At 38.8% G+C, this 72089-nt stretch overlaps 1 protein-coding gene and 1 pseudogene across 3 annotated transcripts; one reads left to right on the top strand and one right to left on the bottom strand.

Moving 5' to 3' along the window:
- Positions 1 to 887: 887 nt before the first annotated feature.
- LOC111150357 lies at positions 888 to 4586 on the top strand (annotated as a pseudogene).
- A 19108-nt stretch (positions 4587 to 23694) lies between these two features.
- LOC111150508 (membrane bound transcription factor peptidase, site 2) lies at positions 23695 to 63797 on the bottom strand. 3 transcript variants are annotated; one of them, XM_022507995.1, is made up of 11 exons: positions 63608 to 63797; positions 60382 to 60530; positions 56751 to 56985; positions 50242 to 50345; positions 47555 to 47682; positions 39290 to 39408; positions 38215 to 38395; positions 30114 to 30208; positions 29565 to 29760; positions 28117 to 28192; positions 23695 to 26610 (listed from the first exon to the last, which is right to left on the bottom strand). In XM_022507995.1, exons 1-11 carry the CDS (start codon positions 63680 to 63682, stop codon positions 26388 to 26390), a joined length of 1581 nt encoding a protein of 526 aa, XP_022363703.1. In that variant the 5' UTR covers positions 63683 to 63797; the 3' UTR covers positions 23695 to 26387. The 3 variants fall into 3 exon arrangements, with proteins under 3 accessions (XP_022363703.1, XP_022363701.1, XP_022363704.1); XM_022507993.1 differs by lacking the exons at positions 47555 to 47682; positions 50242 to 50345; positions 56751 to 56985; positions 60382 to 60530; positions 63608 to 63797 and adding an exon at positions 43897 to 45179; XM_022507996.1 differs by lacking the exons at positions 23695 to 26610; positions 28117 to 28192; positions 29565 to 29760; ... (6 more) ...; positions 60382 to 60530; positions 63608 to 63797 and adding exons at positions 43751 to 44926; positions 44996 to 45179.
- Positions 63798 to 72089: the final 8292 nt, after the last annotated feature.

Raw genomic sequence — 72089 nt, 5'->3', positions numbered from 1 at the left:
ATGTCTTAGAAAACCCAGATAGCGGCGCCTGGGTGACTCAGTGGTTAAGCGGCTGCCTTTGGATCGGGTCATGAGCCCAGGGTTCTGGGATGGAGCCCTGCATTGGGCTCCCTGTTCAGTGGGAAGCCTGTTCTCCCTCTTCCACTCCCCCTGTTTGTGTGTCCCTCTCTCACAGTGTCTCTCTCTGTCAAATAATTAATTAAAATCTTAAAAAAAGAAAACCCAGATATCTGACCTGGTATTTTATCTAATGAAACAGAAAAGGCCATTTGCTAAAAAAATTGTTATTCACAGATAACATTATGAATTACATTATAGATAATTATATTATGAATTACATTGTTTTTAACCAGCATTTTGCTAGAAAACTCTCTTCATTAAAATTTTAGATTTGGGGTGCCGGGGTGGCTCAGTTGGTTAAGCATTTGCCTTTGTCTCTGGTCATTATCCCAGGGTCCTGGGATCAAGCCCCACATTGGGCTCCCTGCTCAACCCTTCCCTCTGCCCCTTTTCCCTGCTGTGCTCATTCTTTCTCAAAAAAATAATTAAAACCCTTAAAAATATTTAGATTTACTGTAATTTATATGGAACACACATATTCTACTTATAGATTTGGAACACTTAGCAATTGATTCCCATTTTCCATTTGCTGTGACAAGGCATATAATTTTTCTAAAATGTATTAGATCAAGTTGAAAAAGTGAAATTAATATGAAAATATCTATTAAAGGATGTTAGTATCCAAGCTGTCCACCTTTTCCATCTGTCATTCATCTAGATGTAACCAGAGTTTATTAAATATACCATATGTACCACACCAGTGGTACATAAAATATACCATATGTACCACAACCAGGATAATTGTGTTCCCCAGGGAACATCTGGCAATGTCTGGAGACACTTTTGATGGTCACTACTGGGGAGGGGGAAGGGTGCTGCTGGCATCCGGGGGGCAGAGGCCAGGGATGCTGGTAAGCATCCCACAACGTACAGGTCAGCTCCCCAAAAGAAAGAATGATCCTGACCCAAAATGTTAATAGGGCTGAGAAACTCTGGCCTACACCAAGCATTCTGATGTTTAAAATACAGTACAGGGCTGCCTGGCTGGCTCAGTCAATAGAGCGTGTGATTCTTGACCTTGGGGTCATGAGTCAAGCCCCATGTAGGGAGTAGAGTTTACTTAAAAAACTAAGTAAGGGGTGCCTGGGTGGCTTAGTCAGATAAGCGTCTGACTCTTGATTTTAGCTCAGGTCATAATCTCAGGGTTGTGGAATCCAGCCCTGCGTTGAGCTCTGGACTCAATGGGGAGTCTAAGATTCTCTCTCTCCCTCTCCCTCTGCCCCTCCCCTGCTCTCTTTCTAAAATAAATAAAGATAAAAATCTTTAATGAATAAAATTAGAAATTAAACAAAATATAACACAAAATGGTTCTTGATAAGGAAAGAATAGATTATTATAATTTTAAAGTCATCTTAAGAGAATGTCAGGGGATGGGACGCCTGGGTGGCTCAGTTGGTTAAGCAGCTGCCTTCGGCTCAGGTCATGATCCCAGCGTCCTGGGATCGAGTCCCACATCGGGCTCCTTGCTCGTCAGGGAGCTTGCTTCTCCCTCTGCCTCTGCCTGCCATTCTGTCTGCCTGTGCTCGCTCTCTCTCTCTCTCTCTGGCAAATAAATAAATAAAATCTTAAAAAAAAAAAAGAGACTGTCAGGGGAAACCTTGATTCTTACACACTGCAAAATATTAGGTTGAAGTCTAGCTTGTATGTATGTATTATTATTATTTTGGTTTTTGTGTGAGTGTTTTTTTAAGTAATCTGTACACTAAATGTGGGGCTCAAACTCATGACCCCAAGATCAAGACTCAGATGCTCTACTGACTGAGTCAGCGAGGGCCCCTGTATTACTTGTTTTGTATGAGAAATTCCTTCTTTTGATGTGAAAATATTTTCTTTCATGTAAAGATGGAATTTAGATGGAGCCTTCCTTCCTGGAATTCCATCTTTGAAAAAAAATCTGTTGTTTTTCTAGTCCGTCTGGAGGTGAACCTGAATGTTACTAACATTGCAAAGATTTCTCACCAAGGCATGAAACTATAGATGTGAATTTAGCATAAATTATACAGCTATAGGAAAGTCAATTTAAAAACTTTTTTAAAAAAGATTTTTATTTATTTATTTGCAGAGGGATAGAGAGCACAAGTAGGCAGAGTGGCAGGCAGAGGGAGAGGGAGAAGCAGGCTCTCCACTAAGCAGGGAGCCTGATGCAGGGCTAGATTCAGGACCCTGGGATCATAACCCAAGCTGAAGGCAGCTGCTTAATCGACTGAGCCACCCGGGCACCCCTAAAAACTTTCTTTGTGTCTCAGTATTTCCTTGTCCATAGATACCCACCTTGCTTATACAGATAATGTGGTAACATTTTATTTGGAAAGAAAGTCACAATCCAAATCTAAGATCTGATATAAGAGAGAAGGTCAAGAACACCAAGTCCATGTTAACCTTCCTGGTGTTTGTAATTTAAATGTCTTTTTAAAAAAGATTTACATATTTGGGGCGCCTGGGTGGCTCAGTGGGTTAGGGCCTCTGCCTTCGGCTCAGGTCGTGATCTCAGGGCCCTGGGGTCGAGCCCCGCATCGGGCTCTCTGCTCGCAGGAGCCTGCTCCCCCCTCTCTCTCTCCCTGCCTGCCTCTCTGCCCACTTCTGGTCTCTGTCTGTCAAATAAATAAATAAAATCTAAAAAAAAAAAAAAAGATTTATATATTTATTTGAGAGAGAGAGAGAGAGAGAGTGTGAGCATACACACATGTGAGTTGAGGGGAGGAGCAGAGGGAAAGAGAGAGAAAGAATCCTCAAGCAGACTCTCTGCTGAGCGGGGAGCCTGAGGTGGGGCTCGATGCCAGGACCCCGAGATCATAACTTGAGCTGAAAACCAGGAGTCAGACATTTAATTGACTGAGCCACCCAGCAGCCCCTAAACATCTTTTTTTTTTAATTGAGAGATGGCATACATTTCTTATGTCTGTGAAAGTTTAAACTGCAACACAGAGAAGGAAATTTGCTTTCTTTTTTTTTAAGGTTTATTTATTTATTTCAGAGAGATTCAGAGAGAGAGACAGAGAAAGAGAAAGCAGGGGAAGGGGCAGAGGGAGAGGAAGAGGGAGAAGCGGACTCCCTGCTGAGTGTGCAGCCTGATGTGGGGTTCAATCCCACCACCCTGAGATCATGACATAAGCAAAAACCAATAGTCAGACACCGAACTGACTGAGCCACCCAGGCACCCCAGGAAAGTTCTTTTCTTTTCTTCTTCTTCTTTTTTTAAAGATTTTATTTATTTGAGAGAGAGTGAAAGCAGGAGAGATCACAGTGGGAGAAGGAGAAGTAGAATTGCTGCTGAGTGGAGAGCCTGATGTGGGACTTGATCCCAGGACTCTGGAATCATTATCTCAGCTGAAGGCAGTTGCTTAACCAACTGAGCCACCCAGGCACCCCAAATTTATTTTCTTTTTAAAGATCTCTAAGGAAAGTCGTTCTGTAGCCCATCAGGTTGTTCTAATATCTAACCTATGTAAGATATGACACATTACAATGTAGACTGATATAACTAGTTTGGAAAGCAGTTTGGCAATATTTATCAACTAACGTCAGAAACTTCCAGGGTGCCTGAGTGGCTCAGTAGGTTAGGCACTAACTGTCGATCTCAGCTCAGGTCTTGATCTCAGGGCCCTGAGCTCAGGCCCTGCATTAGTCTCCACACTGGGCATGGAGCTTACTTAGAGAGAGAGAGAGAGAGAGAGAGAGAAGAAAAGAAATATCCATGGCCTTTGAGGCAGTAATTCCTTTTTTGAGAATTTATCCTGAAGTGTCATCCTAAATATACACTAGCCTTTCTACAAAGAGATATTCCTAAAAGTGTGTTTTACCCCAGTGAAAAAGTAGAAAGTATCTAACTGTACCACAACTGAAATAGTAGATTAAATTGACTAACTTGATTCAGCTTTATGTCTACATAACAATATTAAAAATTGGGGACCTATTCTTGGTCAGGAGCACCTCTCAGCTGTTGAGCCGATCACTGTCTGCAGTGGTGCTAAAACCACCCGAGACACTGACAGATGAGGCACCTCATAAGGGCCTCAGCATCTTGGCAGCCCCACGTCCCTTGACCTCACTTATTCCTAGCCAAAGCTTCCAAACCAGCGCCATTTCAAGGGACATCGATACAGCAGCCAAGTTCATTGGGGCTGGGGCTGCCACGGTAGGGGTGGCTGGCTCTGGGGCTGGAATTGGGACTGTGTTTGGGAGCCTCATCATTGGTTTTCCAGGAATCCCTCTCTGAAGCAACAACTCTTCACCTATGCCATTCTGGGCTTTGCCCTCTGGGAGGCCATGGGGCTCTTTTGCCTGATGGTGGCCTTTCTCATCCTCTTCGCCATGTGAAGGAGCCATCTCCACCTCCCATAGGTCTTTCTCCCATGTCTCGTCTGCCCTGTATAATCCTTTTCCTATACCTCCCCAGGCAGCCTGGGGAAAGTGGTTGGCTCAGGGTTTGACAGAGGGAAGACAAATAAATACTGTATTAATAAGAAAAAAAAATTGGGGACCTGTCTGGCTCAGTTGGAAGAACATACGACTCTTAATCTCTGGGTCGTGGGTTGAAGCTCCATGTTAGGTACTGAGATTACTAAAAAAATAAGCTTAAAAATTGTTTTACAGAACACATATGATAACATGGGGAAATATTTTCATTAAAAATAAAACAGGATATGAAACATCATTTGCTGCATGACTATAACAGCATAAGAAAATAAATCATTGAACCCACCCAGGGACTCCAAAAAAAAAAAAAAAAAAAGAAGAGAAAAGAAAGAAAGAAAGAAAGAAATCAAGCAAAATCCTATAAACTCATATAATCAAAACTGTTTACCCAGAAATTCCCCTTCTAAGAGATGATCTTAGGGACGTGATTGGTATAAGAAAATTAATCACTAAGCAAAAAAGTTTAAATGACTTTAATGGTTTTTTAGTAAAAAAGTAGAAATAACTCAATGTTATATCTGTGTGGATACACTGTACGTTTACTATTAAATTTGACTTTCTTCTATGATCTGTCTCATGTCACTTTGACATGAGCTAGAGGGTCTTTTTTAAAAAGATTTATTTATTCACTTGAGAGAGAGACCATGAGCAGGCAGGGTAGAGGGGAGGGGTAGAGGGGAGAGACTCTCAAGTGGACTCCATGCTGTGTGTGGAGCCAGGTGCCGGGCTGGGTCTCACAACCATGAGATCACAACCCGAGCCAAAATCAAGAGTAGGACGCTTCATCAGCTGTATCACCCAGGCACCTCCCAGCTAGAGGGTCTTGAAAGGCAGAGGAAATTCCTCCTCCCCAACAGCTGATGCCATCTGTAGGAAACTTGCATTCACTGGGCACCTGTCACCCTGACACTGCTGCAGCTGAGAGACCCTTGGGACATCTGACATTCAGCCAGTAGCAGGTAAGATTTCTTACCACGTACGTCTCCTGGAATTGCTATCTGGGGAGGCAAATGGAACCAGAGTGGTGAGAGGCCTTTTTCTCTCTAAGTTTAGATTAGCAGGAGAGAATACTTATGGAACCAGTTCCTTGCGCTGGGTTACTCTTTGACTACATTTGGTAGAGTACTATTTGGTCCCTGATCCATTTCCTCCCAGAGATGGTTTTTGTTTCCCTTTGTCTGTCTTCCGTGTCCTTTAATGCCCACTTGAGGTAAAGGCTGTTGCTAAGGGACATGTTGGAAGCCGAAGCTGCAAAATTTTAAGTGTTTTAAGTCAAACACTTAACTGTTAGAGTGTTTACCACCTCAAGAAGATTCCAGTAAGTTGTCACAGAACGGGTTAGATCAACACTACGTCACCCCTGAACCTCAAGAAAACATCCATGCAATGAGATATACTGTAAAACAACACATAATTCCTAATCTCACTGCACTTCCCTCCTAAGTATTAGTGTGGCTGTGGCTCCAAGAGACCCAAGGCCTAGCCAAGGCTGTTAATGTGCATGTAAGAGATTTGTCCTTTCCCTCTTGTCCTCTGTGTGTGTGTGTGTTTAAAGATTTATTTGTTTATTTGAGAGGGAGAGGGAGCATGAGTGGGAGACGGAGAGAGGGAAAGAATGCCAAGCAGACTCCCGGCTGAGTGTAGAGCCCAACATGGGGCTGAACATAGGCTTGGATCCCATGACCCTGAGATCATGACCTGAGCTGAAATCAAGAGTCAGATGCTTAACCAACTGAGTCACCCAGGTGCCCAGTCACGTGTACTATGTCTAAGCGTATAGCCGGGGCACAGGAGTGCAAAAGCACCTGGCTCTGGGGCTCCCAAACAGAACAAACAGGTTTGGCCACTTGCCACTGACAAAATCCCAAGGCAGAGAAGGGAGTGGTGTTGAAACAAGAAAAGAATTTATTTCAGTGAGGCCGACACCCAGAGGACAGTGGACTAGCGTCTCAGAGACTATCACCAAAGTGCTAAAAATACTTCCAGGTTTACATCAGGAAAAGGTGGGGCAAAGGTGGGTCGGTACCTGCAGGCGGGCAGTGAAGGTCAAGGCGATCATTGTCCTGTAAGTCAAGCACGGGCAGGGTCTTGCTGGCTCAGGATAGTCCTTATTGCTTGAAGGAGTAGTTTTGGTTCCCATCAGGAATGCTTTGCCCACAAGGTCTTTTGCCTGAGTTAAGAGATAAACAGGAAAGAAGAACTTAATCAATTAGAAAGTTTGAGGTCAAAATGGAGGTAGTTAAAGTCCTCTTTTAAGAGCCTTGCTTTGTGAGCAGTGAGAATATTCTCTTGGTCTCCACCATCCACAGGGTGCACTTTCTTGAGTGCAGTGGATGGCCAGTCAAATACACTGAGATCCAAGGCTCGCTCTCTTTGTCTGGCGGTGGGAAGTTTGTCATGAGAGGTTCCCGCCCAGAGGAAACCCTGTCATCTCAAACTTCGTTGCTTGTCAGTGCTGGAAAGTCCCATTCCAGTAGCACCTGCCCCATGTCACAGATGACCAGGTCTGTAACCGAAGGCATCTCACGATTTTGTGAGGACCAGAGACAGTTTCCCCTACACCATCCTTCCCTCATATGCAAGAAAGGACTTTGCTTTCTCAGATGAATTCTAGAAGTTAACTTTTGAATCATGGATGCTGTGTCATCTAACCCCTCTTTGGATGCCTTGCATCTCCAGTTGAACTGTTAAGGCTTATTGGTTTATTAATACATCCTACTCATCAATGGCTGAAGGATGGAGCCTTTAGATTAGTTATATTAAAAACATTTTTTAGGGGTGCCTAGGTGGCTCAGTTGTCAAGCGTCTGCCTTTAGCTTAGGTCATGATTCCAGTGTCCTGGGATGGAGCCCCCTGCTCAGCAGGAAGCCTGCCTCTCCATCTCCCACTCCCCCGGCTTGTGTTACCTCTCTCGCTGTCTCTCTCTGTCAAATAAATAAGATCTTTAAAAAAAAGAACATTTTTTTTAATAGCTCTCAACTCTCTTATTATTATAGTGGCTAGCCTTAGGGACCTCCTTGACAAGATGAAACAACAGAAATTAGACTTATGACTTAAGAATAAATGTCCAGGGCTGCCTGGGTGGCTCAGTGGGTTAAGCCTCTGCCTTCGGCTCAGGTCATGATCTCAGGGTCCTGGGATCGAGTCCCACATCGGGCTCTCGGCTAGGCAGTGAGCCTGCTTCCTCCTCTCTCTCTCTCTCCTTGTGATCTCTCTCTGTCAAATAAATAAAAGCTTTGAAAAAAAAATGTCCAGGGGCACCTGGGTGGCTCAGTCCGTTAAGTAGCTGCCTTCGGCTCAGGTTGTGATCCCAGGGCCCTGGGCTCAAGCCCTGCATCGGGCTCCCTGCTGAGCAGGGAGCCTGCCTCTCCCTCTCCCTCTGCCTGCTGCTCTGCCTACCTGTGCTCTCTCTCTCTAGCTCTCTCAAATAAATAAATAAAATCTTTTTAAAAAAATAGAAAAAAATAAATGTCCATATCCAAAGTAAATTCCCCTTCTTTTTTTTTTAAGATTTTATTTATTTATTTGACAGAGATCACAAGTAGGCAGAGAGGCAGGCAGAGAGAAAGAGAGAGAGAGAGAGAGAGAGTGAGGAAGCAGGCCCCCCACAGAGCAGAAAGCCCAACGAGGGGCTCAATCCCAGGACCCTGGAATCATGACTCAAGATGCAGGCAGAGGCTTTAATCCACTGAGCCACCCAGGTGCCCTGTAAAGTCCCCTTCTTAAAACCCAGCTTCACCTGCCTGTTGTAACTTCCCTTTCCCTGCAAGATTTACAGGGAGCACTCCAGCCTAATCTATAGGCTCAAAGTACACAGGTTGGGTGCCTGGGTGGCTCAGTTGTTAAGCATCTACCTTCGGCCCCGAGTCATGATACCAGCGTCCTGGGATCCAGCCCCGCATTGGCCTCCCCATTCTGCTGGAAGCCTGCTTCTCCCTCTCCCACTTCCCCTGCTTGTGTTCCCTCTCTCTCTGTGTTTCTCTCTGTCAAATAAATAAATAGTCTTTAAAAAAAAGTATATAGGTTGTTCATGTAAATGTTACATGATTTTTGTCCCCTTAGTGCCTGCGGTTCTCGATCACACTGCTTCGAAGAATGAAGAGGTAGACCAGATTGCAGAGTGGTGGGCAGCAAAGCAACGTTTGTTGAGCAAGAGTATAAAGCTCCCGGAGAAGAAGGGGGCCCCAAAAGGGTTGCCCTCAGAGTTTCTAAGGTTAAGGGTTTTTATGAACTCTTTTGCAGAACTTTCTTAAGCAATCAGGGCTTTGGCCACATATCTGTCTACCTATTAGGTTAATGTCTCTGAGCTGATGGTCCTTTTTGCTCACATCTGGAGGCTTATGTCTTAATTGCCTCTTGCCTGTAATAGAGACAAATGCTTTGTGGTTAATTGCCTTATTTTAGGATGTTTTGCAGAAGTCATTTCTGCAAAGGCTGCAAAGCAGAATGCTAGTGTGGTCCTGCCTAAGCTGTAAAATGAGATGTTAGTGTTTTATCTTAGCTGTCCTGACTCCATATTTTCTTGCTGGGGACTCTGGCCCTGACTACCTACCTGTCCAGCTAACTCCCAACAGTATTGCTAAAATTAACTTGTAAAAGGGATATAGGTAGCCAGTTTGAAGGCAAGAGTTTGTAAGATTAGGCATATAAAACTCAGAATGACAAAAACTAACCTAAATGTTTTTCACGTTCACATAATCTGGGAGAGTATTCAATATGAAAGCTAATTGAAGGTTGTTGATTAAATTAAAATACACAGTTTTAGAGTTAACAGCATTAAATATAAAACTTAGAGTCTGCCTGTGTTCACTGAAAGTCAAATAAGTCTGTCATCTCTGCTTGAAAATTTGTCCAAAAAACCCCAGAGTAATGGTTGACTTTGTCCAATGGCTCATAAAGTTTTGTGGGTAATCTAAATGTAATTGTTAAGAACAAGTAGATTAAATCGATGTACAAAGGCTTATAAGTAAACTTGTAAGTAGTTTCAAAATCTTTAGTAACCTGAAACTTAAAAACTTTTGCTAAGTTAAATGATGAGTTAAGTTAAATTTATTGAATACCTAAATCATTTCCAAATAAGACAAAATAATAAAGCATCAAGTACTAAACAGAAGTTTATCTGTTTTTCTCTTATACAGAGAAACTAAAGATAAATATGTGTCTATTAGTAAACTTGGCTTTGTTTTATTGAAATATTATACTATGAAAAAAAAGAAACATTATACTATGAAAAAGCACATTTCTGGAAATATGAAATGTATGCACAAATTTGCTAATGTAAAGAATAATTGTGTAGCAAATGGCTCAGAACTGCTTACCAGTTTTCACTAGAAACTAAATTTTCAAAAAGTTATGATTTCTAATAAATGTAAATGAGACTACTGGAAATAATAAGGGGAACAACTCTGTATGCAAGGAAAATATGACATGTGTTTTTGATAACAAGTAGTATAGGGAATAGAAATGCATTTTTGTTGAGTTGAGGGAAAGAAAATGATTTTGTCCTAAAATGAGACTGGTCATTTAAAGTGGGAAAACTGGGGCGCCTGGGTGGCTCAGTGGGTTAAAGCATCTGCCTTCGGCTCAGGTCAACCCTAACCCAGGGTCCTGGGATCAAGCCCCGCATCGGGCTCTCTGTTCCGCAGGAAGCCTGCTTCCCCCCCCTCCCCTTTCTCTGCCTGCCTCTCAGCCTACTTGTGATTTTCGTCTGTCAAATAAATAAATAAATACATCTTAAAAAAAATAAAGTGGGAAAACTGAGGACAAATGGGAATGTAAAAAAAATTGCAGAAGGTTTATACAAAAGGAATCTTTTGAAAGGAATTTGTGTGGTCAATACTGGCTAAGATTAAGATAAATTTAAGAAAGTAAATGAATTTTAATATAAAAAATGAGAATTGTGCTTTCTCTTTACTAAAAGGATGCAGTTTTCTTGAACTATTGGTCTGTTCTTAATATGACATTATAAACAAAAGTTTTTCTTTACCTTTAACGTTTTCTGCCTAGGGGTGCCCTGGTGACTCTGTTAAGCATCTGCCTTAGGTTCAGGTCATGATGCTGCTCAGTGGGGAGCCTGATTCTCCCTCTTCCTCTGTTCTCCCCCTGCTTGTGCTTTCTTTCACTCTCTCTCCCGCTGTCAAATAAAAATAAGTAAGTAAGTAAATAAATAAATTAATTAATTAAAGATACTTGCCTAAAAGACAAGGATTCTATGTTTTGCCAAAATAATTTCCTGTTCGTCAAGTCTTTGATTATTTGAAAAAAAAAAAGTCAAAACAAAAATTAAAAAAAAAAACCTGAGTCTTAATATTAAAAAAGCTAAATTTTGTTCACTATTATATAACCTTCTGTATTTGCCTTTAATATATTTTATTGTCACTTTGGTTAAATGGATAAATATCATTTTGTAATAATATGTGATTTTATTTAATCCCATGTTCAAACCTTTTAATATTTTTTAACATACTTCGCAAAATCAAATTCTTTTTTTTCTTTAAAGATTTATTTGTGAGAGAGAACACATGAGAGGCAGGGAGAGGCAGAGGGAGAGGGAAAAGCAGATACCCCGCTAAGCAGGGAACCAGACTTGGGGCTCAATCCCAGGACCCTGGGATCATGACCTAGGCCGAAGGCGGACACCTAACTGAGCCACCCAGGCGCCCTACAAAATCAAATTCTAAAATAAAGTCTTTTGACCACAATCTGGTGTTAAAATGGGCCCATGGAACATTTTAAAGTTTTTATGATATATTAAACTAATTAGGCTTATTTGGTATGTTAAATTACATGAGAAGCAAATTCAAAAATGTGGTACTAAACCCTCTTAGACTTTGAGTAGATGTGTTATTGAGTGTTCTAAAAATGGTATGAAATGCCAAAAATCTGATGTCCTGGTATGTAATTAACTTGAAATGTTCATTTACAGGTACTTTACTCTGATGCTGTTACAAATGTGTTTCATATTCAAAGATACTCATAGAAAACCTCTGGGTATAGGTTTCTGATAACCTTAAGATCCTAAAACTGAACTGAGTAAGAATTTCTAAAACAGGGAAAACTGGATTTAAGTAGAACAAAAAGTACTAACATGGAACTACATGAACTGAGGAGGGTAATTACAATTTTTATGACTTTGTTTAATACATTGCTGAGCTTTTAAAAAATGCTTTGTTTTTCCAGATTTTAAAAAAAGTACTCTTAAGCTTATTGATATATAACAACTTGATAAAATGTACTTTTGTGAACAGATTGAAACATTTATCTTTTGTCCCTACATGATCCCAGAATTCAGAAACTGTCAGTGTTTTTTTTTTTTAGACTTTAAACTTTTTTTTAAAAGATTTTATTTTTAAAGTAATCTCTGTACCCAACATGGGGCTTAAACTCACAACCCTGAGATCAAGGTTCACATGCTCCACTGACTGAGCCAGTCAGGCTCCTTGAGTGTTCTTATATTTTTATGGCAATATATATTTGTATAAATTCAATAAGAATTTGTTTTCCTTGTAGCAGGACACAATTGGAAACATGGATTACACGACACAATAGAAAATGAAAGACTTTGGCTGCCTCCATTTTGACCTCAAACTTTCTAGCTGTGTTCTTCTTTCTGGCTTATCTCTTGGCTCAGGCAGATCTTTTTTTTTTTTTTTTTTTAAGATTATTTATTTATTTATTTGAGAGAGAGAGCAGAGTGTGTGAGAACACAAGTAGGGGTGTTGGGGCAGAGGGAGAGGGAGAAGCAGACTCCCCACTGAGCAGGGAGACCGATGTGGGGCTCAAAACCAGGACCTGAGCCAAAGGCAGAAGCTTAACCGACTGAGCCACCCAGGTGCCCCTGTACTTCCCATTTTGATTTGAAAATTTAAAAAAAAAGGAAGGAAGCTCCTTTGAGATGGTGTGCGTTGTCTGATCTCCATAGAGCCTGCATGTTCGAAACTGATCCTGGCTCAGAAACACATGGGTGAATGCCTCAGGCTGTGTCTCTTCTGGGTACCCTTTCTTGAAGAAGAGTTAGGCTGGTTGGGGCATAGCCTTTCTTCCTGAGGAGCAGGTGGCCTCTGCTTTTTGGATATCCTCCTTGAGAGGTCTGCTTCAGGAGTAGGACTGGTGGCATGTGGTCCAGCAGCATCTTCTTTTAGACAAGGGGATGAAGGCCTTCGAGTTTCTTGGGGCTGCTCCTGACAAGACTACAGTCTCTCTGGTCTCTGAGGCCAGGTTGGCCCTTGAAGTTCTGTAGCTCGACAGGGGTGAAGGCATGGGTGTACTAGTGAGAAGGGACTGCAAAATCTTCCCCTCCTTGAAGTCACGAGTAGGTGGCAGAGCTAAAACTTGGACTCAAAATATTTCTTATTCCATTTCTCCTCTTTTTATCCTTTAATGTGTATAGGAACTATGTAATAATCAAATAGCATGGCAAGGCAAATCTATCCCCAGCACACTCCAATGACATCAAGGATTGATGACCAATCATCCAAAGAGTTCATTCTTACCAGAATGTGGCAAGCCACTTTTATTTTTCTCAGGGGAGGAAACAAACATTACCAAACTTTCACTCATATGACTACAAGATTTTTCCCTCTTTTTAAAGACTACTGCATATATGATTTTTACAGTAAGCATGGAGCTAAATATCCATGAGTAAAATTCCTGTGTCATCCTTCCAAACCTGGGGAAATTTTTTATGTTATGTCTGGCCTTCCACTGTAATAGCAGAGAGAACAGTTATGCTCATCCATCTTCATGTCTCCAGTAACTGAGGGTAGGTGTGAAATTGGAAAGTACCATGTAAGAAGGAGGCTCATTTTCTACCTTATAGAGTGGCCTTAGCCATCTGCTCAAGAGAGCTCATTGACTACCATTATGAACTAGGCCCTATGAGGGTGGCCATACCAAGGGGAAACAAAGAGTCACAGCCCTCAAGGACTTTATAAACCAGGAAACGAAATAGGACACATGAGGTCATAGGTAAATGCCATGAGCACAAATATTTATAAAACACATGCTACAAATGGATAAGCCTTGAGGACACTAGGCTAAGTAAAATAAGACAGTCACAAAAGGCCAAATACTTTATGATTCCACTCATACGAGGTAGCCACAGTGGTCAAATTCACAGAGACACAAAGTAAAATGGTGGTTTCTCAAGGGCTGTGGAGAGGGGGGAATGGGAATTATTGCTTAATGGGTATGGAGTTTCAGTTTTTCAAGATGAAGAGTTCTGGAGATGGACAGTAGTGATGGTTGCATAACAAAATGAATGTATTTAATGCTGTACAACTAAAACGGCAAATTTTATGTTATGTATGTTTTACCACAGTTAAAAACAACACTTGAGGAGAAATATCAAATTATGGTGTAACAAAAAACACAAGAGTTGGAACTAAAAGAACCTGAGTTCTCATCCTTACATTTCTACTGACTGTGTGAGCCTAGCCAAGTCATTTAACTTCATTAAGTGTCCTAATCTATAAGGCAAAGAAAATGACTGTGAGGTTATTGGAAGAATTCAAAGATGTAATGTATGAAAGAGCCACTTAGCTAAATGTAGGGGTGATACAAAATAACTTTTTTTTTTTTAATTTGACAGACAGAGAGCGCTAATAGGCAGAGAGGCAGGCGGGGGAGGGGGGAGCAGGCTCCCCACCAAAGCAGAGAGCCCGATGCGGGACTCGATCCCAGGACCCCAGGATCACGACCTGAGCCGAAGGCAGCAAATTAACCCACTGAGCCACCCAGGCGCCCCCAAATAACTTTTATCTTGGAGGTGATGAGGGAAGGTTCCATAGGGCACTGTGATTTGAACTGGTCCTGGAAAGGTAGGGGAAAACATTTATTGAGCGCTGATTTTGTGACTATTTCAGTTAACACAACAAAGTTTTGAAGGTATCATTCTCAAAAAGAAGAAATTAAAACACAAGGATATAATTTGCCCAAATCCAAAAAGCAGCTCTGTCTTTAAAATCCCTCATGCTTGCCATTTATAGGAAGCTGTGAAATAAAAAGTGTTGAAATTGGGAATCAAATAAAACAGAAAGTTAAAAAGTGGAGATTCAATAAATGCAGAAGCTGGTTCTTTAAAAAAAAATCATTTTATTTTGAAGTAACTTCAAACAAAAATTTCAAGAATACAAAGGAAAAAAAATACAAATGACTCCCTCATGCCCTTCATCGAGCTTCAAAAATTGTTAACATTTTCCATTTTTGGGAAAGATTTATTTATTTGACAGAGAGATAGAGAGAAAGCACGCACAAGCAGGGGGAGCAGCAGGCAGAACGAGAGAGAAGCAGGCTCCCCGCTGAGCAGGGAGCCCAACTCAGGACTTGATCGCAGGACGCAGGGACCATGACTTGAGCCCAAGGCAGACGCTTAAGCAACAGAGCCACACAGGCACCCCAACATTTTGCCATCTTGGCTTTATTATCTCTCCCTCTGAACCATGTGAGAGTAAGTTTCACATATCATGCCCCTTTAGTCTATCAGAGAAAAAAAAAAACACTTTTCCTCTACTCTGTTAGGTTAATAATTTGATGTCTGCAAATTAAACTAGACAGATAAACAAGAGAAAAAACAAACTTATTTACACACACAGCACAGGAGTTCACAAAGAAATGTGACTCAAGGCACTTTGAATTTGGAGCTTATCTGGCATCTACCAGGGGATAGATAGGAGCAGAGGGTCACTGATGGGAGAATAAATGACTTCTCAGAAGGAGGGGAGAAAGGGCACTTATGAAAAAACAAATGGCTTTTTGGAAAGATAAATGGGCTCCTAAAAGAACTGGTAGGAGATATGATAGTTTTGTGTCAATGCCTGTTTGAAAAGATTTGAGGGGCTCCTGGTAGGAGATTTATGACAACTGAGTTCCTTTGGGAAGCCCTGCTTTTAGGCAGATAAGGCATTTTAGGAACTCAAATGTCTTCAGCTCAAAATCATTTTTATGCCAGACTGTCTTATTCTGGACCCTTTCAACTTCTAAACTTCTGCCCTGTGTTGTCCAAGATCTTAGGTAAACATAGAACATTCTCAAAATCAGGAAATTCAATGCTATCATCCCAGAGCTGAGTACTCTGTACCTGTTCTTCAATTACCTCTGCCAGTGTGTCTTATCTAGAAAGGGGGGTTGGCTCAACTGCTCCTTGCAGCTATAGGAGAACTCCATCTCACTCAACAAGGATTTCTGGAGTGCCTACTCTGTGCAAAGCACTGTACTATACACTTAGGATTCAAGATAACTGTATTTGCCTCCATGTTTCCTCTTCCCCCCTCTGACACAGGGCATCTCTCTTGCTGAAGGCTATTGTTCTACTTGTGCTCTGGGGCCCATCTCCTCCCTTGATGATCTGCTTTCTTTTTCTTAGGTTCTTCCCATCAGCACCAAAAACATGCCCATGGTTTTCCTATTGCTAAAACAATAACAACAATACTGACACTTTCCTCTATATCCTTTACCAAGTCCCATTTCTCCCCACCCCTTCCAAATAGAACTTTGTTTTTTAAGATTTTATTTATTTATTTATTTATTTACTTATTTGAGAGTGAGGGAGAGAGAACAAATACGAGCAGGGAAAGGGGTAGAGAAAGAGGGAGAGAGAACCTCAAGCTGACTCTGCACCATGCCCAGGGTTCTACCCTGCGACGCCAAGATCACAACATGAGCCAAAACATACAGTCACAACATGAGTCAGATGCCCAATCAACTGAACCACCCAGGCACCCCACCAAATGGAATTTCTTGGGTATGTTTTCTGCATTTGCAGTCTCTCCCTGCACCCCCACTCCCCACCCCTCCATCCACAACAACTAGGCTCAGCTTTTTGTGGCACTGGGGCTGTTCTCTCAAGATCACCTATGAACTGCTAAATGGACATCTGGCAGCCTCTCTCAGTAACATCTCATGTTATCGGCATCTTCTTGCTACATTCTCTTCCCTTTGTTTCTCTAATACCAAACTCTCACTTGTGATTTTCTTCTTAATTTTCTAAAGTTTGTTTTTCCTCTTCCGTTGTACCCTTTTTACCTAAATGCTGGTGTTCCTGAGTGCTCTATCCTAGGACACCTACTCTTTCCTTTTCCTTTTCTTCTCTCCCTAGACTATCCACTCCCATGGGTTTAATCACATATTTGGGGTAAATCAGCTTATACATGGTGTCTCCAACTAATGTCTCCAGAGTTCCAGACCTGTCTGTCCAACAAACTACTTGAACTTCTCCCAGGCAGTCAAACTCAAGAGTTCCAAATTGAACTGCTCCTTGTCTTGTGTTCCCTAGCCACCATTCAACTGTCCAAGCCAGAAACCTGAAGTCTTCTTGACTCCTTCCTGAATCTAAACCACATGAAACTATCAAATAGAGTGGATCCTACTTTTGATTTGTCTTTCTCTCTTTCAACCTCTACTATCACCGTCCTGTTTTATATCACCATCAGCTCTTGCCAAAATTAGTGAAATAGTCTCCTAACCAATTTCCCTGCCCCCAGACTTGCCTCTCTCCAATCTATGCTTTATACTTAGTCAAGGTGATCCACCGAAATGCAAATATGATTATGTCACTCTTTTGCTTGAGACTTCCAAACACTTCCCATTTGCAAGTAGGCTAAAGTCCAAAACATATTTGTAGGACCTGGCCTCTACTAACCTTCTTGGCTTAATCTCTTGTCACCCCATGCCTGCAACATTTAGTAATGCTTAGCATACATATTTTTAAAAATAAATGGTACAAAATACAAAAGAGAAAAATTGACTTATTTATTGCTGTATCCCCAGAGCCCAGAACAGTGCCAAGAACACAGTAAGTATGCAATAAATGGTTCTTAAATGAATGGAAGAATATTTGTATCAGTTCTAGTGGCTATAGAATGGGAATAAGCAAAAAAATGAAAACTTTCAAATCCAATAACCATCTCCTGGAATAGCGCATTTACAAGAGTCATATTCTAAAATTTGGCAAATTTAAAAACCAACTACAATGATCTCAGAGGAAAAACATTTTGAATGGGGAAAAAAGCACACTTATTCAAATTTTATAAGAAATAAAATACAAATTCATAATATCTTCATTACCTCTTATTTTCATGATTTTAAATTATGACTAAAAATGCATATATGTGAACAAGTAATCAAGGAATGCAGTGTTCCAAACTTAATCATTATGTAATTAAAACAGATGAAGATAAGATACTTACTTTAAAGTCTGGACATCTATTCCAAAGACAGTTTTTTTTTAACCTTTAAAGACTAATATTAAACAATCCACAGAGAGAGGAATTAAAGCTTGAAAATCTAAGAAGCAAAAAAATAATTAAGAAGATGATGAAAACAGTACCTTTAGATAATGATATATATATATTAAGGAGAATCTCCAGATTGCTAATCTATATTGCTTAGGAATGAGAAACACTATTTCAATAAAACTAAAAATGCCTCAGGGAAAAAAATGATTTAAGGACTCTTGGACTCTTGTCAATTAAAGTACAAGACATATTCTCAATTCACTATATTACTAAACTGAAAAAGTTAATAATAAGTAGCTGCCTCCTATATGAATAAGAATGGTTTATTAAATGAGAGATAATTTCATGTATTATATCCATTCTCTCCAAAGGATATAAATTCATGACTTCTTGGCTGGCATGAAATATCTCTTAAGACTAGCCATCTCCTTTCAGATGACTGGCTAATCATTTGGGGATAACAAAGCACAAGGTTATATTCCTACTTTGCACCAACATCAAAATACATTGCATGTAAATTAAAGATTATAATATTTGAAAAAAATAAAGTCATAAAATGATCATAAAATGTTTGTGAATATTTATAAAAATCTTGAGAAGACTCTGAAAACATTTCACCAAAGGTAGAAAACATAAGGCAAAGGTTGACACATCATGATCTATAAAAATGTAAAAATAAGCATTAGCATTATACTTAAATGTGGTTTTAATTTATTCACATGTAACAAATCAAATGGCAGAGCTGAGGTTATGATGAAAAGCAGTAAGACAATAATCATTCCCATGAAAAACGGGCAAAGGATGGGAATAAATGAAAATAACACAATGGCCAATAAATACATTTTAAAATGTTCAACCTTTTTTCTAATCAAGGAAATGCAAATTAAAATGAGATGCTATTTTTACATATCCAATTAAGAGAAAAAATGTAAACGCAACAAGGCAATGTGTATATATAAAACATTCACATTTTGAGACAGTAATTTGTCTTTTAAGATTATCATAAGAGTTTCTAGAATTATCCAAAAAAATCATAGATATGCAAAAAGACTCAGTTATAAGTATATCCCTCCCTGCTTTGTTTATAACACTGCAAAACTGGAAATAACAGGGGTTGGTTAATTATGCCATATTCAGGGGTGCCTGGCTGGCTCAGTTGGCAGAGCATGTGACTCTTGATCTCAGGGTTGTGAGTTTAAGCCCTATGGTGGGCGTAGACCTTACTTTAAAAACAAAAAAAAAGAAAAAAATATGGTACATTTAATGCTGCAATATTATATATCCATTTAAATAACACTAGAGTATTAATAACATTGAAAATTGTTTATAATACATGATAAAGTTTAAAAAGCAGTTTACCAGTTAATCTATAATATAATCCTATTTTTCCAATTACAATTTAAGATGTTTTCTATAACAAATGTGTATTTCTTTTTTAGTAAGAAAATTGTCTTTCTATAAAGGCCAAAGGAATCACATTATCTCCCTCCTGTTCCAATTCTATGCTCTCCAAGCAAATTCCTGATTATCAACTTCTTTTTCCCAGGTATTTCTGTAACAAAAAAGGGGATGCCCTGGACTGGAGAAGTGAACATTCTGTAAATTGCAAAGTGCTACCCACTTCCCATTGTGGATTTCTGGTGATACATACAGCCTAGAAAGAAAATTAGAAGCCATTAAAGGAGGGAAACAAAGTGACTGAAAGGGAAGAAAACAATGCTAGGAATAAAGTATTAAAGTCAGGGACCTATAAAAGAAGGTAAGGTATGGTCAAATGTATTTGTAAACCCTTGCAACAAATGTGAGTCCTGAGTAATGAAAAGTAGTAAGAAGGTGATGATTACTGCAGGGAAATAGGGACAAATGATGTGGATTTAAAAACCTACATAAGAACACACATTAAAAAAGAAAGCTTAGCCTCTTTTCTAATTAATTAATGCAAAATAAAATGAACATGTAAAAAAATAGCTTATTTTGAAATATAATATCCTAAACTGTGCACAGAGTAGACAGCTTTCTCTAATCTGATGTAGTCCTCAAAGTCCATTCTACCCCAAATTCTCTCTCATATTGGTTCATCACAGTGCGTCCTTCTGAGTTAAAATGTTTGGGTAAGAGCAGGTTTAAATGCCCAAGTTACTATCAGTACACATACACACAAAGGTCATTTTGAATTGTTTCAGTGAGCAAAATCTTTAGCCAACATCTTAAGTATTATGATTTTTGGCTCATTTTGATTGGAGGAAGAAATATTTAAAAGGGTCAAGGACTGGAAGACATCTGGACAACAAGAGCGAGCCCAAAGGCAGTAGAAGCCAAGGAGGCATATCAAAAGGAGGCAGGATCTGACACTGTGTGATCAGGGATGTCAAGGCAAATTTATGTCATAATTCTGCGTTATGAAAATAAGTAATTTAAGTATATAATATCTTGAACATTCCAGGAACCATATTAAGGACTTCATGTAAACTGCTTTAACAATCTTAAAAAGGAAAATACTGTTATATCTATTTTTAAAAATAGTTCATGCTACATAGAAAAATAAACCTGGAACCTGGATTTCCTACCTCACACCATATATTGTAGAAATCAAAAATCTCATTGTGAAAGTACAACTCTAAAATAAATAGAAGAAATTGTAGAATATTACTGTGACTTTGGGAAAGGACAGGCCTCAAAAAATTAATGGATTTTACTGTATCAAACTAAAGATAAACTTGTTCTGTGACAAAACGTCATGAATAAAACTTATAAATGGGTGACAGATGGAAAAATTATTTGCAACATCTAAGATGGACAAGAGATTGATATCTAGAACATGGGCTGTTCTATAAACAGTTAGATAGTAAATATTTTAGGCTTTGGAGGTCATATGGTCTTTGTTGGAACTGCTCAACTCTGCTGTTGTAGTATGAACAGAGCCATACACAATATATAAATGAATGAATGTAGCTGTGTTTTTTAAAAAATATTGATTTATTTCAGAGAGAGAGAAAGAGAGAGCGAGCGAGCAGGGGAAGGGCAGAGGGAGAGACAGAATCTCCAGCAAACTCCCCATTGAGTGCAGAGACTGAAGAGGGGCTTGAATCCCAAGACCCCAAGATAATGGCCTGAGCTAAAGTCAAGAGTCAGAGGCTCAAATGACTGAGCCACCCAGGTGCCCCTGAATGGGGCTATGTTCTAAGAAATCCTTATTTACAAAACTAGGTGGTGAGCAGGATTTGGCCTGCAGGCTGCAATTTGTTGACTCCTAATCTAGAATATACAAAAAATTCTTATGGATCAATAAGAAAAATTTAGTAAACTCAATGGACAGCCCGGCAAAGGATATCAATAAGCAGTTGGCAAAATGAAAAATCTAAGTGGCTAAACAAGTATATTAATCGAGAAATGCCAATTAAAAGTAAATACATTTTGCACACATCTGTGAGAACATGAAAGTCAGACAATTCGGGTGGAGGTAAGGGCAGGGGGAAACATGGAACCCTCATGCCTTGCTGATGAGGGTCAGTTAGACATTCTGCAGAGCAATCTAGAAGTGCTAAGTTAATTTAAGTATATGTTTCCATAATCTAAATAAAGGAGAACTCCTTGATAAAGGGTAGCAGGCAACTTATGAAAACAAAAATATATTTGCCTTATTTTGTAATTAGATTTAACATATTTTTCTCATTTCACTAGAGATAGACAAAAACACCATCATAGACTGTCACTAGTCTACAGATCAGCTGTTATAAACTACTTCTATCAATGTGTTTTAGACATGGAAAAATATTAATATTCTTAGCATCTAATTCTTTCACAGTTTAGAGTTTCGTATCTTTAAGAGAACTGGTTTTATATACTAGACTGAGTGCAAAATTTACATAAACTTAAGATAAAGCAAGACTTCAATTTTGTAGGATGGACAGCCAATTACAGGGTTCTACTCTTAGATCTTTCTCCGTTTTTCTCTCTTCTGAAGAGTGTCAAGAGCACATCAGCAGAAAAATCTGAGAAATGATCAGTTAATAAGAAGGGATGATTATTGAATATCCATCAATCTTTAGCTAAATAAAACTAAGATATGGCCAAAACACCAAGAGGAGCTTGCAAATACACTGATTAAAAAGGTGTATTATCTCGGGGTGCCTGGGTGGCTCAGTGGGTTAAGCCTCTGCCTTTGGCCCAGGTCATGGTCTCAGGGTCCTGGGATGGAGCCCCACGTTGGGCTCTCTGCTCAGCAGGGAGCCTGACTCCCCGCCCCCACCCCCTGCCCACCTCTCTGCCTACTTGTGATCTGTCAAATTAAAAAAATATATATTTAAAAAAAACTGTATTGTCTCAAAGAAAATATATCCATATGCTTTATCTTTTTTTTTTTTTTTTTAGCAGGGGGAAGGGCAGAGGGAGAGGGAGATAGAATCTTAAGCAAGCTCCACACCCAGCATAGAGACTGACACGGGGTTCAATCTCATAGCCTTGAGTCATGACCTGAGTCAAAATCAAAAGTCAGATGCTTAACCGACTGAGCCACCCAAGGCACCTTCACATGCTTTATTAAGTAATCTCTACACCCAATATGGGACTTGAACTCATAACTCTGAGATCAAGAGCTGCATGCTCTACTGACTGAGCTAGCCAGGCACCCCTTTACATGCTTAACCTTAAAAATGATTTATTTAAACTCTATTCTAGTATTGAAAACCACTTGCGAATTAAAAGCTGTGAAATAAATGAAACATTTTCTTACTTCCCAGTGTTTTATCACATGTTCATTTGCTTAAAAGTTAGTTTATACTAAAGTCTATGTATACTATTGTTTTTTGAGTAGTCATTGAAAGAAAAGTAGTTTACCCAGTGAATTGTACATATTAAACAGGTAAATTTTATAATATTTAATTCTATCTTAAGCTGTTAAAAAAAGTGGTTTAGATAATCAGTCATCTAGTCTTGTGGCTCTTAACTGTAGCAGAATGGGATCAGAGGCAAAAAGGAGTGGAATGATGCCAGCCAATCAGGATTTGGGCTAAATTTCCAGCCTATTTTATCTGGCCTTTAGGTAATCTAGAAAGAGAATGTGTGCCCATGTGTGTGTGTGTGGGGGGTGTAGAGAGGGAAAGTGAGAGAGAGTGGGGAGGGGGAGAGAGAGGAAGAGAGGGAGAGAGAGATTGAGGCTGGCACTGTGGACAAGGGAGGGAGTGCTAGAGCAAAAGTTCAAGATGAACCAAATGTCAGAGTTGCAATACATTTCCATGAATTCCTAAGAAATAGAGAAGACTTCTGTTGGACACTACTGAAAGGAAACGTGACAGTCCTCCAAAGCAGTAGTGGGAGCACAGGAATCTTATTTAAAAAAGACTTCTTTTAGGTGCCTGGGTGGCTCAGTTAGTTAAGTGTCCACCTTCGGCTCAGATCATGATCCCAGGGTCTTAGGATTGGGTCCCACATCAGGCTCCTTCCTCGGCTGGGAACCTGCTTCTTCCTCTCCCCACTTATGCTCTCTCTTGCTATCTTTTTCTCTCGAATAAATACAATCTTTTTTTTTTTTTTTAAGACTTCTTTCTGGGGCGCCTGGGTGGCTCAGTGGGTTAAGCCGCTGCCTTTGGCTCAGGTCATGATCTCAGGTCCCTGGGATGGAGTCCCGCATCGGGCTCTCTGCTCAGCAGGGAGCCTGCTTCCCTCTCTCTCTCTCTCTGCCTGCCTCTCCATCTACTTGTGATCTCTGTCAAATAAATAAATAAAATCTTTAAAAAAAAAAAAAAGACTTCTTTCTGTGGCCCGCAACAATTTTCATATAAGGACTGCCTGAGTGGAAACTGAAGGTTGCTTTTAGAAACAAGAATTTAAAAACGAAGATCACACTGTATGTAAAGGGAACACTTTTGGTAGAAAAGAACACGTTTTTTTTTTTTTTAAAAAGACAACACATAGATATGATAAAACACAGAGTGCTGGTACACATTTATTCTTTTATTGCTAAACATCAAATGCCAGTGGCTATGGTATCTTCAACTTGAATACTAAGAATGAATTACAGCATAGTTGAAAGAAAGATCCGTAGAAAAAAATACCTGTGCACCATTAATTAGTATGTGGACATTCAATAAATACCACAGGACAAACTGATGACGGAGAGCCATGTATCCATGAAGTGCCTGTTTAAAATTTGCTGTTAGAATAGATGACAATGACCCTATAAGAATGATTATCAAAAGGTCAAGTTTAAACCATGTCTTTTCCAACTGAGATGAAAAGAATATATACGTTCTTTACACATTGTAGGTGATTTAAAAAACTGTGGAAAATGTAAACAATGTAGAGTAGAACACTGAAAATAAGTACTATTGAACGACGTGACAACACAGAAAGCACATTTTTTTCAAATCCTCAAAGTAATTCATTTTTCTAATTGCTCTACATTAACCAAAATGGGTTATTTTCATAAAGATGATAATATACTAGGGACACAAAGACCTTCCAGGTTATTTTGTTGTTAACATATATTTACAGTAAATATTCAATAATACTATTCATAGCTTACTTAAATAGAAACATGCTTTTCTAATCCATAAATACCAGTATTCATCATTCATTCGACCACGTTTATTAAGTATTTATGATGTCTCATGCACTGTGCCAGGGATGCAAAGCTGAGTATGGCATGGTCTTTGCTCTAGAAGTGCCCACAATCAAGCTGAAGAGACAGCAGATAATATTTCCTTTCTTACACGATGAGGCCATTTCTATGCAAATGCAACTGATTTGCTCATTATCCTAATAAGAGTGGTTCTCAAATCCCGACCCTATAGAGCAAGAGACCAAGATGTTCAAATGCTACAAGAAAATGAGGTGTTTGGTTGTAGCTGTTGTTTTTTTTTCCCACCCAGAAAAAGAAGTTAATGGGTAGGATTTCCTCTATTAAAATTTTTTTGTTTTAAAAAACTGACCTGCACATATACAATATGTTCATTAGTAAACTGCATAGTTCATGTTATCAAATTAATTATGCAAGTATTTCATGGTATTCTCCAAGTTCTACTATCTAAACTGGTCTGAGCTCTCTGCTAACAGACTTTAATCCTGAATGACTATCTACCTAAGAATACAACAACCACCTTTTTCCTGGGATAAAAGAATAACTTGTATGATTTTAGTAGTGGTAATAACTGATGACATCAAGTCATTCATAAAATCTTAACAGTATACTCAATAAATAATTTCTATTTAAGAAGGCAGGCAAACTTGCAATACAGTCTAAAGAACTTAAAAATTAAAAACCTTTATTGCTGAAGAGCAGCTCAATAATCAGAAAAAGGTGAACCCCATGGAATGCCTCACTTAGTGAAAAAGTTGGGTACACAGCTGTTAATGTTCTTGAGTGTATGAAGGAAGCACGTATTTTTCAACAAAGAACAGTACGCTCAGACACTTAGAAGACCAAGAGCTTCACAGTGGCATGTTGACTTCCTGGGTCTTCCAGGGTTCCAGCTCCAGTCCAAAAGACCTTGAACTACTCAGGGCTCTTTTGGGCTCAAGAGTCAGTTCCCAGGCTCTGGCAAATCCACATCTGTACTCATGTGTAGCCATTCTCACTGTACTACCAAGTCTTCCGTGGACCCATAGAGGTAGCTTAGGAGAAAGATGGAAAGCAAGGACTGGGTGTTTACAGTCAATACAGAGAAACATGGAAGATGCTGGTGAGGACAGAGTATGGTTGAGAGCTTAAGGTAGTTGCTCCTTGAAGGCAGGAACCCAGGACCTAGGCCCCAGATAACCCCAGCAGCACAAGAGAAAACGTCTACCCTGAAAGGGTTCTGAGCTTCAAAGCTTTGTGGAGAATGGTAACCAGGACTGCAGCAGATCTGTCTCGTGATCTGTTAGAAGACCAGGCTCAGTTCTGACACTTAAACTTTAACTTTCTCAGCTCACATGCTGCAAGTGGAAGAGACTTCTTGTAGCTCACTCTGAATGTCAGAACACAGTGCTGCTTTATGAGGGTACGTACGGGGACATTTTATCAAAGAGGCAACTCTTGTAGGGCAAAGCATGTGTCATTGTAAGCCCTACCTCCTACTTTGTTCCCTTATTTGGTACCATTTAACAAAGATTTTCCCTTCCATGTCAGCAGATGCTTTTATAGAATTTTATTAATTGTAATCAGACCTCAGTTGTCAGAGTACAAAATAATATATCAATAAATCTTAAAATACTTTTCAAACTAAGAAAAAAGACAAGAGAGGTAGGCCAAGGAAATGCTCACCCTTCCACTTGGCCAGAGTCTGGTCTTCTTCAAATCTGGGTTAATGATGCTTTTTCAGAAAGTTTGCCCCAATTAATTTCACCCAATTCTCTTCTCCTTTACACTACTGCAGTATGATATGTAGTCACACATAATGGTTTAATATGAATTTTCACTTGTTTAGAAATTGTTTCACAAGCATCTGAAATTTGTTAAGTTCAGTCTTTAAAAGTAGGATGTGGTCAGGGACTATGCCTTTCATTTCTTCTGTTTATCCCCCATTCCAGAGTTTGGATATTCTGATACAGGAGGAGCTTAAAGTTGTTGGTTAAAATGCGATTTTAAGGAAATGCTTTCTCTTTCATATAAAGTATCATTCTGCAAGATGAGTGCAAACATTACCGTGCTGTAACCATCCAGAGTCCCAGGGTCACGTTGGCAGCCAGAAGTACACTACCACCAAGCAAGATGAAAAATCCTATCAGATCTTTGATGTCATTGTCTCCAATCACTGAGGTAAGGGTAGCATCTAGGAAAGAGTTTAAAATCCACTGACCATCCAAGGCAAAGCAGGGCACTGCATTAACAATAGCCAGAGCTCCTGACAGAGAAATCAGGTACCTGGTTAAAATGAGTTAAGGAGCTGACTGTGAAGTCTGAGTGGAAAACACATATTTAGTAATCAGAAGAAGATATTTTACTAGGACTACATTTGAGATTATACTTGACTTCCCTACTTTCTTTAAATTTCTGCCCCTAGTACAGGATATTCCTTCTTAGATCCTGGTATTTACTTATTTATTTTTTAAAAGATTTATTTGAGAGAGAGAGAGAGAGAACGTGGGTGAGCAAGGGGGAGGGGCAGATGGGGAGAGAGAGAGAATCCTGAAGCAGACTTCTCACTGAGCAAGGAGCCCCATGAGGGGTTCGATCCCACAACCCTGAGACAATGACTTGAGGCAAAACCAAGAGCTGGCTGCTCAACTGACAGCCACCCAGGCAATCCAGATCTCTACTATTTCAAACAAATTATTTATATTATTTTAAAGCTCAAAAACCTTGACTAGAAAAATAAAGGCCAACCATTTGCAAACTAAAGCAATCTGTAACAAACTCAGAGGAAGACTGAGTCTTTGTAATCTTCTAATGACACAAGGAGGGAAAGGAATGTGGAAGCAATTAGAAATATGGGGAAAATCATTTTTTGATCCTTACAAAGTACTAACTTATCTTAGGAAACATAAAGATTTTGGCCCCTTCAACTCTATTTTACTATTATCTATGAGGTGATAGAGTAAATATAACTATAACATAACTATTTTATTATCATCTATAAGGTTATGTCTATCATAAATCTCTGAGACAAAGGTACAATCTACAAGGTACAATCTTGATTGTACATATTTTCCAGTAACTGCTCATTTGTTTTCCCTTTCACATTTCTGCAAATTATTGAAAGAAATGAAGATGATTTAAAAGCGACAAAAATATGTATTGTGCACATGAAACTGATGTAACACTGTAATGTTAACTATAATGGAATTGAAAAAAAAAGATCCATACTTAGATATAAACTTAAAATCTAGAAAGTTTTAAAAAAGTGACAAAAAGAAAGAACCCTTACAAACTGCTCGGTTTGTTCAGATTCTTCATAATGATGGATTTAAAAAATCAAGTTTTATATTCAAACAAAATATGCTGAAGAACTCAAGATATTGTCCTCTGAATTGCTATTTTGATAGTGGAAACCAGTTCGGGCTCCCTTACTCATTCCTCCATTTAGTCAGAGTTAACGGGGCAGAATTCGTCACTGTGGTAGAAATTGAAGCTTTCAATCTTTATAAACTTACTAAGGGGTCTTAGATCAGTAAATTCAACTCTCAACTCTCAATTTATAGTCTCGGTTCCTTTTCTTCCCTATCTTAACTTTTTTCCTTCCCCGATCTCTCTCTCTCCTGTGACTTCTTCCCTCCTAGTTACAATTTGATCTTTTTCAACTTTAAAGTCTCCTTTTTAATTGTTAGCAATCAATCGATATTATAAGGTGCGTGCATGCTCTATTCAAGGTAAGCCTGATCATGTTCCAAGTAACACTTTTAAAAACATTCTTCACGCCAGAAAGGATACTTGACAAATGTCTCCACAACCACAGGCAGATCTATGCTTAGAAAGTTGAAACGTGGGATAAAACTGGTGATGCTCACTAAAAAAGAAAAATAAGGGATAATGAATATTGTTCATACAGGTAAGTAACAGTATTATAAAAATTTTTCCATATGGTAAAAAATTAGGCTAGTCTATTAAATTGGTTGAGAAAGCCCTTCCCAAACATATGCAGGCAGCCTATATGCCACATATAAAACAATTATTCTAGAACACCTAATAAATATAGTGGAATATAGAAATTCATGTCCCAGTGTGTACTTACATTCGACTGTATACCAAGTATGACTACCAAATACAGAGGCTGACTTAAAAACTATGGCAGAATTTATCAAGAGTCCTTATCCTTCAAAGAGGTATAACCTTAAAATCATATTAATTCTATTAATTAAAAAGAATGACCCAGGTTGTAACTCAGAATATGACTATGAAGCAATGGGAGAGCGTTTTAAAGAGTAACATAAAACCTACATATTCATCAACTGAGGAATGGATAGAGAATGTGGTATGTCCGCAGAATGGAATATTTGGCCATAAAAAGGAAGGGCATACTGACGCCTGCTATACCATGGATGAACCTTAAATACATTACACTAAGTGAGAGAAGTCAGTCACAAAATATTCTACTTATATGAAATGTGCAGAACAGGCAAACTTATAGAAAGTAGATTAGTGGTTGCCAAGAGGTGGGGGACGGGGTTGGGAAGAAATGAGAACTGACTGCTTAATGGATATGGGGTTTCTTTTTGGGGTGATGAAAATATTCTAGACCTAGATTGTGGTGATGGTGACACAACTCTGAATATATTAAAAACTCTTCAATTGTACACCCTAAAAGGGTCAAATACATGGTATGTGAATTATATTTCAATACAATTGTTATAAAAAAACAACAAAACGAGTTGGATCATATGATCTTCAGCCATATGGAGAAGCTATCTATTTCGTCCAATCATGTAGCCACTGTTGAAACAATTATGCTGGCCCAGTTTTGAAAATTATATTCATATAAAATTCATGTGTTATACACAAATTATAGTCTTAACACAATGACTCCTGGATTCTCTGGGATATGTTGCTCTTGCCACTGTTTTGGGAGTTTGGAGAGATGTAATAAGCTCTCAGAGAACATTTGAGAGAGCACCTATGTGACTTGGGAATAAATGGTGGTGAAAAGAAAATACATTACTCTCTATAGGCAGACATGGGAATCAGCTCCATCTTGCTTCATAAATTCAGATTATTTTCCTAATGGTAAATTTCATACAACACTTAAGAACAAGTCAATAAGACTTTGAAAAGTGGTCACATTTATAATAAATAAAATAAACATAGGATTTGTACTGAGTTTCTGCCATGGAGAATATATACCATCTTAATGATTTTGGGGGTCGACCACAATAAACACTCACCTGTGTAGTGAAGGTGCAGTGGATGGCCTACATACAACATATCAATTTGAGGTGGATGTTTCACTTTTATTAAGCGAGTATGAGTTTCCAAAGAAGGTATTATACAGAAACTTGAACTTGAACTTTTTTTACAATCTTTATTGGTTCTACAAACTTGCGTGGCTTCAACTGCTTTCCGGGCAGGTAAGCATGTGTGCTATGAACAAAATATTAATTAGTCAATACTAAAAATAATTTACTAACAAGAAAACAAGAAAGTTACAGGTTTTTAATATCTTTTATGTCACAGAGAATATAAGGAACAAATTCACACAGAAGAAATGCCATTCATATGCACCTACTATAAATTAGATTCAAATATTCCACTTTGGCCAAATAAGGTATCACACCTGTAAATTGTTGAAAAGTCTCAGTTGAAATGTGACAAGTGAAATGTAGAAATGTTAATAAAACAACACGAAGCAAAAGGGAAAAGTTTTTAGAGATTCCATTTTAGATCTATATGATTATTTAGTAAAGACTGTATCAGACAAGCAAGGGACAACTCACCAAACGCTTATTAAAGTTATTTCTGTAGGAAAAGCACACATCCGTGAGGCTGTGATTGTTACAACATTCGGTCGAACCATCTAGCCGTTTGTATGCTGGAGAGAAATAATTTTTTAGAATCTGTTATACAGAAGTACATTTAAAAAAAATTTTTTTACTTATTTATTTGACAGAGAAAGACACAGCAGGAGAGGGAACACAAGCAGTGGGAGTGGAAGAGGGAGAAGCAGGCTTCCTGTGGGCAGGGAGCCCGATGTGGGGCTCGATCCCAGGTCCCTGGAATCACGGCCTGAGCTGAAGGCAGACGCTTAATGACTGAGCCACCCAGGCGCCCCCAGAAGTACATTTGTAATAAATATTTTGCTTTCAAGACAAAAACTATAAACAAAATGCACATGAATTTGGAAACAATTGTGTGATTGAGGGTTCAGTTTGAAAGGCTACTTGCTGCAGTGACTTTACGGTACAAAAAAGGACATGATATTACAAAAAGAAATGCGCCCAGTTTGGAATCAAGAAGCAGTACTATAGGGGCGCCTGGGTGGCTCAGTGGGTTAAGCCTCTGCCTTCGGCTCAGGTCATGATCTCAGGGTCCTGGGATGGAGCCCCGAATCAGGTTCTCTGCTCAGCGGGGAGCCTGCCTCCCCTCTCTCTCTGCCTGCCTCTCTGCCTAGTTGTGATCTCTCTCTCTGTCAAATAAATAAATTTAAAAAAAAGCAGTACTTACCCTAGATTAACTGTCCTCACATAAACTTACCTCAAATAAAGCTGGAGTTCCAGGGTCTCAGCAGGTTTTGCAATAACTCCAGCAGGTCAAGCACAAATATATATTGAGTCACTATTAGCAGCTGTAATGCTACTGATCTAGGATTACTACTGAGTTCCTGCATTGTAGTGTTAGCAGAATGGGCGAGAGGATGCCTAAGAGGCTCTTATCCCTAAAATCCCTATTATAGCAAATATCTATCTTACCTCCATGCTTACCTTGGGGCTTTCCTCATAAAATCAGGGCAGCCCAACTTGACCGCAGAGATGTGCAATATTTGACTGCCTACCAGTAATCCAGTTACCATTTTTGGAAGACAATGGAAACAGGGCAACTTTTTATTCCCATTATTCATTTATTTTTAAAAGTTCTTTGCTAGACTGCCTCATTTGTATCTAGGGCAGAATAAGAAAACTAAGTCATTGATACAGGTGGGATAAAAAATTATTTCCATGTATTTATTTTGGAAGGTTTCCTGTATTCAGCATATCAAACTTGTAAAGCATAAATCGATGTGCAGCAGGGACCAATTAAACTTAGAATCTTATATTCGCACTACCATGCTCAGAGGTGCTGAGGAAGACAGACTCAAGAGCAAAGTTACCACAGAACTACCAAAAAAAAAAAAAAAAAGTACATTTTTCCAGTCCACAGGAAGTTGTTCTATTACAAGAGTGTCTTCAGGAGCACTGGCATGAAAATCTTAGTTGAGATGCAATGTGATTTTATAAGGATTTTCTATTTTTGCCATCAGTTGTTTGCGTTTAAGGGTTTTTTTTTTAAAGTTTTATTTATTTAAGTGATCTCTATACCCAACGGTTGGCTTGAACTCCTGACCCTGAGCTCAAGAGTCAGATGCTCTACTACTGAGCCAGCCAGACACCCCAAAACAGTTTTTTTTTTTTAAAAACTAGGTTATTTGAGGGGTGCCTGGGTGACTCAGTCCATTAAGTGTCTGACACCTGATCTCAGCTCAGGTCTTGATCTCAGGGTCGAGAGTTCAGCCCTGCACTGGGCTCCACACCCAGTGGGGATCCTACTTAAAAAAGAAAGGAAAAAAAGACATCTTGTATTGGTTAGACTGTCACCATCTTTCCTTGGCCAACATAAAACGAAGAACAAAACAGAGATGACAAAAATAGCTGACAAATCAGTTTCTCCTCTGCATTGCTTGGCTGTGTGGGTAGTTCTGATTTGTTTTCTTAGCATGATTGAATAGGTATTTAAATTTGGGATGATGAATTGTCTTTGAAATATGAAAGCAAACTGTGACTATCTAATGGCACAGACAAACCTGTGCCTATAATCATTCATCAGCCCTAACTGTAAAGTATAAGGTAAAAAGTTGTTTAGGATTTTTTATTTTTTACCAATTCAGGCTACAATTTCAATGTTCTCTCTGATTAGTTGCCAAGTCCCACCAATTTTAACCTCTTTATTATTTTTCTCCCTATATATTCCCATTTGAGTATAGATTTTATTTCCTCTCATGTGACCCATTTGAAGAATCCTAGTAAGTCTTGTTTGCTCATCAGCTAGCCAACACATGCAAGCCTTTCCTACATACTGAATGCTTCAGATTAACCTTCCAATGTAGAACTATGAGACTCCAACTCATCTAATCCAAAACTTCCAAAGATTGCACTGCTCCCAAATAATGCTAAATTCCATAGACTAAAATAGAGAGACTAGAGACTTCTTTTATCATCTTATCTCATACCATTAACTTGCTGAACCAAGTTACCAGCAGTTCCCTGACCATTTTCTAGTCTATGGTTACGAGGTTCCTTTCTATCTTGGCCTCCTGAAATTAAACTCACTGCTGAGGCCCAACTCAAGGGCCGCTGCTATGAAATCTGCCCTCCTCTTCTCAGTCAAGACTGATTGCCACCAATTCCCATAACTCCACCAATTCCTGTCATTACCCACAGTTAACCTTGTACTGTAATAATATGGCTATGGTCTGCTTCTTTTTTAAAAAAGTTTTTATTTAAATTCCAATTGATTAATATACGGTGTAATATTCGTTTCGGGTATAATATAGTGATTCAACACTTCCATACCTCACCCAGTGCTCATCACAAGTAAACTCCTTAATCCCTATCACATGGTCTATATCCTTGACTAGATTGAGCTCCTTGAGAAAAAAATTTCTCAATCTTACATAAGGTACATAACTCAATATACATTGACTACATAAATGATGTTCTATGCCATTTGCCTTTGTTTTAGTAATTATTTACAAAATTTACATCTGATGCTTGACCACTAACTTTTCTTGGAGGAATGTATGCAATACAGAATTGAAAGTCAAGAATCTGATATCACTTTTGATACAGCATGTCTGGTAACACAAATGCTTAAAGGGGCCAACCAGGAAGCAAATAAATGAAGTGCATAGTGTTTGGAAAAAATAGGAAGTGTTGGGACTGTGATGAATTAGGAAACATACATCCTGTTTTAAGGGGTTAGCAGCTAGGCTACTCAACCTGGGGCCCTGACTTCACAGATCATCTATTTTATTCCAAAAGAAATCTGAAATCTGTACTTTCACGTGAAACCTCTTGAATTTTAATCATTGGCATCTAATTAATATTCATATTAAAAAAATACCACACAGGCCAAACCAAATGTATCTGTTGAGGTTGGCTTTGGCCTCTGGGCTATCACCAATTTGCAACCTCTATGTTATGACTTCTTCCTATGGTGATTATTCCAACCAAAACATAAATCCATGGCTGTGGCCATCCTGACAAGTTTAAATACCTCCTGACAAACATAATTTTCCAATAAAGAGTTAAATATTTTGTTGTGATTTGAGAAGTAAATTTGATATTTCTGTTTATCCATTAAAAGAAGGTGTAGTTTTAAAAACTATTTTATAATCTTTTCTACTGGGTCACATTTAAGGACAAGTTGCTAAGCCAATTTTTGTAACTCATTTCTTAACCTATAACATAGGGATGCCACAGACAATTTTCACATTAATGTACATAGTTTTATTAAGGATGAGAGGCCAATCTAATTCTACTTTAGAACGAGAATTCAAGACTGCAATGAGAGGCCCCGGAGGCATTCATAGGTTGAATTTAACTCTAGATGATTAGAATTGTCCCTTAAATCTCCTCAGTCTGGGAGACAATTAGGTAATTCAAGAACAGATCAGTGGCAGAATTCTACTACAGGGAGAATCTGCATACTCTAAATATACCCTAAGATGGGCCTCAACACAGTTGTTGACATAGTCTAGCCTCTAAAGACTAGTCTAGACCAGAGGCTTATTTTATTATATTTTTAATTCTTTTTTTTAAAAAGTAATCTCTACACCTAATGTGGGGCTCAAACTTAACAACCCTGAGATTGAGAGTTGCACGCTCCACTGGCTGAGCCAGCCAAGTACCCTACCAGAGGTTAATTTTAGAATAAGACTGGAAAGAAGAGACTTTTTCAATCTACAGTTCACGGTCCCTACTACTTTCTTTTTTTTTTTTTTAAGGTTTTATTTATTTGACAGAGAGAGAGAGAGAGAGAGAGAGAGAGATATCACAAGTAGGCAGGGAGGCAGGCAGAGAGAGGAGGAAGCAGGCTCTCTGTGGAGCAGAGAGCCCGATGTGAGGCTCGATCCCAGGATCCTGGGATCATGACCTGAGCCGAAGGCAGAGGCTTTAACCCACTGAGCCACCTAGGCACCCCCCTACTACTTTCTATATTACTAAAATGAACTGAACAATTTTCTTACATTAAATATATAAATGTAGTTAGGGCTCCAACATAGGGAGGCAAGCCTAGTTATTTATTCTTAGTTCCACAGTAGAATTTTTATCAGCATCACCTAGTAACCAGTAGTTAAAAAATTATAAACATACACACACAGCCACATGCACACACACACATTATCTCTTCAGTTTAGGATAGCAAAAAAACCTTTGGATCATAACTTGATGTTCACAATGGAAAAATAGATACTTTACTCCAAACATTAAAGAAGATTCAGGCATAAAAACAATCTAGGTACTCAAAATATATGGAAAGTCTTTCTGAAATTTTCCTCTTATTATCTTATACCAGGTGGGGAAGGGTCTTTTCTCACTTGAGGTAAAGATATGTAGGACAGGACAATATTCTCATTGCCAGGCAGTTACAGGGATATACTCTTGCCTCCTCTGAATAGGAATGCAGGCTATTCAAGGGGGCTGTCTGAATCTGAGCTCAAAGCTTCATTTTAGGGAGCAGTTGCTGTTTGTTAAAAATAGATTTTATTTATTTATTTGACAAAGAGAGAGAGAGAGAGAGAGAGAGAGAGCACACAAGCAGCGGAAGGGGCAGAGGGATAGGAAGAAGCAGGCTCCCCCACTGAGTAAGGAGCCCGATGTGGGACTTGATCCCAAGACCCTGGGATCATAACGTGAGCTGAAGGCAGCCACTTATGAAGCAACTGAGCCACCCAGTCGCCTTTAGTTTTCAATCTCATGATCCTGAAAATGTAGTTCAAATGGTGGACTTGTTTAGTATAGCCTTTCTTACTCAAGACAATGCTTTCAGGAAAGAGAAAAAAGGAAAGGATTAACAGAAGAAAAAGTAGGTCTAAACAATTTAAGTCATAAGGTAGATTAACCACATTTTTCTAACTTGACAGAACTCTATTTGTTAATACTTTTAAGAAGAACATCCAGTCTGCTTGATTATATTTTAAAAAATTTAATAATATACTGTGAGAGGTAAGTGGCCAGATATGACTGGTTGGGGCAGCTTACATGCACTTCCAGGGTCAGATCTTTAAGGTGGCTTTATTTTTCTGCAGTGGTGTAAATTCCTAGAATTTTAATTATGTATACTAAATTCCACTCCAAAATGAACACAAATTATCACTTTTGGATTATTGGCCACTTTGTATTACCATATTTAGCTGTATGTTTCCCCAATGTTTATAATGAAGGATAAAAAGCCATATCTAGATACATGTAAAATACTATTAATCCATAGCTTTCTTAAAAATGTCCACAGCCCCAGTGGTCAAGTCTGCCATTAAAAATTAATCTGGTATTTATTTGAAGTTACATTTACAGTCATTAGGATTCCTATAAGCTAGCTAAATATATGTACTCCATTTTAAAATGGTTAAATAGAGGTAAAGGTTTATCAGACACAGTCATCATGTAGAATCAACCTGTATCCTAATACAGTCACTTCTAAGGAGATAAAATGGATACTGAAGAATTATTTTGGGACTGATTTTTTTTATTAGTGTGGAAAGAATAATCACTGCTTTAGGTTTTTACACAAACATCTCCAAAATACAGCATATGACCCACAAAAGTGAAATACTCAAAAAGTTAATAAGGGCTTCAGAGTATTTCAGGGAAGATTTTCATTTCTATTCTGTCTGACAGGAAAAGGACAATACCTTAAATTTCTGAAATGCAGTTACCCTAAATAAAACAGTTCTACTAGAAAGAACTTGACTTGATTACTGTGTCAGTTTGGCTTTTGTAATTCAATAGAAATTATATCAAATTTAAAGAAATTGGGAGGAAAATGATAAAGGACTTAAGAAGTATGAGATAATGTATCATTTTTCTCAGAGAAGAATGCATTATAGGACATATACCAACCTTGTGTCATCTGAAATGTTTGGGAAGATGGTAAATGGTTCTTGAGAACAAGAAAAACTGATAACTATAGTTTTCAACCTTCAAGAATCAGGTTAGCCCACTGAACAATGTTAACATTACCACAGGGTGTAACACTATGTGCCTCCGGACATGATGCAATAGGAAGTAGTGAGCAACAACTATGAAATATTTTCACCCCCTCAAAAAAATATTTCACCCCCTCAAAAATATTTCCACCCCCTTCTGGATCCAGAATTTAAGCAAGCCTCTAAACCTAATGACCATTTATAGGAGATTTGGGAGATACCTGAACATATTAACAACATCATAAGGATAACACAGAGCCAGACAAATCCAGAATACGGGCAATTTGACAAAACAAATGACTGTTTCTTAAATGATATCCCCCCCAAGAGGGGGAACTGTTCCAAGTTCAAAGACACTTAAAGGGCATACCATTCAACCTAAACCAACTATAAAAAAAACAATTAGGAAAAAGTGAATGCTAACTAGTTCTTACAAATTGGTGTTAATTTTCTTAGGTGTGACTAACAGCACTATGGTCATGTTTAAAAAGTCATCATATATTAAAGACATGCTAAAGTTCGTGGAGGAAATGATACGATGCCTGGGATGTGCTTTAAAATACTCCCCTCAAAAGTGGGCTAATTAGATAAAAAAAAAAAAGCTGGCAAAATGCTGATAATTGCTGAAGCTGGGAGAAGGATGCAGGAGGTTTCATTTATACTACTTTTTTTTTCTTTTCCTTTTTTGAAAGTTTTATTTATTTAAGTAATCTCTACACCTAATGTGGGGCTCCAACTTACAACCCTGACCAAGATCAAGAGTTGCATGCCCCCTCAACTGAGCCAGCCCGGCACCCCCATACTACTTTCTTGACTTTTATGTATGTTTGACAACTTTGTACAGTAATGAAAGTTCTTAAGATTGGATTATACATGGAAGATTACACTTGAAAAAAATTTAAAAATCAGTTCCTCCTACTCTGCCATTCTTGCACACAGTACTTAAGTTGTTCTTGATTATTTATATTTCCTAGCCCCAAGTAGATGTGGACAAGCATCCAGGGTATTTCTTAACTTAAAAATATAGTCTGTGAACAAAATTTGTGTTTTTCAACACTGACGATAATCTGGGCCCCATGATTTTGTATAAAGACTTGGGAGGCTGCTTTTTCAGAGCTGAAAGAATTCAAAATAAATCTGGCAGCCTGAGAATAAACTTGTTTCACCTTGTCACTTCCTACACAGAACAAAAGATCTGACTTCAGAGTGTATTTTTGGATGCCAAAATGATTTCCTCTAGATGCCTGCCACATAACATAACTCTATCCCAAATAGCTTTGGATATGATACCACCCATACGGCATGGGGGTATTTAATTACTGGAATTTAGTTAATTGGTTATGGTTGAGCTTGAGTGCTGACTTAACACAAGTTCTTCTAAATGAAGAAAGAATCAGACACCAAAGTCCTAAAAGTCAAATATAATATTATGAAATTAGTTAGAAATTCAGTAACAATTAAAAATATTAGTACCCAACTTACCAAGAAGAAAATTTCCTAGTTTGGGCCTACTAGTACTTTACTGATTTGCTTTAAAGAAATTAGAACAAAATAAATCCACAGACATGGTCTAAGAATTGATGAATGGCAAGTACTGTTGCTTGAAGCATTATATTATACTGAAGAAATATACACACCTCTAACTGGGAAGCTTAACTGCTGTAAGGTTGATGCACTAATACAGTAACCAATTTGGGGCTCAAAGGCGATGGTATCTAGACATTCATTCCAATCTTGTACATTAGTAACAGGACAATCCTGTAGATGGGTGACAAGGTCTCCCACAAAAAGGCCTCTGGGTCCAACGGCAGGTGAGTCCTTGGGAAGAGGGTACAACCAAATCAGATAACGTATGAAGACAAGCTATGATTAATCTGACCAAATAATAAAGACACTGAGCTACTTAGGTACAATATTTTCACTAATGCAAAAAATAAGCCGGCTTTGAATCCAAGATACATAGTCCTGGAACATTAATAAAATACCTAACAGTTTTCCTACTTTTCCAAGATTCCGAATTTTTCATTACTGAAAAAAAAAAAAACCCACTTGCCAACTATCAAGATTAAAATGATAAAGTTTTTCCCAAACTGTTAAAATTTTTTGTGAAAGTAGTCATCAGAATGCCTTCGTTATCTTGTATACCCTCAGTGGATAAAATTATAAGACAAGTCCTTATCTAAACACACTCCCAAATATGCAGACAATACCATCAGCACAATGAACATGTGAGCCAGGGACTCACAAAGGTAATTTTCCTCTTCCGAAGGTCTGAATAGAAGACTTGATGCCATTGTAGTAATTATTGCCTAAGGCAGTGAAATGAAGAGTTGAAGAAAGTAACTTAAACTCCTATGAAATGTTCTGGCCATCGGTTTCAATCTTTTTACTTAGGACTAAGGACATGTGACTCAAAACCACAGTTATAAAAATAAACAGTAAAGGCAAATGATGCATTTTATCAACAAAGTACAGGCAGAAAATCTTGATACTCTCTTTATAACTCAGAACAGAAACAATTTTAAGTAATTTTAAAAAGCCAATGGGCTTCAAAAAACATTTTGCTCAACTTAAAAGGATTATAGTAATTTCTTCAGGAGAAACTGAACATTCTGCATATGAAAACTTGAATATATGTTCCTAATATAAAATGCTAAGTGTTATACCACGAAGTCTGGTAAATGAACACCCCACAAAATCCTCATTATTTACCTCAGCAACTTCCGTGATAAGCACCCCGACTCCAGTGTAGTAAAATGGCAAGAGAATTACAGGGAGGAGCACAAGAGCTAAAATACCAAGGAGTGCAAGGACGAAATTATGCCAGATACCTGAAAAGAGAGGAAAAAAAAAAGGATAAGCTCGACCGGGGACTGGAATGATCTAGGTGTGCGACTTCATAACACCTGGGCATTCTGAATAATTAGTGAAGTAATCAGAAGCAGCTGTGAAGCAGATGGATCTACTTTAGTACCAAGGAAAGATGTTCAGTTAGAGGCCTCTTCCATTTCAGATACTGAAATGTAAAATGAGCATGTTAATACCACACTGGGAAGACCATATACTAATATGATTTAACATTAGTAGAATCTATATATTCTAATATATAGATATATGTAAAAATATAAAGTGAATTATTATCTTCTACTTGCTTCATCCTCTTTTCAGAAAATGTGTACATTATTAACTAAAGCATACTTGTGATCTTTGAAAAAAATTTCAAAGCTATTCAAATGAAAGATGAAATTAAAAAACATTCTTGCTGAGCTGGTTTATGGAAATCCAAATGATACTTGGAAAAAGGGAGTGTTTTAAGAATTAATTTGTTATGGAGAATACTATTGATGGACCAAACACAGTAACTTACACCATGTCACAGACTATAACCATATGTACCGTATATACAGAGATTTTTTCTTTCCTTTTTTTTTTTTTTTTTTAAATACAGAGAAGATTAAGGTGAACTCAGTGGCATGCTGGAGGCTGGTCCTACCAGCTGCCACAGCTGACTGTGTACATCTCTTCCTAATTCCTCCTTCAGGGACTTTGGGCTGGCACCTTGAAATTGGCCAAGGCAGGAGTAATTATACCACAGAAACCAGCAAATGCTACATATGAGAGCTCCTCATTCTTCCCTCCAGAGATAGGGCTTAAACAATCACTACCATATCCACTAGATATCCTTCTCTTCCATACCTAGCCTTTCCTTCTTCTACAGTATTTCTCATGCGGCAGGGTGGGAGCTCTACCAGCACTCTGAACCTCGCAATTCTTTGTACAAGTCTGTCCCTTGCATTACAGGATATTTAGCATTTTTGGCTCCCATCCACTAAATGCCATTACTAGTCTCTCCTCACTGAGGCAACCAAAGAATGCACCCTATGCCCCACACATTCCAAACATCTCCAGGAGGGAAACAGCACCAGCGGTTGAGAATCAATGTTTTATAATGACAGAGATGTAACCTCAAGTCATTTCCTATACTCACAGAAAGCTGAGTATGGCCATATACCACTTTGGCTAACAGGATATAAGTGGAGGTGATGGGGACAGCACTATAGCTACATTGGAGCTATGATGGAGATAAACCTGAGTCCATGACGTAGAAGCTGCGTGTTGGGAATAGTAGAGCTAACAAGATAGAAAGGGCCCGAGTCCTCCAAATAACAGAATTAACATATCAGTGCTGAACTACCTACATTTGGTAAGTTTTATGAGAGTTCAAGCCATTGTTATTTTTAGCTATTGTAGTAGTCAAACACTGGCTAAGACATGTTTCATGTACCTTATTCACACTGTTAAGATGTTCTTCCACTTTTTTTTTTGAGTGTTATAAGTTGCTTAATTCCAGAAATATCCAGAGTAATTCTAGTCCAGGACACAATGGGTAAACAATCTTTTCTGTTCTATACAGAGAGAAATCTTTTAAATTCATCAATGGTATCAAACTATTTATTGGAAACTATGTTTTGCTTTTCCATGTATGTACTTTGGACTTTCCCCTCAGCTGCATATTCATATCTAGCCCATTTCTTAAATCCACTACTTTATTTTCTTATATCCATTATTTTACTAATTTATCAGAATGCCCAGTTCTTATATCCATTACAGAGTAATCCATGTTAAAAAAAAAACATACTGACTTATTTATAAGGTTCCCTACTAAAGATCACTTAGGTTGTTTTAACATTTTTATACAATGCTGCAACAAATAGCTTTGTTCATATTGTTATGTATCTAAGTATGCATCTGTGGGGTTTGGAAAGTTACACAGAAATGGAATTGCTGGGTCAAAAAATGTGCACTGAAATTGACCTCCAGGGCTGCCTGGGTGGCTCAGTCAGTTGAGCACCTTCAGCTCAGGTCCTGATCCCAGAGTCCTGGGAACAAGCCCCACAATGGGCTCCCTGGTCAGTGGAGAGCTTGCTTCTTCCTCTCCTCCCTGCTTGTGCTCTCTCTCTCTCTTAATCTTTTTTTTTAAAGATTTTATTTGTTTGACAGACAGAGATCACAAGTAGGCAGAGACAGGCAGAGAGGGAGAGGGAAGCAGGCTCCCTGCTGAGCAGAGAGCCCGATGTGGGGCTCGATCCCAGGACCCTGGGATCGTGACCTGAGCCGAAGGCAGAGGCTTTAACCCACTGAGCCACCCAGGCGCCCCAATAAATAAAATCTTAAAAAACAATTGATCTCCAATGAGTCTGCATTAATGTTCTCATAATTGGCATAGGTTTCCTTACCCTGTAACACTGGATGCTATGATGTTAGATTTTGTCATCTGCTATGTTAGAAGTAAAATCTGTTGTGATTTGTTTAAGCTTATACATTTTCCATGTTTATTAAAGGACTATTTGTATTTCTGTTGAGAACTATTTCTATCCCTCACCTGTTTATATATACATTTTTTTACTAATTTGTATATATTATTCCTGAGTGTATATATTGAAGAATTTGGTCCTTTTTAAGACTTTATTTGAGAGAGACAGAGATAGTGAGAGAGTAAGGCAGATCCTTATCCAGCCAAGCCACCCAGCGCCCCTGAATTTGATCCTTTGTAAGAGGTATTACAATTTTTCTTCCAGTTTGTTTTTTGGCTTGGTTTATAGTTTTGCCTATGCAGACATTTTACATTTTGGTGTGGTCAAATTGCTCCTTTGTGTTAAGCCTTTCCCAGTTCAAGATTATAAGGATACTCACCTGGTGTTTTCTTATACTGCTTTCATAGCTTCGTTTAAAAAACAAAATTAAAAAAAAACTTTTTTTTTGCCCACTGGAATCTACTCTAGTGAAACTAATTTAGGCATACAGTTATACTCTCCCCCCTCAAATTGCTAGTCCCAGTACAATTTCACAAAATAATCCATCCCCAACACTGATTAATTTGCCACTGTTAACACGTGTTAAATCCAGCTTTCCCCCAACTCCTCAGGATGACAGTCCACGGGCAGACTGTCATGAGAGTTACACTCTCACTATTTCTCCCTTATCAGGATAATTCCACCACACAACCATAGCATAGACCTTAACATCTTCCCATCCAAATGGGGGGGGGGGCACAGAGCAGCACTGCTTTCCTGAATCTCTGGGCAGTTTCTTTTCTCTTGTCAGGGATGCAGCTGGTATAACATCACCCCGCTAGACTCCAGATTTGCCCATGATGGCTAAGTGGCAATAAGGGTGGTAGAACATACACATTTCCCTTATTTAAACAACCTCTTGTCCATTAATGATTTGTTTGTAAGTATACCAAAGGAAGCTTTGTTATAACTTTTACTTTTTCTAGAGCAGAGTTTTTTGACAGTGACACCAGTGGCATTTTAGGCCACATCATTCTACGATGTGGGGAACTATCTTGTGCACTGTAGGATGTTTAGCAACAGCCCTAACCTCTACCCACCCGATACCAGTAGCACCCTCCCCATTTTCTCTGTTTTCTAGCTATGGTATTTATATAGGCACTTTTTTTTTCCTTCTTCAGAAGAAGTATTTTATTTTTGTTTTTTTCTATTACACAAGATATACACATCAAGTGTTAAAAAGTCAATATATATATACAATATATTCTACAACTGCGCACCACTCTCTAATTGAACATGCAAAGAAATTATACTAAACAGCAGCACCCAGCAGTATTTTGGGGAAATAAAATGACTAAAATAGATTTAAATTGACTAATACTGTTAAGTCACATCTAATTCAAGACCAAGGAAAACAGTGCAGCTAAAAGTTAGCTTTGTGTTAACATCAAAGATTACAACCAAAATTAAGATAGCAAACAAAACCTATGTTTTTTTTAAACAGGAAACTATATATGTAATTGTTCATTGTTTTGCATGCAAAACATTATCAATCTTCAGAAAAAAACATACAAAGAATTACCAAACATATTCCTAAAAGTATAAATATGAACATTTGGAAACTACAGAATTTTAAAAACTTGCAAGCAATACATGAGCTTCATATTTTAAAAAACCCTGAAAAGAAGTTCCATTTTTAGAACAGCTGTGTAGAGAACTGTCTTTTGATATGACATTCACAAATTGTCCTCCTATTGGGACCAAACTTTACAAAAACACCATGTATTTCAAATAGCATTACAGAACAAGATATAACATCTTAACCATGTATCTTATATAAAGGAATACTTTTTTAAAATTTTACTTTCACTTTTACTAGTCTACCAAAACATGACCCTCAGATGTGTAGGAATCATTAAAAAAATTATTTCCTAGAAGCAATACACAAGAGAGGCATATTTATTTGCAATCACACTCCTAGAAGACACCTCCCAAGTTTGAAAAGGGTCTTCTCTTTTTACTGGCTGTTTTTATTCCTCGCATGTGTTAAGATATGAGATTTCAGGTTAGTTGACTGAGCGAACTTCTTACTACAGCCATCAAAGGGACACACGTAGGGCCTGTCTCCGGTATGGATTCGCACATGTGTACGCAAATTGAAATCCAGGGAAAAGCGTTTTCCACAGCCTTCAAATGTGCACTGGAAGGGCTTCTCTCCAGTATGCACCAGTTGATGTCGTTTTAGTTTTGAGCTCTCAACAAAAGCTTTGCCACATTCTGCACATACGTGGACTCGAGGACCGTGAGTGTGCAGATGTTTCCGCATAGCAGAGTTATCCTTGAACATCTTCACACAGCCTTTATGAGGGCAAGCGATGGTTCTTGGCGCATCTTCTTTGGGTTTTCTTGGCTTCATTCTAGTAAATTCTGCCAGTTGTTTAGGATCTGAGAGATCAATACCAGGTAATCCTTCGGGAGGAAGCTTCTTCCCGGTCATGTACTCTGAATAATCAGGAGCTGAGTTCTCTGTCTGTCCTGTCTCATCGTCTTTTTTCTCGCTCGGGGACCACATGGTGACAGAGAACTCACCCTCCAGAGTTTTGATCTGCACCTGCTTCTGCTCCCATTTCTTGGCGCCCATCTCGGAGTTGCTACTTCCCGCCCGCGGCTCACTGGTCGTGTAATTTTTCTTACCGCTGGCCTTCTTGCTTTGGCTGCTGCGCTTCTTGCTGCGGGTGTGGGTTGATGATGATGCGGAGGCAGACAAGGAAGCCAGGGTCTGCTGGAAGCATTCATCTTCATCAACCGGAAGGACCATCTGGTCCTCGAAACTGCTGTGGGCCTGCAGGTTGTCTGACTCGTAGTAGCCCACCACTTCCTCCTGTGTCTGCACCATGATTATATCCTGGTCGTGGTCCCCTTGGTTCGGGGTGTTGGTAAAGAGTGGCTGCAGCGCGATCAGAGGTGGATGGTGGTGGCCACCGTGGACCCAATTGCCGCTGATAATCTCGTACTCTGCGATGGTTTCCATCGCCATAGCCTCCACAGGGATGGTCTCGAAAGGAATGGTCTCCAGCACGGGTATGGTCTCCACAGGGATGGTCTCCATGGGGATGGACGCCACAGGGACAGTCTCTACTGGGGCGCTCTCCACATGGATCTGGTGCAGCTCCACAATATCTGTAAGTAACTCTGAACTTTCCGTGGAGATGTAGAGAGTGTCGTTTGAAGCCACGGCTGGGAGCTCCATGAAGGCTCTGGTTCCGGGGCAGCGAGCGGGCGGCTGGAAGGCTGTGTTAAAGGCTGACAGAAAAGCGAGCACTCCAGAGGAAAGCGCAAGCGCCAGACAAGATATGGGCGGTTGAGCGCGAAGACGCTGAAGTCTCGGAAGACGCGGCAGGAGTGGAAGATGCGCGGGGAACTCCCCTGCAGCCGCTGAAGATTCGGAAGACGCGGAAAGAGTGGAAGACGCACGGCGGACTCTGCTGAAGCCGCTGAAGATTCGAAAGACGCGGAAGGACTGGAAGAAGCGCGGCGGACTCCGCTGAAGCCGCTGAGGACTAGGAAGACGCGAGTGCTTCTGGGAGCGCCAGGCGCATGCGCTTCCCACTACCTCAACAAGCGCGTGCTTACGTTCACACTCACGCGCTCGTGGACGCTCCAGTCCTCATGAACACGTCACCCTCCCCTCCCCACTCCGAACGCCTCGCTATTGTTTTTTGACTATTAATTCTGTAACCAGGTTCTTCACTGAATTTTTCTCTTTTCTGTTGATTTTCCCTTTTCCTTCCCCCACCAAAGTATGTAATAGTACCTGAAAAGAAGGCTTACATTATTTTTGCTTCTTCGCTCTTACTGTACTGACCCACATTTAGGGACCCATTTCATAGTATCAGTGATAATCGATAATGGGACTGCTTGTCTTGTCCTTTAATAGGAATACGTGTTAGTGTTATGTCATTAGGAAGTATCCGGCTATTTTTATTTCTACTAAGGAATTTTTTTTTTTTAAGCCATTAATGGATGGTAAATTTTGTTAAATACCGAGTCCGATATCTGCTGAGATGAGGATTTTTTTTCCCCTAATGGTAAATAAAGCTTAACAGTTTCAAATAGATTTCCTATTGTTGAACCATACTTGTGTTGTTTAGAGACACCCTATGTAGTTTTTGGTACTTTACAGGATGTATCAGTGTTCTATTAGCCTAATTTTTAAAAAAAAAAATTTCCTTCTCCATGCGATACGGAAAATTTATACTGAATTGGAATTAAACAAAAAGCCAACTTTCCTTGAAGACTGGAAAGAATTATTCTTCATCAACTTTCTTAACTTCTCCCGTTGTAATTAATTAGCCTATTTAGATTTTTTTTCTATCTTCTCTGGAGTTTACACCATTTATACTTTTAAATAACTATCCAAGTTTTAGAAAATTTTTTGCAGAGATGAACAAAGAACAATTTTCTAATTGTTTTAATTTTTTCTGTATCAGTTATCATTCCCCAATCTGGCTGCAAATTCTGTCTATACTGCTTTTTACCATGTTTACTCCTTTTTTTCTTCAAAAAGCCTCTTAGACTTAAGTTCTTTTTTTCCTAATTTATAATTTTCTACCTACATCCTTATTAATTACATTGCTTCTTAACTATTTTATAGTTCTTTTCTTACTTCTTCAGCTGAATGCTTAACTGACTTATTTTCATTTCTTATTTCATAACTGCATAAGGCAGTGAATTTTCCTTTCAGCAAACCTTTACAACTTATGTCATTATCATTTTTAAATATACTGCAATTATGTTTTGAATTAAATTTGCCAATTTTCATGTTTCATGGTCACTTGAAAAGAAACTGTTGATATATAGTTTGATATATTTATTGAATTTTACTTTACTAATTTGAGTTTTGATGATCTGACTTTTCATACTTTTCTGCCATGTACTGAGAGATGAGATGAGCTTCCTTTATTACATTTTTGTTTTTTCCTTGCACTTGCACCTTTTTCATTTTTGTTTTGCTGGTTTGTTACTTGATGCAGTGAGTTCACAATGATTACATTTTCACTGTGGATTACACACCTTTTGATTATTAAGTCACCCCCTATGTCTAACTAACTTAATGTAGATATAGTTCCTGTTCACATTTGTATGGTATGTCCTGTTCATTTTACTTTCAACCTTTTAAAAATTGTTGTTTCTGAAGATACTGGAATGTAAATTATTTTGCTTTATTACTTAAGAAAAATAAAATTTAAGTAATCTCTGTACCCAACAGGGGGCTCGAACTCACAACCCTGAGCTCAAGAGTCACATGCTTCTCAGACTGAGTCAGCCTGGAGCCCCTTGTTTTGTTACTTTTAATTAAGAATCTTATAAACTGGGGCGCCTGGGTGGCTCAGTGGGTTAAGCCGCTGCCTTCGGCTCAGGTCATGATCTCAGGGTCCTGGGATCGAGCCCTGCATCGGGCTCTCTGCTCGGCAAGGAGCCTGCTTCCTCCTCTCTCTCTGCCTGCCTCTCTGCCTGCTTGTGATCTCTGTCTATCAAATAAATAAATTTTAAAAAAATTATTAAAAAAAAAAAAGAATCTTATAAACTGAATTTATCAACCAAAAGGTGAGATGTTTTCATTTGTGATGTGAATACTTTCTATAATGATACACATATGAATAAAGAAAGTTAAGTCTGTTACCTGCACAGAATATCCTTAGTTGCTGGACTGGTGATATAAGTTGCAAATGAGTAGTGAACAGATCAACAAATGCTCCAGGATAAATAACGAAGAGAAAAATCCCAAAGCCATTAAATCGAACTTGTTCCCTAAGAAATCATAAAGAAAAAGGAATTTACTACTAGTATTGCAGTTTTCAAATTAATAATGTATTTAATCTTAAAACTTGCCACTGTGATTTAAATTCTTGCTTAACAAGTCTCTCTGGACAATTGAGAAAAATAAACTCATATATGATGTATATTTATCTTATAATTTTACAATAGTGTATGGGTTTGGTTATCTATGAAACTGCATTATGTAAAACAAGGGCATTCTGAAATAGGCTTAAAACTTTAAAACTTTTTGAAACCAATAGGCTGAGCAAATAACTTGAAATTAGTCACGTATATAAAGAAATGGTTAATATTTCTGTGAGAAACTAAATGAAAAACATTTTTATGGTTTACTCTGAATTATTTTCAGAGGACACAAAAAATATAATTCAAGTAAAGTATATTTGTTTTAGCTATTATTAATAAAAGTGTAGGTTTATCTAAGTGTATTCCTGAATTATTGTTAATTCATAATGTTAATTCATAATGCATAATGCTCAGATTGTTCTTAAGAGGACTATTTTTTATCAATTCATTCTCTAAAAATGGAATTACTTCTAATAGACTCATAAGTCCAAACAGCTACGCTAAAAAAAAAAATTCCCCAAATACATTGTGCTGTCACTTAGTACTGATTGACTTTCACTTGTCAGTTGGATTTTATCAGATTACTCTCACTGTTTCACAAACATACATTGAAGTATTAAAGTGTTAATAACAATGATTTTATGCAAAACCCTAAAAGCTGCAATGCTAAAAATATGGAAGCAAAGGAGAGAGATAAAAAAAAAAGTAGCCTCCTACTTAAACCACTGTATGTCACACTTGTGTAACAGTATATGCTCTGTCAAGATGAAAGTTTATTGGCAGCCAACAGACTCGTGTTCATAAGCAATGGGAAAGTAGTAAGAAGAAATTACATCTTCTTCTATAAAATCTTTTATCTGGTGCACACACCCAGGGGATAAAACACATTCCCATCAGTATGTGTGTTCATCATGGCAGTAATTATCAGAGGGAGTGAAGGGGGCACTGTGTTTCCCTATCACAACTTTCTAAGTTTAGGAGCCTTTAAAATGCTCAGGTATAATTACAATGATATATTTGCATAGTGAAGACAAGAACATGGTATGATACTTGAGCAAGTTCCAGGTCTCATCCTCTCTTATCTTCTACTTGGGTTTCTAGACAGGCTATTATATTTGTTAACAATCCCAGAGCTTTCAGTGTTCTTGCTTTGGCCAGCAGAGGCTGTGAGTAGAAGCAGGAAAGCATCTCAGCCAGTAAGTCAAACAAAGTACTAAGAAGGCAGGCAGGTGGGCTCAAGTTTAGCAGTTACCATCCTAACCTAATGATAAATACAAAGATTAGGTTTCAGTTTGAGGAGTTCTTTATAGATCTTGGATATCAACCCTTTGTCTAACATGAACAGACACTTCTCCAGTGAAGGCATACAAACGGCTATCAGACACATGAAAAAATGTTCATCATCACTAGCCATCAGGGAGATTCAAATCAAAAACACAGTGAGATACCACCTTACACTAGTTAGAATGGCCAAAATTAACAATACAGTAAACAACATGTGTTGGAGAGGATGTGGAGAAAGGGGAATCCTCTTCACGGCGGGTAGGAATGCAAGTTGGTGCAGCCACTTTGGAAAATAGTGTGGAGATTCCTTAGGAAATTAAAAATAGAGCTACCCTATGACCCTGCAATTGCACTGCTGGGTATTTACCCCAAAGATACAGATGTAGTGAAAAGAAGGGCCATCTGTACCCCAGTGTTCATAGCAGCAATGGCCATAGTTGCCAAACTATGGAAAGAACTAAGATGCCTTTCAATGGATGAATGGATAAAGATGTGGTCCATATACACTATGGAGTATTATGCCTCCATCAGAAAGGATGAATACCCAACTTTTGTATCAACATGGACGGGACTGGAAGAGATTATGCTGAGTGAAATAAGTCAAGCAGAGAGAGTCAATTATCATATGGTTTCGCTTATTTGTGGAGCATAAGGAATAACACGGAGGACATGGGGAGATGGAGAGAAGGAAGTTGGGGGAAATTGGGAGAGGGAGACAAACCATGAAAGACTGTGGACTCTGAGGAACTAACTGAGTGTTTTGGAGGGGAGGAGGGTGAGAGGTTGGGTGAGCCTGGTGGTGGGTATTGTGGAGGGGACGTATGGCATGGAGCACTGGGTGTGGTGCAATAAACAATGAATTCTGAAACACTGAAAAGAAATTTAAAAAATAAATAAAAATGAAAAAAAAATTGGGTTTCAGGGTTTGATGAAATCTTGAAGCACCATGAAGATATAAGAAGGCTGGCAAAGGATAGAAAGACCTAGATTATAGATGTGCATAGTTAACTGAGTATTCATCAATATATTAATCTTTATAAAAGAGTAGGTACCTCAAAATAATGTGGATCTGCACTGGGCAATATTCACAGAAAGAAAAAAAAACTATCAAATGTAGATTTTTGTAATAAACCCTCCTAAGTAAAAAGTTATTACATGTAGTAGAAAGAAAAATATCATTACCTAATAGCGGCTATCCCATGTCCAATTTCATGTACAACACCACTAATGAGAACTGCAGCGAAGAAATAGGTCAGTTGGTTGACAGGTAAATTTATACCGGGAACCTGTTCACAGACACAATGATAAATACACATGTGGGCACAAAGAAACCATGATGTTCACTCTGTGTTAAAGCTTAAACTTCCAGGCTGAAGGTTCTGTAAACTAAAAGTAGGGGTGCCAGTTGGTTAAACATCTGACTCTTGGTTTCAGCTCAGGTCATGATCTCAGGGTCATGAGATCAAGTCCCACCTCGAGCCCCACTTCAAGCTCAGTGCTCAGCACCGAATCTGCTGGAGATTCCCCCGCAACCCCCACCCTGGCTTGTGCTCTCTTTCTCAAATAAAGAGTAATTTTTTTTTAAAAAGTAAGTAATATGACTATCAGTGGTTACTTCTCTACTTCTATCATAATAAAAGTAAAAACATCAGTTTTTTTGAACTAGGCAGTTTTTGAATTAAGCACAACACCAATCTAAAGATAACAGTGAACACCAGGTTAAAAAGTCAAAACTTTCATGTCCTGTAGTCTTCACCATGGGAAAGAATTAGGAAGCCAGGCAAAGTGCCAGGGAATGCGGAGTGACAGCGACAGAGTCAGCAACTGTTCTACCCTCAGGAGCTAGAAGCCTGATTTGGAAATTTTTTTTTAAATTATTTTTTTAAATTATTTTTTTATTATTTTATTTTTTATAAACATATATTTTTATCCCCAGGGGTACAGGTCTGTGAATCGCCAGGTTTACACACTTCACAGCATTCACCATAGCACATACCCTCCCCAATGTCCATAACCCCAACCCCCTCTCCCAACCCCCCTCCCCCCATCAACCCTCAGTTTGTTTTGTGAGATTAAGAGTCACTTATGGTTTGTCTCCCTCCCAATCCCATCTTGTTTCATTTACTCTTCTCCTACCCCCTGATTTGGAAATTCTTGTTACAATTCCTAGTCCTTTCTCTGAATTTTTATTGCAAGGTTCCAAGTACTTAAGTGAGTAATATAGGATATTCCTGCCTCCCATCAATGAGTTTTCATTTTAGTATTCTCAAATTACATGAGTACTGGTAATCAGGGTAGTGTAATCAAGTGCCTCACCGGTGTGGGAGTGGGAGCACCCTGCCCTCCATTTCTTTGATGCCAACAATTTGTCTAGTACATTGGTCAGAAAAATATATCAAAATGATACATAAAATTATTATATTAACATTCAATGCAGGAAGGAAGTCCTTTGGAATGTACAGACATACCAAGGACTTACGAAGCAGCAGAACTTGTCCTGCAAGCACATGCTCCCAAGATGTGCATGTACATATCACTGAATACACAAAGCAAGTTTGCTGTTGTAAGTGTTGTATGGTATAGTTTTTTAGATACCCAAGAATCATCTTGTCAGGTAAGTAACCACTCCCAAGTTATGTCATCTGTTAAGGAAAAATTCCAGGTATTAGGTTAAGTGGGACATACCACGCATTTAATATTATTCACACACTGAGCATCTGTTTCTCATAGTCCAGGAGCTGGACCCTAAAAATATCCTTCTAGAGGAAATTCCTCCTCTGTCTTATTATTACTTTAATTATAAAATGTGTTTAAAGCAGGAAAACAGGAAAATTCGAAGAAAAACAGAAGCCTATAATGCTGCTCCCAAAACACAAAAAAACCATTCTCAATGTTTTAATTTATGTCCTTCTAGTCTTTTCATATATATATATAAATTTATGTATATATATATATATATATATATATATATATATGCATTTTTAAAAATTATCCTTTTACTACACCTCTGGTTTTGAAACCTGCCCTTTCACTTAATGATATCATCAACATTTTTCCATGAGTGTTTTCTGGTTCAACGTGATTTTCAATAGCTGTATTGCATTCTATAAAATAGACTGTTAGGCATTTAATCATTTAAAAAAGTTTCTCCTCTTATAAATATTGTGATGAACATATTTGGGCACATATATTCAAATATTCTGGGTGAATAAATTCTTAGACAAGCATGGTTGGTTCAGGTTCTGGAGACATGTCACTTGGGTTTGACATTCTGGATCCATCTCTAACTAACTAAAGTGACCTTAAGGAAGTTTGGATTATTACCCCCAACACTGCAATTTCCTCACTATTAAAATGGAAATAACCACACTTACATAAAGGGTAATTCTGAGGATTATATAAGAATCCTTGGGGCGCCTGGGTGGCTCAGTGGGTTAAGGCTCTGCCTTTGGCTCAGGTCATGATCCCAGGGTCCTGGGATCAAGCCCCACATCGTGCTCTCTCTCAGCAGGGAGCCTGCTTCCCCACCCTCACGCTGTCTCTCTGCCTGCCTCTCTGCCTACTTGTGATCTCTCTCTGTCAAATAAATAAAAATCTAAAAAAAAAAATCCTTGCCCCATGTTTAATATTATGTGGGTAATAAATGCTGTCATTACACAAAATTTAAAGGACTTTGATACATATCAAACTGTTCTCCAGAAGCAGACCCTTCCATAACCTTGGGCAAACTTGTATTATTCAAGTCTTTCAAATCTGCAATTTGAGGGATATAAAAAGTATCTCATTGTTTGATTTATATTTCTTTGATGATTATTAAAGCTCAGTTTTCCCCCTGCTTCTGACCATTGACAGGTCTTTTGTGAGCAGTCTACTCATGACTTACTATTTTTTTCTCCTATTCTTTTGTTCTTATTGCTGTGGAAGATCACTTCGAGTATCAATGATCAGTCCTCTGTAATACATATCACAGATGCATCCCTAAGTTCTTCTGATTTTAATTTTACTTTTAGTTTTTTGATATATAAAAATTTTTATGTCATCAAATCTATCAATATTCATGGTTTGTGCCATTAGTGTTATGCTTATGACATCCTAATTCTGTGTTCATATAGCAGAAGCCCGTTTTTTATCTTTTGATTTCTTATGATTTTGTGTTTCAATTTTAATATAATTGAAATTTATTTTTGTGCACAGAGGAGTTTTACTTTTAAGTCTCCTTTAGTGACTGAAGAGGAGATTCAAACCATGTTGCTTGGATCACTTTCTTTCTTTTTTTTTTTTAAAGATTTATTTATTTGACAGAGATCACAAGCAGGCAGAGAGGCAGGCAGAGAGAGAGGGGAAAGCAGGCTCCCTTCTGAGCAGAGAGCCTGATATGGGGCTCGATCCCAGGACCCTGAGATCATGACCCGAGCGGAAGGCAGAGGGTTAACCCACTGAGCCACCCAGGCACACCGCTTGGATCACTTTCTAAATTCATTAATTGCAAGTGTCTTTCCCTAGTTATGAAACTAGTTTTCATAACCTTCATTTTTAATGTATGTGTAATATTTCACTGTATGACAATCCGATAACTTAAGCATTCCTCAATTATACACTGTGGTTGTATCTAATTCTTCATAATAATAAATAATGTTAAGGTAAAATTTTGAAGAATACTTTTTTTTGCATATTTGGAAGTGTTTCCTTAAAACTAGAGTCCTAGATGTGGAAATAAATGGTCAAAAAATGTGAATATTTTTATGATGCTCATTATCTGAAGCTCTCTTTACTCAGCCCCTACTAAGCAACTCTTTCTAAGAATATCAGGGTATGCTCTTCCTCATACCTGCTCCGTTTCCATGTTGTCAGGGGTCTTCTGCCTGTTCAGATCACTAGTTTCCTTTTCTCTGACTTCTCTTCCAAATTTACGTACTTAAGATTAATTTTTAAAAAAGATTTATTTATTTATTTATTTATTTGACAGACAGAGATCACAAGTAGGCAGAGAGGCAGGCAGAGAGAGAGGAGGAAACGGGCTCCCCGCTGATCAGGGAGCCTGATGCGGGGCTCGATCCTAGGACCCTGAGATCATGATCTGAGCTGAAGGCAGAAGCTTAACCCACTGAGCCACCCAGGCACCCCAAGATTAATTCTTATACATTCTCTCTATATCAAAAAGTATCTATCTTATTTTACCTTCATTTCAAATACATTAGTAGGCTTGATTCAATAGGACATTGGTTCCTTTGCTTTATTATTGTTTTTAAATGATTTTATTTATTTCAGAGTGTGTGCATGAGAGAGAGAGACCACGAGCAGGGGGAGGGACAGAGGAAGAGGGAGAGAGAAATCACAAGCAGACTCCATGCTGAGAGCACTGCCTGACACAGGGCTTGATCTCATAACCTTGAGATCATGACCTGAGTCGAAATCAAGAGTTGGATGCTTAACCAACTGAGCCACCCAGGCACCCCTTTTGCTTTATTATTTTATGGATGTAATGATGAGATAAGGTAAGGATTTGAGTGTGTGACTATACTAACAAATGGTAGGTCTTATTTGCTGGCAACAGTATGTGAATGCCCATCTGTCATGGCCATGATCACACAGGGTATTAGATGTACCAAAATTCTGATCTCTCAATGACACACAGTGCCAGGTTTTTGGGAATTAATACTGAATGAGGCTGTAGGGAATTATAATGTAAACAGAAAGTACATTCTCTGAGCTACAAGAACTCTAACCAAAACCAGGAGACCTAACATTCTTAAATGTATACATAAATATGCACAGTGGACTACAGAGGACAGCTGACTTTTTCATGGTTCCGCAGCATGACTCTCGTAACACAGTATTTTTGTGAACTCTATGAATAAACTGAGAAGCAGAAAGAAGAAATAATAACAACACTTTGTTATTCTAATCCTAACGGGCAGACAGGTGAATGATCACATTTCCTCTCAACCTGCTTCTTTTTCTACTATCCTCTTCTTTAGCGCACAACAACCAATTGTGTAGCCTGAGAGTTTAGGATGACTCCAGCCTCACTGAGCCAGCCAGATGCCCCCCAAAATAAAAACTTCGTAGAATGGTCTTTCATAACCCAGACCCTATCTGTATTTCCCATCTTATCTTCTACACCATATGCCATACACCATATACCACCTAGACATAGGTGAAAGTTACTTTCTAGTTCCTTGAAGAATTACTGGTCTTTCTTTAGGGAGTAGAGCATAATGGCTCTGAGGTCAGTGGTGGGTCCACCATTTACAAGCTGTGACTACAGGCAAGTAAGTGGCTTAACATCTGTCTTCCTTGGTTTTCTCATCTGTGATCAGATACTTATCTCTAGATTGTTATAAGAATAAAATAAAATGAAAAAAAAAAAAAAGAATAAAATGGGCACAAAAACCTCACACAGGAAGCACTGTATATTACCTAGGTTTTATTATTATTCTACTATTCCCCCCTCCCTAATGGGGAACACTTTACATAGGGTTAAAATGCAATTTATTTATATGGTATAGAGATCTTAAATAGGCAAATATGTTTCTCTCTGTTACCGGGATCTCAACTGCCATCTTTCCTTAGAGGCTATGGGGACTTTTCTCATCCTTCCCTTGAAGGTCTCCTCTCCTCTCTTCCCAGTGCCAGGGACATCTCAGCATGCATTTTCTCTGTACCATAGTACCTGGTACTCTGTGAACTGTAGCACAATCACAGCAGCTGTCCCTCTAGACTAACAGCTCCATGAGTGCTAGGATTGGATTTTGTTCCCCATGTAAGCAGGACTCAGCATAGGGCCACTAGGCAGACTACATTCAGTAAATGTTGAAGAAATAAATCATCTCTTCTGAGGCCTCACCTAGCAAATCCTTTGAACCTCTAAAAAAGAGCTATGACCGTAGGTGAGATTCATTATCATTCTCTACAAATGACTTCTAAATCTACCCATAGTGGCCCAGCCTAGTAGAAACCACAAAAAGAAGAGTTAAAAAAATTGGTAACTAGCTCTTAAATCATTTATTCCATTAATAAAAGCATGATAAAGAACATAACACCCATGACTCCTGGAAATAAAAACATATATGTAAAAAAATCTGAAATAAAAGTTACTCAGTGGTAAAGCACCCTTCCACACTCCGGAGACATGCATCAGTAAGGTATACAGATTTATATGTGTGCTATCAAGTGAGAATTATTATAAATAGCTTATAGTCAAAAGAGTAATATTCGGCATATTCTTCCCATCAGGAAATCACAGTGACCATTCAAGGTCTTTTATCTTTAAATAAAAGGATATTACTGGTTAGAGTCTGAAAGCCATGAAGAGGAGAGGGCTAAAATGCAATTTATTTATTCAGTATAGAGATCTTAAATACACCAGCTCATTTCTTGATAGAAACAGTCATTTAAGAACTCAAGAAGACAACATGAATTAAATCAAGTATCTGTGTAATTGCTGACAGTCTTGATGGTGGTGCATTTGTTGCGTCGCTACTGCTACCACTACTACTACTGCTACCACATATTCCAACAAATCCTTGCTAGATTCCCATTAATATTTTTGTTTAAGCAGGCAGTTCGAGAAATCGTGAGACTTTTCATCTATTTCCATATTTATAACATGGAGAGGAGTTATGCTAGCTAGAAAAAATACCTTATATTTGTGTTGCGATAAACTTAAAAAGCAAAAACAAGGTACTTACCACAACTTGGAGCACTTGCTCATTGTGAAGTGAGGAGGAGGAGGAAGAGGATGAAGAGGAAGATGACGAAGAGGAAGAAGCAGAAGAAGAGGAGGAAGAAGAAGAGGAAGAGGAAGAAGAGGAAGAAGAGGGAGAGTCAGCCATCATTTGCGCCAAAGTCTGCATCAGTGTTTTCCCGAGGAGGAAAAAAGAGCTGAACATGGCAATTACACCAAACACCATTCCAAAATTGAACCTGTTGGGAGGAAACAAAATCACATAAACATACAATTCCATATAATTCATGGGTTAACAAATTAATCGACAAGCCACATTTCACAGCTTCAAAATAATGGCTAAAAATTTCACTACATCTGCCTTGTTTTCTTACCTGAATTTTAGGTATGTGACTGAGGCACAGGCATGGATCTCTCCAAGCAATTGTAATAATTTATAATTCTCTCATAACTGAAGAGGCTGAATACTCTTCCCAATAAAAAGCTTCTTTCCTCTCATGTCTTTCACCCGTTTACAAAGAATTGTTTTGATCTCGTTCTCATATAATTATGAAAGCTCTTTTGACATTGTAGACATTCGTATCTTTTTTCCTCTACCAATTCTTTTGTTTGCATTTTTTTAGCTATATTTTGTGATGAGCTTAAATATTAACATGGTGAAATTGAACAAGTTTCCTTCTACTGTTTTAATAATTACAAATTACCCTTCTATAATTGGGAATAATCTATTACATTTTTTAACTTTTTATAAGTTTTTCAAGGAACTCGCCTGTTTCATCTAAATTATCAAATTTATAGGCACAGAATTGTTCACAATAGTTTCATTTTTTAAAAAGTCTATGGAATAGGCAGTAATGTGCCTTTTTCTCAATTCTGATTTTTTTAAAGTGAAGTGCAATTAACATAATACTGTATTAGTTTCAGTTACACAACATATTGATTCTATACAATATTCAATACTCATCATGCTAAGTGTAGTCACCATTCTATATCATTACATTATTATTGACTATATTCCCTATGCTTTTTTTAAAAAGATTTTATTTATTTATTTGACAGAGAGAAATCACAAGTAGGCAGAGAGGCAGGCAGAGAGAGGGGGAAGCAGGCTCCCTGCTGAGCAGAAAGCCCGATGTGGGGCTCGATCCCAGGACCCTGAGATCATGACCTGAGCCGAAGGCAGAGGCTTAATCCACTGAGCCACCCAGGCGCCCCTTCCCTATGCTTTTCATCTCTGTGACTTACTTTGTAACTGACAATCTGCACCTCTCAATCCTCTTTATTTATTTCAGCCATTCCCCTACCTACCTCCTGTGTGGCAACTAACAGTTTGTTCTCTGTATTTAAGAGTCTGCTTAGTTTTTGTTTGGCTGTTCTTTTGTTTTGTTTTTGCATTCCACATATAAGTGGAATCATACACTATTTGTCTTTCCCTAACTTAGAATAATACCCTCTAGGTCCACCCATGTTGTTGCAAATGGCAAGATCTCATTCTTTTTTATGGCTAATATTCCATTATGTATTTTTACCACATCCTCTTTATCCATTCATCTTTCTTTAAAAAGTTTTATTTATTTATTCGAGAGAGAGAGAGAGAGAGAACGAGAGAGTGAGTGGGGGGACAGGCAAAGGGAAAGAAGCCTTGAGCAGACTCCCTGTCAAGCACAGAGCCTGACATAGGGCTTGATCCCACCATCAATGAGATCATGACCTGGGCCGGAACCAAGAGTAGGATGATCAACTGACTAAGCTACCGAGTAGCCCCTCCATTCATCTTTTTTTTTAAAGCTTTTATTATTTTTTATTTATTTTTGGGGGGGGGTAAAGGTGAGGGGGTGGAAAGAAACAGAAGGAGGAGAGACAGAGTCTTAAGCAGGCTTCACACCCAGCGCACAGCCTGACACAAGGCTCGAACTCACAACCCTGAGATCACGACCTGAGCTGAAACCAAGAGTCGGACACTTAATTAACTAGGACACTCAGGCACCCTTCCATTCATCTATTGATGGACACCTGTGCTACTTCTAGTCACAGCTATTATAAATAACGCTCCAATAAACACAGGGGTGCATCTATCTTTTTTGAATTAGTATTTTTGTTTCCTTTTGGTAAATATCCAGTAGTGGAATTACTGGATCATATGGTATTTAAAAAAATTTTTTTTTAAATTGACGTATAGTTGGCACACAATGTTACATTAGTTTCAGTGTACAACACAGCGATTCAACAAGTTTATACATTACGCTGTGTTCACTATAAGTGTAGCTACCATTTGGTGGTATTTTAGATCATTTTTTTTGACAAACCTCCATATTGTTTTCCACAGTGGTTGCACCATTTATATTACCAACAACAGTGCACTAGGGTTCCCTTTTCTCTGCATCCTAGCTAATGCCTGCTACTTTTTATCTTTTTGATACTAACCATTCAATTCTGATTTTTAGTTACCTGTGTTTTCTTTTCTTCTTGATAATTATGGAAGGGGTTTATTGGTTTTATCAATCTTTTCAAAGAACCAACACTTGGGCTTTGCTGATTTTCTTTCTGTATAATTTTTATTGCACTGATTTCTGCTCTTTATTATTTTCTTCTTTCTATCTTGTTTGATCTGCTATTGCATTTTTTTGCTTTTTAAGGATTTTTTTACATTTAGCTCTATTCCAGTTGGAGCTAAATTTCTAGTAAAAAGGAATTTAGACAAAGGCCTCCTATGCCCACACTAGAAACTCTGCCAACTATAAAACGTGTCAGTCTCGGGGCGCCTGGGTGGCTCAGTGGGTTAAGCCGCTGCCTTCGGCTCAGGTCATGATCTCGGGGTCCTGGGATCGAGTCCCGCATCGGGCTCTCTGCTCAGCAGGGAGCCTGCTTCCCTCTCTCTCTCTCTCTCTGCCTGCCTCTCTGTCTACTTGTGGTCTCTCTCTGTCAAATAAATAAATAAAATCTTTAAAAAAAAAAAAAGTGTCAGTCTCTAAGGTGTCCAAGAGATCTTTATAAACCTCTTAACAATAAACACTATATGCTCCTTGATTGAAGAAATTTGTTAAAATAAAGGGGTATGCCTGGCATGGCCAGGGGATTTCAAAACCCTGCTGCTACAATCTGGCTGGCCATTTTCCTAGTTGGTGTGTGTATATGCCTTACTGGTTGTGACATATTTTAAGTATCATTCCCCTGGAGGGGGATCACAAAAGAAGTACAGGAAAAAGCCTGCAGAGTTTTGGATATCCTATGACTCCCAGGACCTTCGATTCTATGTGTGATGACAGGGGACAGAATTCTATAGAATTAGCTTCCTGATGGAAAGTGCTTTTTTGCATTTCTCTTCTTTGTTTTCACATTTCTAGTAGTGTATAACTTACACAGTAAAGTACCCAAGTCTCAAATACACAGCTCACAGAATTTTTACATGTGTACCCATGCATCTACTACCCAGATCAAGATACAGAACCTTGATTTTTGATGTATGTAAAAGTACAATGATGTAATCTCCTAAGTTCATATAAAACCAGAAAAGTTTTATACTACTGACATTTTAAAACTCAGTAGATTGGAAAATAATGGAAATAGTTAATTTAACAAGCATTTCTCATGACTATAATGACTGATTTAAGCCAAAAAAAGAAAATGAAGAATACCACTGGTAAAGCATCCTTGCTTTCCGCCGTCCCCAACTGTAAAAGGCACGATTGAAAACAGCAGTTTGCCATCTTATGTGAAAAGGGGAGATGCTCAGTCCGTTGTTTTCCAGCCAGTCTTCATAGGAATGTTTAAAATACACAGATGACTAGGAGAGAAAGAAAAGTTCCATATCACTCAGTTTTGAAGAACATGTATGAAGTTTAAGAAAATTAAAAAAAATCTTTTCTATAGGAAAACAAGATATTGACTGTCCAAATACTTATAAATTAAAAGCTTTATGTTTATTCTTCAGGATATTAAAGGTCTCAGACTAGCTGGTCTGTTGAGGTCAGGGTCTGGCAAACTATGGCCCATGGGCTAAATGTGGCCCACAACCTGTTTTTCTTTTCAAGTAAACTCTATGCTCAGTGTGGGGCTCGAACTCATGACCCCTGAGATCAAGTCACATGTACTATCGACTGAGACAGCCAAAGCCACATAATACAGCCTGTGAGCTAAGGATGGTTTTTACATTTTCAAGGGATTGTTAAAAAAAAAAAAGACAACAAAAAACCAAGAATATGTGACAGAGATGCTATGTGGCTCACAAAGCCTAAAATACATATCATGTGGCCCTTTACAGAAAAAGTTTGCTGAACTCTGCTTAGAGGAGCATTGTCCAATAGAAACATGAGCCACAAATGCAAGCCAGATATGTAATTTTAAATTTCTGAATTTTAAAAAGTAAACAGAAGCAGATTAATTTAAATATATTTTTAAACTAAAAATATCTAAGATATTATCATTTCAACATGTAATAAATAAAACAAACTACTGGAATACTTTACATTCCATCTACTTATTTGTACGTAAGTCTTTGAACCCAGTGTCAGTGTTACTGCAAATTTCAATTTGGACTAGTGCCATTTCAGATGCTCCATGACCACATGTAGTTAGTGGCTACCACACTGGACAGCAGAGTTCTAGAAGCCTTGTTACAACAAAAAGAGATCTTGTATTATAATTTAAGAAGACCCCCAACCAATCCAACACAGGGAACAAGTTAGTTGGAATCAGTGCTTTTTATCCTCTTATGAGCAACAACCCTAAGATATTAGGCTGCCTTTGATCATATAAAAGTACAAAACCTACGTAAAGCCATCTTGGGTCTTGTAACTTACATTTTTCAGGGTTGAGGGGATCTGCTTATACACAGCCTAACAAGAGTTTTATCTTTAGGGAAGTCTGAAGTCCTCGAGTAATGTAGGATTTCGAATAACATAAGGTTGTTTTATATATCCTGACACTGACCCCTATTACTCCTCAGTTACAGTAAGTTAAGTATTTTGTCATACTGATGCCCACCCATTTGAGAAATTTGCCTCTAGAAGGATACCTCAGCCCTATCAGTCATAAGAAATGACCTAACCGAATACAGGTATCTGTTCGCCTTTCGATCTGTTAATGTTCTCTGTTCTCAGTCTTCAGATGAAGTTTTTAAAAATTTGCTTGTTTTCCAGGACTTGGGAAAGTAGAGCGACACACTCCTTCAGTATATGTCTACTGAGGAAATCCGAGAAGAACCAACCGTGGAACAGCAGACCAAGCTGGAAGCAGAGGAGCTGAAGCTGTGCAGACTCCTGAACTTGAGGTCTCTCCATTCCCCAGGCAGATACTCTGAGTGAGAGTTAGGTTTTTTGCTCAAGGGGTAGTGCTGTTGGGGACCTAGGGGTTATTACTGTAAGTGAAGTAACCTGATCACCTCACACACTGGACCAGAGACTGTAGAGGTTTGAAAAGTTCTTTTTATTTTGGATTTTTGTCACATAGGCAACATGAAGAAATCACGTGGCTTTGTTTTTTCTAAACAACAGAATCCCTGTTTAAAGAAGCAGTGGCCCGTATCGCTATGATATGCTAAACACTATGCCAAGTACTTGGAGAGGAAGCGCCTAAGGATCTTGTAAATACACAGATTCTGATTCTGTAGGTCGAGATTCTACGTTTCTGACAAGTTCCCAGATAAAGTGCTGCTGGTCCTTGAATTTCAGGTTGAGTAGCAAAGCCTTATGTGCACGAACTAATGTAATTCTCTCTACAATCTCAGAAGATCCTCACTATTATTAACTCCATTTTGAAGATGAAGAAGCCCAGGCAGAGAGAGTAATTTGGCCAAGGTCACAAAGGGTGGGAAGTGGCTGAACCCAGCCCTTGCTCTAAGGACTCTACTGTAAAAACCTACTCACTTTGCAAGTTTAAATCCAAGAAAGCAGCACAAGTATCATTTCATTTTACTGTTACACCTAAAACACACAATACTAAACTCTAATATTCTACTTAGAACGGTATTCGTAACATGAAGGTTTTATTAAGCACTTAAGAAAGGTACTATGGAATAAAATCTGTATATTGTAATGACTTTATTGTTACCTTTGCCCCCCCCCCCACTATTCCATTTCAAAGGTTGCTTGAAACATATGGTCAGGCAAGTGTGCCTAATTTCTGTTACCCTTCCCAAATAGCTAAACAGTGGACCGTGCACCGGGGGTGTACGTGTGGGGTGGGGAAGGAGGGTAGTGTGAAGAAGCGGGTGCAAACTAGAATTGGAGTAGTCAGAAACTAGTTATCTAAATCCTTATTACCTGAGTATGCTACTTTTAAGTATGGGCTATAGACTAATAACAAAGTAACACCTGGTAACTGCTTACAAATGCAGACTTAGGCCCCACCCCAAACCTGTTGACTCAGAAAGCGATTTTTAACAGGAACCCCAAATGATTGTATACACTTTAAAGTTTGAGACCGCTGGTCTAAATCGCAACTTGATTTAGATTCATTCCAGTACCACAGTCTTTGGAGGGTCGTGGCCTTAAAGACAATGAGGGAGAACAATGCCTTTCCTAGGCGGACTTTTTATTTTCCTCCCAGGTGCACTGCCGCGGGGTCTGGCAAAGCCCAGGCCCTCCCTAGCCCACTACTGGCGCCTCCCTGGCAGGACCCGAAGGTGGCGGGGCCTGCACAGCCCCGCAATATGACTGCGGCAGCTGTGCAGACCGTCACACCCCTCCCGCGGTCCGCTGTGTTTTATTAACACCACGGGGCCCGGGCGCCACGCGGAAAGGCGCACGTGGGTACTGGCCCCGCGGCTTCCAGCCCGGGAGGCGCGAGCCAGGGGAAAAGGCCTCGGGCCTTGCGCCCGGCCCTGGAAACCGCGGGCTTGGGCTTTAGGCCCGAGGCCCTCACCTTCAGTACCAAGTCGGTCAGGTAGACGGCAGTCCAGCCGCCCACCACCACTACCACCAGCGACACTGGAATCATGGCAGTGGCGGAGGCAGCGGTGGGATAAGCGAGCCCGGGCGTCCTCCTCCCTGTGAGCCGCAACGAGCCGAAAGCGCGACGCCTATAGCCCCCGCATCCGCGCAGGAACCAAGCTGTCACCGGTTCCTTTCTCCCGGTTGCGACGTTTCCCCCCGGACTCTTCCGGAAAGCACACAGCCAACCATGCGCGCACCGGAAAAGGGCGCGGGGGCTTATTTTCGTGGCACACCCTGGAACCGGGGTGGGTGCGTCTGCTCGGCACCAGCGCCCAGCCCTCTAGCGATTTCTTAGGCTCTGGCCCTCCCTGCTGTTGGCTCTGTATTCTCTCCAGTTCTGGTCTGGGGTTTGCTGTTCCTTTTAAGGCAGTGAGAGTTTGGGGTCGTGTGAAGACAGCAGGTCATGTCTCCGTCTCGCAGACCCTGTCATAAGCATCCAGATTTAATTATTTTTATTCTTTTTTTTTTTTTAATTTGAGTGTAGTTTACAAAAGCGAAATCATAGTGCAGGTCTCAATTGTCCATTTCAGTTAGTTTTGATAACTGTGTATATCTGTGTACCCTAATCTAAATAGAGAACATTTGCACCTCAGGAATTTTCTTCCTTTCTCTTCCCAGGCCGTCCCTCCACCCACCCTTGTTCTAATGTATTTAAACTGTATAAATAGAGCTATACAGTAAGTATACTCTTTTGTGTCTGGCTTATTTTGCTCAACATAATTTTTTTCTTTTTAAAAATTTTTATTTAATTCAATTAGTTAACATATAGTGTATTATTAATTTCAGAGGTAGAGTTCAGCGATGCATTAGTTACATATCATGCCCAGTGCTCATTACATCACGTGCTCTCCCTAATGCCCATCCCCAGTTACCCCAAGCCCCCACCCACCTCCCCTCCAGCAACCCTCGGTTTGTTTCTTACCATTAAGAGTCTCATAAGGTTTGTCTCCCTCTCTGATTTCATCCTATATTTCCCTCCCTTCTCCTATGAGCCTCTGTTTTGTTTCTTAAATTCCACACATGAGTGAAATCGTATATTTGTTTTTCTCTGACTTATTTCACCTAGCATAATACCCTCTAGTTCCATGCACCAACATAATATTTTTGAGATTCATCCATGTTGTTGATTAAATTAGGTTCTTTTTGCAATCCCATCCATTACGAAATTTGAGATTGGTGCTGTGTTTAAAAATTGGAGCTCCAAATATCTGTACATATTTGTATGCTGACCTATACTTGATTAAGTGTTGACCTGGAGTAGTGGTTCTCAGCCTTGGCTATACAGTAGGATCATCGCGGGGCTTCTAAAATTTCCTATGTCCATTTGTAGCCTAGATTAATTGAATCAGAAGCTCAGAGTGGGACCCAAGTCACTATTTTTTAAGGTCCTTACATCATTCCACTGTGTAGATGAGATTGAGAATCACTAAACTAAATGACTTCTAAAGGGAAAGAAAACCCTTATTTATGGAGTGTTTTTCTGCATTCTCTTAATGTTCATATTTTTGTAAGCCAACTTTTCCAAAAAAGCATCATTAGCAATAATAGTATCAATATTAATATTGGGAACATAATACTATTTTAAGAACAAGTATCCCTAATAAAAACAGACCCTCATATATAAACGGCCTCTGATAGAAAAATGACAGTATAATACTAGAAAGCTGTTTTACGGATATTGCTACTAATTTGCCTCATTCTCCCATCCTTTTCCTAAAATTTTAATAATTTAACACCATGTCCCTCCAGCTTCAAGAGACCTTATGAGTCAGTTTTACATCTCCTTGCATACATGTGTGCATATATGTTGTTATAAAATGTTTCAACTTATTTTGGATGTAGTTGGGTGTAAATTATAAAAGTTTATATTCAAGCACTCTGTGACCCCACAGTTTTCCATGTACAGGTGCCCCAACAGTCTTAGTGCACTTTAAGGTTTTGATAATTTCAGAAGTATAGTTGCTACAAACTTGTAAAAGCCATCACTTGAAAGTTCATTTAAATTTCTTTTATACTTATTTCGTTTTGTGAATTTTGGATAATTTTAAATTTCAAGTGTTTTAGTCTCAACTGAAGATAAACATTGAAAAAAATTGAAATACATTACTGTTTAAAAATTTCCAAGACTAAGCATAAAAGAAATGTAGGTATTTTTTTACTTTTTTAAAAAAAGATTTTATTTATTCATTTGAGAGAGAGAGAAAGAGAGAGAGAGGGAGAGAGTTCACAAGCAGAGGGCAGAGGGAGAAGAGCCCATGAGCGGGGACCCGGGGGCTCAATCCTGGCTGGGTCCCAGACCCTGGGATCATGACCAAAGCCTAAGACAGACACTGAACCAACTGAGCCATCCAGCTGCCATAGTATTTTTATTTTTAAAAGATGTTTTAAGTTTGTGGAATTTGTACCTCTGAAGTTATTAAAACTTAAAACTACACTAAGACTGTTGGTAGGCTATTGTGTTTGAATTGGCCTTTGTTCACTCTTACATAATGACTGCAGTTTTTAACACTGTTCTTCCCGGGGAAGAGAATATGAATTTAAGATCTTTTTTTTTGTTGTTAGCCTGGAGCCTTGTCTGAACCCCTTGCTGGGACAAGTACCAGCTACTGTGTGGCTATATGATTACCTGAAATATGTAGGAAATGAGTTGATTGTGTTTTTCTGTTCCCAACCTAAAAATTTACTTATTCAGCTGACTTGGTGTTCTCCTCAGGGACCCAGCAGCCAAAACAAAACACTGAATTGAATCCTGCTGGTTTCTGGAACTTATCAGTGGTGGAAGCCAGCTGGTGGCAGCAGACGAGACAAGATAGAGGATGCAAGATGGCAGCACAAAAAAATACCTGAATTCCAGAAGATCAAAGTATTTTTCCTAAAAACAAATTTGTGAGCTAGTTTACAAGTCGCTTCAGGTTTCTGTCGGTAATTAATTAATTAATTAATTGAGGTGCCCCTCCTCTCCATTTTAAATCCAGTCTTGGTATGGTTGCTGAAGATGGCACAGTTTGGTTGAAGCAGTCCCACAAATGGAAGTTTCTAGTGCCAGTTGAAGAAATATTTTCTGAATCTCTTCTGAAAGTGCTGTCTTCACTTATGTTTCATTCCTAATGTATATAGACTTTGACTGCAACTGCTGCTTTACAGTCGTGTAGATAGTTTGTCCTTGGGGCGCCTGGGTGGCTCAGTGGGTTAAGCCTTTGCCTTCAGCTCAGGTCATGGTCTCAGAGTCCTGGGATTGAGCCCCACATCGGGCTCTCTGCTCAGTGGGGAGCCTGCTTCCCCTTCTTTCTGCCTGCCTCTCTGCCTACTTGTGATCTCTCTCTGTGTCAAATAAATAAATAAAATTTAAAAAAAAGTCTGTATAAACCTTGGTTCTAAAAATGTGCTAATGGAGCAAAATAATTGCTTTCAAGAAACCAATCATCTAGGTTTTTCCACCTGCATTTCAGTTTCACTTTGTGTACATTAGTGTCTTCATCTTTGTGGAGTAAGAAGAGAATCTTTTTAGCAGCTATCATGTAACACATATTTGTACTCTGAAAATATCAGTTTGGTTCCTTCATCAGGTTCCAGCAAGCAAAGTACTTTCTCTGCAAGCAGTTTCAGTAAGATGTATTGTTTTCATCCAAAAAGCACATAATTTTGGTTTTGTTCAAGATGGCTTCTAAACACGTTTAGACATCTTGTTAAATAGATGACAAGGCAATTCCAAATCTTTGGACATCATGTACCTTTGTCTTTGACGGAAGTGTGATGATATGGTCCACTATCCTTCTGCTTATAGACAGAGATAATGGCTTTCTGATTATAGTACTGAAGTGTGTATCAAAAAAACATTGTATACTTATGATTCCTAAATCACTCTTAGCCTTTACCATGTTAGTTCTATTATTAATAATAGTGACACATTTTACAACTGGTTTTCCATCTTACAAGTAGTTCTTCAGTCAGAGCTACTGAACAGAAGCAGAGTGGAATTCATTACTAATCTACCATATCATCTGACTTAAATATGACCTGTAGTTGTTTTTGCATATCCAAATGTCTGACGTCCCAGATAAAGTAGCACATTTAACAATATTATAGCCTTTCCACATACAGAACACTATTCAAGAAATTTTCCAGTAACACATTTTCTAGAAGGAATTTAAGAACTAGCATTCATAGCTTCAGCAAATACAAAACAACAACAACAACAAAAAAACCCCCTTTCATCTTTGACTATTGAAAATAGTTCATTGTATGTAGTAGATGTCAAATTATGGCCTGAGGGTCAGATCTAGCCCTCTGCCTGTTGTGTAAATGATTGGAACACAGCCATGATCTCTGTTTGCATGTTACCTACCTTTGCACCACGGCAGAGCTGAGTAGTTGTGACAGTGACCTAATGGCCTGTATTGCCTAAAACGTTATCTGGCCTTTAAAAGAAAAAGCGTGCTGACCTATGATCTATAGTAATATTGTTGATAAGATTTTCTTTAACTTTTAGCTTCCCTAATAGAACTGTAAGGACTTCTCTTCTTTTTTTTTTTAAGATTTTTTATTTGTTTATTTGACAGAGAGAGAGATCACAAGTAGGCAGAGAGGCAGGCAGAGAGAAAGGGGGAAGCAGGCTCCCCGCTGAGCAGAGAGCCTGATGCGGGGCTCGATCTCAGGACCCTGAGATCATGACCTGAGCCGAAGGCAGAGGCCGAACCCACTGAGCTACCCAGGCACCCCAGGACTTCTCTTCTTAAAGCTTTCTCAAGAAGTCTATTATTTAGAGATTTGCTACGTGGGAATAAAATGTGGTTTTGAGATCTCATTTTGCTTTAGCACCTTCTTTATGTATAAACCGAAGATGATTTATCAAGGGTGCTATAGAAAGGGACTTAGGAATTTTTCCTGCTTGTGAAATTTTGACAGGGTAAACTGACATTTTGTCGTTAATTTACCCTTGCAAGATGTGAATAATTCCTTAGTGAGATTTTTTTCTTGTAAGGCTTATAACCTAAGTGGAAGTGAAGAAAAAAATTAAACACAGTTCTTTATTTTAGAATTTGTTGCTACAGCATAACCTAGCAAAGGCCAAGCAATTCAAATTCTTAATTGGTTCTCTACATAAGCTTAATAGTTTTTAAAAAAAATTTTATTTATTTATTTGACGGAGAGAGAGAGAGAGAGCACAAGTAGCTAGGGCGGCAAGCAGTGGGAGAGGGAGAATCAGGCTCTCTGCTAAGCAGGGAGCCGGATGCGGGGCTCAGTTCCAGGACCCTGGGATCATGACCTGAGCCGAAGGCAGCCGCTGAACGACTGAGCCACCCAGGCACCCCATAAGCTTAATAGTTTTAAAAATTATAATTATCATAGCATTTTACTCTTCAGTAATGGGTATACATTTGCTAATCAAGTGATGGATTTAAAATTAGCATGTAGGGTCCCTGGGGTTCTGGGATCGAGTTCCATGTCGTACCCGTGGGGCTCGTGCTCCCTGCTCGGTGGGGAGCCTGCTTCTCCGTGTCTTTCTGCTTCCCCTGCTTGTGTTCTCTCACTCTCTCTGTCAAATAAATAAAATCTTTTAAATAAATAAATAAATAAACTTTGCACGTAAAATTTTTTTTCACCTCAAGTTATTTTAGACTCTGCAAGCGTGTATGTTTGAAAGTGAATATTAAAATATTTACAGTACATTCAATGACATACCTTATTCATATTATTTACATTGTTTCCCTACTTATATATGGTATATATATGTGTATATATATATATATATATATATATATGATAACTACTCTGTCATATGATCACTGGTTGTGCAAATTTTCAGAGTTTCCAGAAATTATGTTGAAGTAGGCATTTCGCCATATAGGTAAGGAAAAAAAATTTTCCCTCTACCCTCTGAGTTCCTCGGCTGAGACTCACCCATCATAAAAAAGGATTAACAGGAGAAAAGCAAACAGAAGCTTAATAAAATGTACACATCCTGTATACAGGGGAGAGACCCAGGAAAACTGAGTAACTCCTTGAAATGGCCTAAGCTACTATCTTAAATACCTTCTGCTAAGAACAAAAGACGTTGGTGGGGGAAGCCAGTTATGGGAGGTGACCAGGAAAAGCTCAACGAACAAGGGTAAGGTTGTTAAGCTGATTTAAATTGTTGCCTTCTGCACAGATAAGAGTTTCTAGAGATTAAGAGTCTTCCTCCTCCTTCTGGTACAGAGGGAGACACCCCTACACAGAGAGATTCCCCTTGTAAATGTTTCTTTCTTACAAAGGGTAACTTGTTTTCAGAGCATCCTCTGTGTCAGCTGTTTAAGAAAACAAAAAACACCCCCCCCCCCCCACCAAACTAGTTTAAAATAATCAATATGCCAAAAAGGCACATTCTGGGGTGGTATATTTTGCTCTGCTGCAGCCATTTGGACTTCCAAGACAAGCCTCAGGAGGAAACAAAATCCCAAACGCTAAGTTCTAAGGTTTAAACAAAACTTCAGTGCATCCCTGTTATCTGATCCAGCAGGCTCCAAAAGTAATCTCTTCCTGCTTGTCTGAAAATATCTTGATTTCCCTCTTATTTTAGATGATAGTTTCATAGGGCATATAATACTAGGTTGAAAGTTATTTTCATGCAACATTTTGAGAATGTTACTTATTTTCTGGCTTCTAGCTGCTGTCAAAAAGTCTGTTGTCAGTTTAATTGTCTCTTGTTTTAGGTAATGCGTCTTCTTTATGGTGTTCCTCTTCGGCATGTTTAGATGTGCATTTCTTTTTATTTAACTTGCTTGGAGTTTGTTGGGGTATGGGTCAGGGTCCAGGCAGGAAAATGGCAACCATGCTAGGTACTTCAAAACAGGATTTTATAAGGGAATTGGCTACACAAATATTGGAAGGTTGAAAGAGGAACAAAGGCGAGGTAGCTGGGAGATTGGAAAGCATAAAGCAGCTATTACATCTCTAGGGCTCAAGGCACCAAAGGGAGGAGGTTATGCTACCAGAACCTTGGAGGTGAGAAGAGGGGAGCCACCATCCCAGGAATTGTTGGGTTGGATGATTGGAGGAAATGTTGTGCCCAAGGGCTTGTGGCCAAAAGGAGAAAAAATTAGAGAGCAAGTGTGAGAGAAGAACTCCTACTATTGCCCTCTTTCTACTTATGATTAGGTACCAATGCCCCTTATTGGTGGAATCCAGGAGGAAGATATCTGCTAAAGGAGCCTAGGACAGCATTTTGCGAATACCCAACCCCAGGGCTCCCTTGCTGGGGATAGAAGGATGAATGTGGAGCGGAAAGCTAGGTGAGTATCCAGCACTATTCAGCTTGCTGAATTTTAGGATTTGTCATCTTCATCAAATGTGGCAAATTCTTAGCCATTCTCACTTTGAACATTCTTTTTCCCCCCTTCATTTTGAAAGTCCGATTAGATATAATAGTTTCTTTATCCTCCATGTCTTTTCCCCTCTCTTTAATATTTTCCATGTCTTTATCATGCTGCATGCTGGGTAGTTTCTTGAAATCCATCTTTCAGTTCATTATTTCTTACTTTGGCTGTGTTTATTTGCTGTTCTGACCAGTCTGTTGATTTTCCAATTTTAATTATTTTATTTTTAATTTCGAGAATTTACTTTTGGTTTTGTTTCAAATCTGATCTGCTGTTTTTTTTTTTACTTTCTTTTGTTCCTTAGTCATGTTTTCAATTTTACATATTAAACATACTCATTATATACTGTATATCTGATGATTCCAGTATCTATAATATTGGCTGTTCTGATCCTTTGTTTCTGCTAATTATTGCTCATGATAATGTGTGTTTTTTTCCTTTTTTATTGCAAACTCATGTTTGTTGGAATTCTATCTGGTGGAAGTAATTAATGCCAGAGCTTAAGGTAAGTTCCTCCAGAGAGGAGTAACATTTACTTTTGCCAAGTACCTAAAGGCCCCACTAACCTGAGGGGTCACTTAAATCTAAATCATTAATTTTTTAGGTCTCAATGAGATGGATTAGAGGTGTGGAGTCTAGTTGTGATAGGCTGCTTCTGAAATGGCTCCCAATGATCATTGCCTCTTGGTGATCATGCCTCGTGTAATCCCCTTGCTTTGTATGTGGACTAGAACTAGTGACGTGGTTCTAACAAATACAATACTGCCAAAATGATGGGGTGTGACTTCCATCATTATGTTATAAAAGACTATGCCTTCTGGGGCGCCTGGGTGGCTCAGTGGGTTAAAGCCTCTGCCTTCGGCTTAGGTCATGATCCCAGGGTCCTGGGATCGAGCCCCGCATGGGCTCTCTGCTCACTTCCTCCTCTCTCTCTCTCTGCCTGCTTCTCCGGTTACTTGTAATCTCTGTCTGTCAAATAAATAAATAAATAAATAAATCTTAAAAAAAAAAAAGACCGTGCGTTCTGTCTTCCTTATTCTCTCTCTCTCTCTCGCT

Source organism: Enhydra lutris, unplaced genomic scaffold (genome assembly GCF_002288905.1).
Source record: "Enhydra lutris kenyoni isolate GAN:26980312 unplaced genomic scaffold, ASM228890v2 scaffoldscaffold23, whole genome shotgun sequence".
Lineage (NCBI taxonomy): Eukaryota > Metazoa > Chordata > Mammalia > Carnivora > Mustelidae > Enhydra > Enhydra lutris.
The sequence above is the reverse complement of the archived record's forward strand: the minus strand, read 5'-3'. Positions and strand labels throughout refer to the sequence as shown.

Coding starts and splice junctions, on each gene's coding strand:
- LOC111150508 (XM_022507993.1), bottom strand. CDS start 45,121: ATGGAGCTCCCAGCCGTGGCTTCAAACGACACTCTCTACATCTCCACG. Junction 39,409..43,896: donor ACATGCGAGGAATAAAAACA/GCCAGTAAAAAG, acceptor CTCTCTTTTCAG/GTATCTGGCATAATTTCGTC. Junction 30,209..38,214: donor GTTAAGCTTCCCAGTTAGAG/GTGTGTATATTT, acceptor ATTTCTCTCCAG/CATACAAACGGCTAGATGGT.